Here is a 72,089-nt window from a genome sequence, read left to right as displayed (position 1 = left end):
GATATTGAGTCCCCACCACCACTGCCCCATGCCACAATCAGCCTCATGCTGACTGAGCATGTTCAGTAGCCAAGTCACGTTGAAAAAGAAAAAAAGAAAACTTGCAGGGGGTGGGGAAGGGAAATGCAATAGGCAGTTGGAGGTGGGAATGGCTGATTGGTAGAAACCAGTCGACTTGTGCAAAGCAGCCTTACTGAATTCTCCTGATATTCCCCATGCACCTGTGGCCCCCATCGTACGCTATCCCAGACATTGCCGTGACCCTCAGGAGCAGCTGTTACAGGAGGCACAGGGAGCTGTAGTTGGGACAGGATCCAGGAAAGGTCCACTGCATGAGCGCCATTCCACTTGCTTGTCTGTCGATCCAGCTGAACATCTGAAAGCCCAGAGAGCTGAAGCTGCGTCAGAAGACACATATAACGTGGTCATCACTACAGTCACAATGCTGAAAATGGCTCCCCCAGTCGTTTCGTCCACCAGCAGCTCAATAAGGCAAATGCAGTCTTGGTTGGGAAGCGCCAGTTAGAACTGGGTGACTGGCTGCATTTAGCTTTGCGGGTCACACAAGCAGTGAAGGCCTGTGGTGATAAATGGGTGTAGACTCGCCTCTCATAAAGCCTCTGGCATTGTAATATTGGTGGAACGGTTACAGAGCAAAAAACTGCTGCATAAGTGATCTGTCCATTTGCTCCAGTAGATGGCAGTCTCTCTATTAACTACAGATCTTCTTTGGAGTACTGATAATATTCCCAATTTATGCAGCTGACTCAGGAGCAGGAATAATAAGGATTTTCTGCCTCTGCCCCCACCGGGTGTAAACACACCCACGTCGTTGTGTCTCAGGGACTACTTTTCTCCTGCTTGTCCCATGTGCTTTCTCAAATTATTATATATTCTGGAACATAACGAACGCGTTGCTCTTTCGGTGTGGAAAAATAACTTGTCCTATAATTTCACTATGCTCTTTGAAGAGATGTTAAACTTATTACAGATGCACCGCATTTCAACTTAACAAGCTCTTTCTCTCCACAACCATCCTTTAGAATCAAAGGCGCATTCATTTTTAAAAAAGAAGAAAATATTTGTATCTCTCAGTTCTTTCCTCTCTCTTCCTCTCTTTAAAATAAAGTACAGATCATGCAAGGGTTTTTTTTTAATGTACATACACTGCAGCACTCAACATTTTAATTGCCACTTCCTCCATGAAAAATATTGGAAATCTTCCATCTTGCCATTAGCACTTCCAAAATAGCTGTTGACAATATCTTCTCCAGACGCAGAAACGTTACAATTAATGCTGGAATGTTCTTCAAAGACTATTGCCTAAAATATATCCTATAAATGCAATTCAATGAAATTCTGCTGCTTTAATATTCATTAAATGTGTTGTGGGAAGTCACTTAGCAACCAGAAAAGGCCAGCCCACAATCATGCTGCTTGAAGTGGGTGAAAAAAGGAAGTGGGGGTGTTTCCTGTCAAATTAGATCAGGCTCGGTTGAAAAGGAACAGGATGGCTTTAGTTGGCGGGGGGGGCGGAGAAGCAGGGTAGGATCTCAGGGTATGGTCTGAAGGCACCTTGCTAAGCAGGTCTGGTTAGTGTCTGGATGAGAGACCTCCTGGGAACCCACTTTGAGTTCCCTTAAGAGGGGGGGGGAGTGTGATATGAATGCAAGAAAATTAATAATAACTAGCATCAGATGAAGGCAGATTATTCACTTGGGAGTAAGTCCCATTCTACAGCGGGGCCTACTTACAAGTGGACTTATATATCAAATTGCATTCCATTGGTCTTTATGGGGGAGTCTGGAGAGGATCCGATTGGCAAACACATCCATTCCAGCAAAATAGCGTTTTCTCAGAAAAGCACCACGGTTTTGCTACATGTGGTCCCACTCTCCCAAGCTGCAAGAAGTTCCAGCAGTACAGACCTCTCCTAAACTTCCTTTGTAAGAATCAGTTGTTGTGGTGGGCAGTGGCGGAGCAAGCCGGTCGGGCGCCTGGGGCAGCATGCGTGCCCTGCGCCCAGGGGCGGGGCCAGCCACCCACAGGGACGGGGTGGGACGAGTCAGGGCAAGACGCTCCATGGGGCCTCCGAGGAGTCCGCCTGCCTCCTCCCACTCAGCTGCCCTACAGCTGAGGGGGAGGCAGCACGCGGACCATTTGGAGCAGCACGGAGAGACGTGTGGCTCGGGCGCACTGCAGGCCCCACAGTGAGTGCTGCCTGGCATTTTGTCACACACACACCCCAGTGGTGACACCCGGGGTGGCCCACCCCCACCACATACCCCTTCCTCTGCCTCTGGTGGTGGGACAGTGTCCTAGAGACACCCAGAGCCTATTTTCCAGAGACGTCCCTGATTTAGAGAAGCCGTCCTGGTTTCTGATTTGATCCTGGAATGCCCCACTTTTCCTTTGGATGCCCCTATTTTCATTGGAGAAATGTTGGAGAGTATGGAGCTATCTGACCCCCAAGCCATCTGAAGTCAATCCTGTATTGGGAAGTTTTTTTAAAAAAAAAAAGCTTAATGTTTTATTATGTTTTTATATATGTTGGAAGCCGCTCAGAGTGGCTGGGGCAACCCAGTAAGATATGTGGGGTATAAATAGTAAAATAATCATTATGGAATGAGACGTCCCTATAAATGGCACCAGGCCTGACCTAGACATTGCTCAGTTCTTGCCTAAAAAGCCCGGAACAGCGCAGCATCTGGGGCAAGAAAGAAAAAACAAAAGTGGCCAGGAATCATAGAATCAATCATAGAGTTGGAAGAGACCACAAGGGCCATCCAGTCCAACCCCCTGCCAAGCAGGAAACACCATCAAAGCATTCTTGACATATGCCTGTCAAGCCTCCGCTTAAAGACCTCCAAAGAAGGAGACTCCACCACACTCCTTGGCAGCAAATTCCACTGTCGAACAGCTCTTACTGTCAGGAAGTTCTTCCTAATGTTTAGGTGGAATCTTCCTAATGTTTAGGTGACTGCCAGAATCAGTTCTTCCTTGGCTGCAGTCATGAGCAAAAAAAGAAAGAAAATGAAAATGAAAAGCACAACCAAATGAAAGCAAGAGAAAAATTGATGAGCATAAGTAACTGAACAAATGTTATATTAATGAATAAAGGATGAAACCAATGTGAATTTAATGACTGACTAAATAAAAGAAGACTTTAAACCAAGCAAAGAACTGAATTGGAGTGGGGGGAGGTTTGTACACATCACAGCATTACTAGAAGAAGGTTCAGTCCGCCATTGCTGTAGCACTAAGAACAAAAACACCTTCTGGCATCTGATGCCCTTTTAAAATGTGTTGAAGGGTTTATTGGGTTGTTTTTATTTTTGTTTTTATTATGTATTTTGTGTTTTCATGTTGTGATTTTATGTTGTAACCACCCTGAGACCTGTGGGTATAGGGCTGTATTCATCATCATCATCATCATCATCATCATATGCTTCCAACCTGTCCTTGAATTTAACATGAGTCTATCTCTTTTGGTTTCATGGAAGTTAAGTTGCTCCAAGTCCGAGTCATTTGGCTTAAGCGACCTCGTCAGAAATCCTGGAAAAGAGATGGACTATCATGGATTGAAAGGCTACAGAACTCGCCCGCCCGCCCGCCTGCCCGCCCCCGCCCCCCAATAAGAAAAAGCTGCAGCAGTCTCTGGTTCTTCTTTTTGTCAGCCAGGGAGAAATTGGACGGCCTTCACAAAAGCAATAAAAAGAGCAACGGGCAGCATGATTCTGAATGATCGCCACACAACTTTAAGTAGCATTCAGACTCAAAACGGCAAAAGCCAAGAGCTTTAAATACAATGATAAATGGAAGTTTGGGGATTGAAGTGACTATTTCCACTCCAGCAGTGGAATTTCTACAGTGCGTGAAATCAAAAAGTTACCCATTTACAGTGTACATGAGCATGACCTCATTGACAACTAACTAATATTCTCAATGTATCCAGAGCCTTCTACTGCCAAAGAATAAATTGCTTTCAAGACATGTCTACATGCTTCCCTCACTCACACACACATACACACTTTAGCTCTCATATGTAAAATGAACCCTAGAGTTCAATCACTTGGCTTCCCAGACACAGAAACAGGGTACATACAGACCACTGCTATTTTCAGGTGGGTTTCAGTGGCATACCAACAAATTCAGGTTGTACAATTTGAGTTGGACGGCAGGTCTTGCCATCCAAGTGTCCCTATTTTCCAGGGACATCCCTGATTTAGAAAAGCTGCCCTGGTTTCTGATTTGATCCTGGGATGTCCCTCTTTTCCTTAGGACATCCCTATTTTCATTGGAGAAATGTTGGAGGGTATGGAGTTATCCGACCCTCAAGCCAAGGAGATACGATACAACCTTTAGACTAGAAGGCAACTGAAGGCAGCCCTGTATAGGGAGGCTTTTATGTTTAATGTTGTATTATGTTTTTATATATGTTGGAAGATACTCTTAGTAGTTGGCGCAACCCAGTCAGATGGGGTGGGGTACTGTTGTTGTTGCTGCTGCTGAATAGGACATCCCTATTTTCATCAGAGAAATGCTGCAAGGTGTAGTCTTGTGCAACAAAACTTGCTTCATTGATAAATAAGACTTTTTGAGAAAAGGAAAGCAATGTGGACTAGACACATGGGGAAGGTAGGTGTGACGTGTTTGTTTGTTTTTTTTAAAGAAATATTCTGTTGTATTTTGCTTCTCCAAGCAGGCCAATTGAAGGGTTAACCCAGTCTCCCTGGTGAATGGCAGCAACATTCCGCTGGAGGAGGGACTGCCGAGGGTTTAAATATGATGTGCAGCCGTTAAATGGCGGTTGAGGGTTTTTTGTGTGGGAGCTTGGGTGGTCGTGGAGAAGGTAGATTTAGAATAGATGAAGTAGTTGATAGTTATTCTGTTTTTTGATTACCAAGAACATTACCTGTGAAATTAAGTTTGTACCAATGATACCAGAAAGCAACCATTAAGATTCAAGCCAATAAATATCCATCTTTAAAGTGTCATACCAATAATCGTCTATTTCATTTTCCAGCTAAGGTATCCAGGAACCCAGTTGGTGGGGAGCTCTTTTAAACTGTCAAAACTGCCTTTTAGAGGAGAAAGGTTAGTTTGTGGCTGAGAGTGCACCAGGAAAAGGAGGAGACAGGTTCTGGATGGTAACAAAGTTACCTCAGGAAGGAGGCTAGCCTTACAGTAAGGGAGTTTCTAGCGAAGTGAAACCCTTATCTGAGTACACATAGGAACAGTCTTACTTATAGCCCCGAGTCTATATAGGTACCTGGCCACGTTTTGTGCTGGAAGAGTACTCTCATTTTATCTTTCAACCCCAAGTGTTATAGGGGGTTTACAGGGAGAATAAATGGGATAGTGGGAGGTGTACTTTACCTCAGGATATCCCCATTGGTTCTTTTATAATTTGAGAAGTTGGTTGTAAAATAAGACGGAAAGTAAAGGACTTTCGTCACAGTAGGCAAAACCCCAAAATGGAGGCCAATCTGTATACCAACCAGAACCAGCTATAGAACTCCGCCAGCCGTTTTTTTGCATGCAATCCTGGGTTGTATTTCAAAACAAAGACCACTGCAAGAGTCGGTTCCATTAAAACATATATTTGACCCTGACACAGGCATCCATGCCAAGAACCTCTACTTTATTCCTATCTAATGGATTTGGAAGATCTTAATCAAAACAAGACTCTGCTTCGGTAGTTTAGTTAGTTGTTCCTTTGTGATTCTTTTTAATGAGCCTGGAAATAAAATTTAAAAAAACTACATAATTTTATTTTTAAAAAGTTTATTCCTCTTTCACCCCACCCCAATTATATCTAGCTAACTAACCTTTTAGATATAACAGATGATAGGAAAGACATGGTAATCACACATGTACCAAATTTTGCAGGAAGCTGTGGAAAAAAAGAGCCCTTATTAAAAGCAGCTCTTTTTGATGGTTTTTTCTCCCTTTTCCTCTCCCAGGTCACCAGCTGAAGACACAAGCCAACTGGAGGGCCTCTGCTTGCGCTGTAGAAGTCTTTCATCTATTGTGTGTGTTGGACAAATAAATGTTCTCCTCTGTAAACAGCTTTGATATCCTACTCACTCAGAACAGCTACTTCTGTACAACTCATCTGGGTCTCTCAGAACATAGATGTATTGTCTGTTTAGCAGGTTTCTCTCTCTCTCTCTCTCTCTCTCTCTCTCTCTCTCTCTCTCTCTCTCTCTCTCTCTCTCTCTCTCTCTCTCTCTCTCTCTCTCTCTCCCTGGCTGACAAAATAAGCTGGGGTGATCAAACCAATGGGTGGGATTCTCTAGATTTGTTTCAGACTTGCAGATATCTATTGAGAGTGCCATGAGTGCTAGGCATTGTTTGTTGGGACTCGGGAACAGAATTGTCTGTAATGTGCAGTCTTCCCTTGTGTCATTTTGGGGGACAGGCAGTGCACTCAAGTTTCCCAGATTCTCATCATGCTGGAAAATGCAGCCATCAGACAATGGTGCAACAGCTAGAGAACACTTTCATAGGCTGTCTGTCAGTATGTTTTTATTATTTGTGTCCTGCAATGTGTTTTTAATGTTGTACACCACCCTGGGACCTTCTGATAAAAGGCAGTAGTTAAATGGAATAAATAATAATAATGATGACATTGGCATTGACATTGACATTGACATGGCCATTAAACTGGACTTGGGTTGGTCCTATGCAGAGATTTTGAGAGCCGATTTCATGATGTAAAATACGAGTTTTTCGCGCTGCCTTCAGGAAAGGGGAGTGACTTCATGTAGTCCAGCCCCTGACAATTGAACAGATCTTATGCAAAGCTCTGCCAGATGTCCATCCAGATGTTTATCCATCGTAGCTGCTCACTAGTTGAAAGTGGGAAATAACACATTATAATTCCTGGAAATTATTAGAAACCAATCATACCAGTTCTCAGAAACATTTATTAAGAAACACTGCTGCTACTACAGAGCCTGTAGACTCTGTTTAGCGGAATTGGTTTTTGAAAATGTTCTCGGAGAAAGGGGAGAATGTGCCTCTTCATTTATTCCAGTCATAGAAGCTCAACTGAATCCATGATCTAATAAATTTGCTTTGGCAACATCAATTTCTTTTCTCTTGGAAAAAAAGTAAGCTTTTGAAATGTGAAGGTCCATTGAATGCACTCCTCACAGTATATGGACAATAGAAAAATTGCTTGCTAGTGTTAGTTAGAACTATGCTGGAAATTATAACTCTCTATGGCAGGAGTGGGGAACTCTCCCCCCCCCCCCCCGGGCTGCATTGTCTCAAGGGTAATGTGTCAGGGGCCAAAATATGCAGAGTCAAAAGTGAGTGGCCACCCACCACATTCTCTCTTTCTCTTTCTCTTTCTCTTTCTCTTTCTCTCCCTCCCCACTATCCCTTCTCCTCCACCACCCCCCTCTCTCACACACACACATACCTCTGCAATTTGCATGGGGGAAGACTCTATCATTCATTCCATGCTTGAATCTGTGGGTTGATTCTCTCCTACTGTATATGTGTATACACATATCTCACCATTTAATAAATAAATAATAAAGCAATTCCCCTTCAACCAGGCCTTTGGTTGATTCTACAGTGGTACCTCTACTTACGAATTTAATGCGTTCCGAACGCACATTCGTAAGTCGAAAAATAAGTCGAATCCCATAGGAATGCATTGGGAGAAAAAAATCGTAAGTCGAAGCAACCCTATCTAAAAATTCGTAAGTAGAAAAAATCCTATCTAAACCTCATCCAAGATGGCGGACGGAGCTCCGTTCGTAAGTAGAAACATTCGTAAGTAGAGTTATTCGTAAGTAGAGGTACCACTGTATTTTAAATGTGTTGTGGGAGGGGGAGTTATTGTTTAAAAGGTAAAGGTAAAGGATCCCTGGATGGTTAAGTCCAGTCAAAGGTGACTATGGGGTGTGATGCTCATCTCGCTTTCAGGCCGAGGGAGCCGGCGTTTTTCCACAGACAGCTTTCCAGGTCATGTGGCCAGCATGACTAAACCGCTTCTTTAGCAGCAAAACACTGTGACGCGGAAGCCAGAGTGCACGGAAATCTTCCCACCACCTATTTATCTACTTGCACTGGCATGCTTTTGAACTGCTAGGTTGGCAGTACGGGTGGCGCTGAGCCTCTTAGGCTTGCCGATCAGAAGGTTGGCAGTTTGAATCCCCACAACGGGGTGAGCTCCCGTTGCTCTGTCCCAGCACCATCTTGTGTTGCATGTTAATAATGCATTCAAAGTGCTGTTTTTTGACTAATGTAGCTGAGTCCTCTCTCTCTCTCTCCCCCTCTCCCTCTCTCCCTCCCTCTCCCTCCCTCTCTCTCTCTCTCTCTCTCTCTCTCTCTCTCTCTCTCTCTTAAGAGTGCTGTCATTTTGGTGTTAGAATCCAATCTGCTGCACTCATTGTACTTTTCCAGGTTTCAGCCATGCAATTGAACAATCACTAGCAAGCTCATTTGAGCTCACCCACAACCTGAACTTTGCTCTGTTTTCTGGACCGCTATGGACGTAGTACATATTTTTTTGATGCCACACCCAAACAGGGACCAACTCTTATACCCATCCATCAACAAGCCACAGTTTCAGTTTCCAGATGGAGGGGTAAGAGTGACATACCCCAGGCCTTGCCCATGACCCTCATAAATTCTACCCTTGGTTAATTCAACTTGTGAAGGTGAGGTCAGAACCGCCCCCAAAGCAGGATGTTTCCTAGGGAGCTGGGCAGTTTTTCTTCCAGACATTTCTGTCAGCTTGCGTTATAAAAATCACAACAGAATCTGTATCTTTAAGAACTCAATTGGGAATAGCATGTACACTACTTTGGGTTCCATGACGGAAGATGAGCTATAAAAGTAAAGAGGGGGTGTGTGGAACTGAATTTTCCTTGGGCTCGTTCTTAATCCAACTACAGCCTACTAATTGACTGTAACTTAGAATTTGGCTTCGTATTTCTTCTTTTATGTATGGTTATGTATGCATAGAATAACTCTTTTTCTACCTCAATGTATTTTCAAGGATTTTGCAGTGAGTTGCATAAAGATGGCATCACTCCCATGGCTTCATTCTCTTGGATAAACAGAATTATATAAAAGCATAGCCCTTTAGGGCACTGGCTTGCTCAAGCTATTGCAATGAGAGTCAACTTTCTTTCTACCTCTTGGGTCCTCCCATGCCACCTGAAGTGGAATTCCACCCCACACTGTCACACCTGATCTACTTTGACCACCCTTGGCTAACGAGTGGACTCTTTATCACCTTGGCTTCACCAACTGGCCAGTTCCTTTGGACATCATTAGGTCAAATAATGAACCTCACGCTGTGGGTCTTTAACTCTGAACGTCTACTTCAGATTCAATTAAATTTCTGAGAGTAGGCAAAAGGCCATTGGAACGTTGTTTTTTCCTTTGCTTTAATGGGCTTTGGCCTGGGAGGCTAGTGCTTTAGTAGTTGATCCAGCATAATAGAGGCCTTTAAAATTCCCCCCTTGAGATCTCACTAGCTATATCCACCAACTGAAATCCTGAGTATGATGAAAGTGCTACATATTTCTAACTCTGTACAAAAATATTGCAGTGCAAACAGAGGTTGTTGGCGTTTTCCCCCCTTCTCATAACTTGAGTATTTTGAAGTAATGAAAAAACCATGGCTAGCCAAAACTCATAGCCAAAGCTTGAGACGCTGAGCAAAAAAGAGCCATTTTGTTTCATGGGAGCGGAGTCTGCAAGACCTGCATCTCGGTCCCTCTCTCACGGAAGGAAGGCAGAGCTAGCATTGCTTTGTGGTTTACAACAAGAGCAATGAACTCAGGAGGCCATCATTCAAATGATGTTTGCAACCATTATTTATCATATCCCTCCCTTCCACTGGGATACTTGAAGCAACTAATCAAATCATTGCTGCCGACAGCAGTTGCACTAAATCAGTGTTTCTCAACCTTTTTTGGGCCACGGCACACTTGTTCCGTGAAAAAAATCACGAGGCACACCACCATTAAAAAAGTTTTAAAAATTAACTCTGCGCCGCCCTATATTATAATTATGACTGTAAGAAACACTTGCCAAATATTGCTTTCCGGCGGGTCAGTGTTGTGTATTGGCGGCCGCCAGGCTCGTTTGCACAGAGCTTTGGGAAAGAGGAGGAGAAATATTGCTTTCCGGCGGGTTAGTGGTGATTATTGGCGGCCGCCAGGCACGTTACAATGCAAATCGCCCTTCTCGTCGCCGCAAGTCGCGGCACACCAGCCAGCGTCTCGCGGCACACTAGTGTGCCGCGGAACAGTGGTTGAGAAACGCTGCACTAAATACATTTTTGTGTGTGCAAATCAGTGTGGCCAATTGTTGTTGGGAAATAAATAAATAGAGGCCAATGAAACAAATGTGAGGATATGAATCCTATGCTAACAACAATCATAACTGTGTAATGCAAAATGGAGGACTGGCTCCTCCCTCTTCTGCTGGCAATCATAGCTGCCAAGTCTCCCGTATTCCCCGGGAAACCCCCATTTTTCCAGCCATTTCCCGCTGGCAGCCCAGATTTTAAAAAACCCGTAAATCCCCCGGATTCTTACCGGCCCGGGGAGGCTCCTTCTGCGCATGTCTGGAGTCTCTGGACATGCGCAGAAGTGATTTCTGGCACTGCAGCCATTTTGGAAATGGGCAGAGCATGCATAGAAGCAACTTCCGGTGTCACTTTGTCCAGTTCCAAAATGGCTGCAGCACGACTTCCGGTTCCGCGCAGCTTCCGATCCCGGATTTTTCAGTCTGGAAGTTGGCACCTATGCTGGCAATTCATATTCAACTGCTGACTGCCGTGAAGATTGCAAATAACATGAGGGACTGACTTATATGAGTCTGACCAATAGGACTCATCTTCACCTTTACTCACCCTGTATTTTGATAGTATTGCATACTGATTAATTCTCCCCAGTCCAAGAGCTTTTCTCATTGTTCCATGACTGTGCCTTGCTAAAATCCAATCTTACGCACTGAATTGGATCTTATCATATATTTAGAATATCCAGAGAGAGATTTTACTTAACCAAGTTTCAGTTCAGCAGGTAAGATTGGATTTTCACAAGGCACAGCCCTTAGTGAATGAGGCCTTAGTCCATCTATTCTTGATGCAAAGAAAGACAGACTGAAAAAAGGACATTGTATAGATGCAGGATAAGTGATCTCTCTGGACATGATCTTTTTACCATTGCAACAGGGGGGGGAAATGTGTAGCTCGTACACAACTGCTGTGCTTCATAGAGCTGGGCCAGCTGTAATAAACCACAGTGATAAAGCACAGTAATAAACCATATTGATGACTGCAGAAGGTCCCTAGAATGACACAACACAATAATGTACAGATTACAATAATGCCATTGCAGAACAGATCTGCAGAAGTATCATGATCTCCCAAACTAAAATCCAGAGTTAAGATGATCCCCAAAACCTTTTACTATGGACAACCAAAACATTTCCTATGGACAACCGAGGCCATTTCCCATGCTTAGAACTTCTCTGATTATATCATCTTTGGACCTGTAGTTCCAAGCACTTCATTATTCCTTTGCTTAAATTCCATAGTTATTGGTCTCGAACCTTCACAGAATGGTTGACTGAACTGACATATCATTTGTGTGTCTGTTTTAAAAGAATATTTGCTAGGAAACTGATCTCTCCATATTTGGACTCATCTACTTTTGATAACTGGCAAACAACTGGGTGTAACAACTCAGGGTGGCTCCAGATGACCTGCTTATTCAATTTGCCTCCTAATTTGCTTGCGTAAAATTTAGGCAACAATCTGGAGGCATGTTCAGATCCTTAGATGCAGGGGTGGCTAACAAAACAATGCAGCCAATGAAATGTGTCATACAAAAGGGACCCCAATCATCATCTGATCCTCTGATGGGGGAACCTATGGCCCTACAGATATGTGACTACAACTCCCTTTGTTCCTGCATGTTGACCCTGCTGGGGCAGATGGGAGTTAGAGTCCAAGAACATCTGGATGGCCAAAGGCTCCCCCACGCCTGCTCTAATGATTTGGAAGTGGCAATATTACATAAGCAGAAAACATCCATGAAGCATCCTGTGTCCTATACATCAAAACATCCCAAAAATGTTCACTGTGAGGATCAAAGACCCCCTGGCCTTTATTATGCAGAATTTCTTCCACTGGAAGCTTAGGTTGCACAGTTGTCATGAACTTGGGAGGGGGATTTCACATGTTTTGATGCTTTAAAAGAAGAAAAACCCTGCTTGGTCCTAGAGAAACTCATTATTTTTATAAGAACAAAACAGTATTTTGATTCATGGCTTGGAATGCCTTTCTTCAAAGCCCAACTCTAGCTATGAATCCAAAATCCATGATGCACTTCTAAGGACAGAGAAGCGAGTCAACGTTTGCCTCTTGGAAGATCATTTGCTTGCTTGGGTGCCCATTAAACCCTGCCAAATATTATTTCCTATTCTCATGTACCGTCTTACAGAATGTAAACAAAAGTGCCATCTGGCTCTTCTTTAATTCTATTAGGCTCCCTTTGATCTTATGTAAACTCTGATCAGGAAACGATCTAAGGCTCCTTTCTCCACTTTAAACATGTGCATAACTTCCATCAATGTCAATGTGCCTGTGGAGAGAGAAATAGAAGTTGTGTAATGTATACTGCACTTTGGCATCTTTGTGTTTTAGGGTAGGGAGAGAAAATGTAAATAGTAAAGACGCTTGTGCCCAGTATAGATTCAGTGCCAAAGAAACTCCCTTCAACTTTCTAAGTCTGTTAGGTACTCATAGCTGCCAAGTTTTCCCTTTTCTCGCGAGGAAGCCTATTCAGCATAAGAGAAAATCCCTTAAAATAAGGGATAACTTCGCAGCTATGTAGGTACTGCAGGTCTGAAATCATGGTCCTCGAATATTCATCCAACCAGCCAGGCCCTGTGCAACAAACCCGTTTTCAGCACACACACAAAAATCTAACTTTTGCAATAAAGAAAGTGACAGGGAAAATTCACTGAAGAGCTTAGGGTGACAATTGCTTCATGCAGCATCATATAACCTCCTCATGAATGCATGGTCATAAGCAACTGGCATCATAAAACCTTCTTGCGGAGGGAGTGGGTGGGAGGGTGGAAAATAGATGTAATATGCATGCACATTCAACTGCCTAACAGCATCCATGTCACCAAGGAGATCACAGGCACAGAGATAAGAAAAGAAGAGCTGTTCCATTGTCTGGAGAGGTCACTTTCTGGTTCACGTGGAGAAGCTGTTTTCAACAGATCGCAGCAATGGAAGCACACAGCAGTATTGAGGCAGCACTGGGTGTTGAATTTTGTGCCCCTAAGAATTTTGTGCCCGGGGCAACCCACCCCTGTGCCCTCCCATGCTGCATCACTGCACCCCCCCCCCTTGGGGCCTCAAATTTCAGCAGTGTCCTAAGCAGCACCAAAATTTGGCACATGCACACCCCATTTCTTGCCTTCCATTAAATATCATAGTTGCAGTGATCAGTTGGGTGGTTCTAAGCAGTATTAAAATAGCTCAAATAAATAAATAGGCAAGAGGCATTGTTACACTTCAAGGGCCTGTCAAAAGCTCTCAAGCACAGTTGGTGGGAGATGTGGCCTGGGAAAATCCCACAGGTCAGATAGAAAGGACTGGAGGGCTCCACTAGACCCCTGGCTCTCTGACCCCCAGGGTATAGGGTTGCTGCCTTATGTGCACATTGTATGTGTAACATGCAGCAAAGTAATTGAAAAGGCTTAATCTGCGTGAGTTTCTAGTGTGACTCCATTACAGTACTTACAAGTGGCAAAGCCATGAGTGACTTAATACAGTTTATCCCGCATGAGTGCTAATAAAGAATTTATTCTGCAGCACTCTGTGTGTTCTGCACATTCCTCATGTTTCAGAAATGGTGGAGGGGGGGGTACTTGTGTAAGGGTGCCCCCCCCCCGCCCAACAATCCTTCTAGCCACAAAGCCAGGTGCTCTGCATACGACGAGTCCAACTGTTTGGAATTCAAAGAGGGGAGAGAAAACTAACTAATAAATCCGAGACACCTTTTAAAATGACTTTAAATTGCAATTTAGTATATAAAAATGTCACAGCTTGATAGGTGATGGTTTGGGGCTTTCCAAGGATGTGGGCATCGGTTCTTCAAGCAGACATGTCATTAGGCACCGTGAGGTATATTTGCAGACGGGCTGTAGGTCCCACACACTTTTTTCTTTTTCTTTTGGCCTGTTAAACTTAAAAACTGCATTGTTGGCACACATTCCCTTTCACAGCTGTAAAACCATTTGCCCATCCAAACAGGCAGAGGCAGAGGTGTAAATGCTTTAGCTTCCATGAATCAATTGGGCCTACCCAAAGAAACAAAAAGGAAAAGATTCATCTGCAAACCGTTTAGATCAACATGTCTTAAAGATGATTCAAGGACAAGCATCCTGGTACATTGGCTATTGCCAAGTGCGCTCATGTGCCCCTCTGTGCAGGGCTTGTATGCACATAGAGTACCTAAACAAACATGCTTCATCATTCATTTCAATCCAGGAACAGTTCCATACTTCACTAACTCGTGTTTTCTAACCCTAACAGCTATGTTGTACCTCCACTGTTGTCAGAAGTTGGAGGATGCTGTTGTGCTTCAGAGTCCCACTTTGGCAACTGGTTGGCCACTGCATTCGCAGTGGATTTATACAGGACTGTCCTCACACCATTCTGTTGTATTAGTTGTTCTGCAAAAGGCTTCCGCAATGTACCGTAATTGCAGTATTGCCATCTGGAAAGGCATGATAGCACTACTATAGTGCAACGTAAGTGGGACCGCACCAAAAAATGGGGGGGGGAGAAATCACATTTCTGGAATAAAAAGTTACAGGATTTCACCAGAAAGCTATGGGCCATGCACCAACTGGAAATGAAGCCATATGGCCATCCTGAAACATTTGCAGGTGCAAACAGTATTGAAACTGAGATAGTAACTGTCCCGATACCGTCATGAGCACAAATCGTCAGGCATGCACCATCGAAAGGTCTGTCTGCATGCATCAAATGGTGGGATCTGCTGCACTGTTAAATCCCACGCTCTAGTCCGCTGGCTCACAAACTCCAGAGGCAAGATAGATGCATTTCTCTAGAGAAGTCTTTTGGTCTGGATGATTGCAAAGGAATTGGATTTTGGCAAGCCTTTTTATTAAAAAAAAAAATCTTTCTTCCAGATGATAAGAAAAATTAGACTCTGTGACCCTAGACCCAGATTAGGAGGCGGGGGCAGTGAGAGAGGGAAAGAATAAAAATTGCACTGCACGTTGGGGAAAAAAATCTGCTGTCTCTTCTGAGACTGCTAACCAGATGGCGTCCAAGTTTCTCCTTTCTATGCACATGTATAATCTTATTCTAATATGCAGGCAGGTAGATAGATGGGTACTTTTTATATTTTAATGTAAATCTGATGCAGGCTGCTTCCAGGTTCCTCCCATCATAAACCACAGACTCAGCAAATACTTCACTGGTGGGGAGGGGGTGTCACAGCCACTCCCGCTCCTATAACCTCCGGTGCTGCTTCCGATAAAGAATATTATTGTTAAGGGGCCCACAAGTACAAACCATGAATCATAAATATGTGTGTGTGTTGCACTAGTTCCATTGATAGGTTGCAACTACAATGATGAACCCATCCCATAATATATATTTTTGCTGACATACCCACTCAACATCCATGCACACACACCAGCTCAAACATTGCTGAAGATTGTAGGATGTATTCTAGGCACATGTTCGGTTCACAAAAGGCAGCAAAACCATACCGGTATTAGTATGAACTTAATCTGAAGTTGGCCCCACATTATTTTTCAGTGCTCAAAGTACTCTACAATCTGCTTACTTGAGCCTTTCATGGTACTGCAGCATTCCAGTTTGGCGGAGTCAAAGGAGCAAACTTGTTCTACCCCTGAGCTTGATTACTGCGCCGCAAATTGGTTCCAAAAGGCAACGAGCTGCTTTAGGTGACACAATAAACCATGGATTTCATAATTAACCATGGTTTGTCACAATGGGAATAAGCTTTGTGCTCACATACTGTCTCCCTTGCCTCACCTCCAACACAGCCATGAGGAATTGATCAAGAACTTTCACTTCCATTTTTCATAAACACCAGAGTCATGCCTGCAGTGGCCCATGTTGGGTTGGCCCTGCCTTTCAATTTGTCAATGAATTTGTCAGCATGATGAGCTGAACATTAACCAGTTTACCAGATGAGATCCTTGACACTCCTTTCCCCCCTCCACATCTTTTAAAGATAGACAATGCTGTCTGCACCCACTGCCTTTCTTAGATTATTCTATTTGCACATATCTGCTGTCAAATTTGGAAACAGAATTATTGTTATTATTATTATTATCATTATCATCATCACCACCATCACCATCACCACCACCACCACCACCATATATTTATTTATACCCCACCTTTTGCCCTGCAGGGAATCAAGGTCGTTAGATATCATGCCCAATAATAATACCAAGGCCAAGTAATCACTTTTCCTTCGTCATGAAAGTGGTGTATTCTGTGGGAGTGTTTTGATTCCATTGTGAAGGACTTTGGTTCTCTTAGAGCAGGGCTAAGTATCTGCGACTCTGCAGACCTGGACAAAAACTCTCAACATCCCTGGTCATAAGCCATGCAGTATGGGGCTGATGGGAGCGATAGGGCTCTCCCAGTGCAGTTTTTACGCATAAGCAGTTCCTGCATTAAATAATTATCATTCTGATTTAGTTAGAAGAGATGTTGTGGCCACTTTTGTGTTTTATAAAAGCCACCAATTATACTCTCAGCAAGCAAGTGTATCAGTTAAATACTAGCCCATCCAGTTATGAGCATAACAGAATGAGTGGAACAGCCTCTGCAGCAGCCCCTAGCTGTGGAATTCCATTGTTGTATCTCTAAAAATGGTGGCAAGACTGACAATTTGAATTTGAAAGTTTTCATGCCCTTATTATTATTTAATTGGTTAATTTATACCCTGCTCTTCCTCCCAAAGGAGCCTGTATTTGCTATGTTGTAAGCCAAAGATGAGAAGAGGCTCAGTTTACACAGCAATTTACATATCAATTACAATGTAATATTTTTTTAAAAAAATAAACGACCCAATAACATTAGCTCAAGCTTTCAGAAGGATTCCATAAGCAAATAGTTTTACGATAATTGAAAGAATGTGCCATTGGGATGGGAAGGGAGAAGCATGCTTCTCCAGAATCTCATTAAATAATTTGATCCGAGTTAAATCGCTGGAAAATTGAGCTTTGGCTGAGAAGTGGGCTGCAAATCCAAGAAATAAACACTGAAAGGCAGCAGTCCTTCCTTTCATCACTACTCAGCTTAGGTCTGTTAGTGCATTATTGATCTAGCCATATGAATATTGGCTAACACGTTGCCCAAAATCCGGGCACTCAATGGTTAGAATGAAAGCATGGCATTTTTGTTGCTCAGCCAGTGCACTAAACTGGTGGGATTTCCTTAACAGTGGCAGTTTTAGGATACCAACCTCAAGCCACATTTCTCTGAATACAGTGGTACCTTGGGTTAAGAACTTAATTCCTTCTGGAGGTCCGTCATTAACCTGAAACTGTTCTTAACCTGAGGTACCACTTTAACTAATGGGGCCTCCTGCTGCCGCTGCGCCACCGTCGCACAATTTCTGTTCTCATCCTGAAGCAAAGTTCTTATGAACTTTGCTGTGATACTGTCCTGACAAGTGGTCTGTATCCCCAAAGGTGACCAATTATTTTTATGCATTAACAATAATCAATAAAAAGACAAAATAAGCAAATGGTGAAAACAAATATGTATAACTAAATGAAATGTCTGGATAGAGTCACTGAAAGTTTAAACAATAGTTTTCAGCAGATGTGTAAAGCAGTATAATAAGAGTCACATTTTTAGTATTCACAAACATTGACCCTCACTGTATTCTGGATGTGGCTTGATTTTCTAGCTGGTTAGCTATGGATTTATTCCTATATATCTGTGTCTCGAACGTATATACCTCACTGCTATGATCAGGGAAAGCTCCCCTGGCGCCCTCCCCCTCCCAGCCCAGCGCAGAATGAGAATCGGAGATCCCCAGCTGCTATTCAGATAAAGGCGTCAGAAGAATGCTGAAAGGCTCCCACAAACAGTCTTTCTCCCCGTGCTCAGAGCCTGGCGGGCGAAGTGAAAGAGACAAGACCTTCACCAAATTCAGCGCAAAAAGAAGCCGCACGGAGGGAGCGAGCGGGAGAGGGTTGGGAGATGCGATTCCCTGTTGGAGAGGTGATCGGTGGGGTCACTGAGAAGGGCGATCCATTCCCCAGTTCCCTGCGGAGTGCTCTGAATCCCGGCTGCCGTCGAATAAACGTGCCGTTTGTTCCTTGTACCTCGAAAAAGGGTGTCTCCGCGGAGTCCTTTCTTTCGAGGGCAGGCCCCGAGGCGCTGCTTCCGCTTACCCTCAAGGCAGGCCCTGCCCAGCCCAGTTTCGAGCGCAGCAGCATCCCGCTGATAGGGGTCCACACGTCGGATCCGAAGTCAGTTCCTTTCTGGTTTGTCCCTGGCTGTGGGCGTCAGACGTGCTCTCGCTCGCTCGCTCTCACGCGCGCCTAGGGCGTCGGTAGGGCTACTCTGGATTTAACTGTTTGCAGGATCGCCGCAATATGCCGCCGCAGTTCCTCCGATCCCGGCGAAAGTCTCCCTCCCTCGTACCTGTTTCTCTGCTTGGGCAGAGCCGGCGAGCTCTGTAGGCGAGCGGCGCTTTGGGGTCCCGCTGGCTTCTACGCCTGCTTACCATTGACTTGGTCTGGATCGGGTGGCCTGTGTTTAAATCTATAGGGAAGGACTCCCCCGTAAGAGATAAATTAGAATAAGAATTACTTATTGTTCCACTGCGAGGAAGCGGGGGACTAATCTCCTTACTTCTCAGCCCACAATGCGATTCAGCCGGAATAAGCCCCATTGAATACGATGTGAGCTGCTGCCGAGTAAACGCGCGCACGATATCGGGCCACAAGAGCGATTGGTGGGATAGGCAGCGCGATCCTGCGCCTATTTCCTAAGTAATAAGTACCAGTGACTTCATGAGACTGGATCCCAACCAAGCCTCTTCATTTTAAGTGCTCTTAAAATGCGTGATGGTCCCATAGCTGCCAAGTTATCCCTTTTTAAAGGGATTTTCCCTTATGCTGAATAGGCTTCCTCGCGAGAAAAGGGAAAACTTGGCAGCTATGGATGGTCCGGCTGTGGCTAGCCCGCGGCTCCGTCTCTAAGAGGGCTCATCCCTAATTTAGGCTGCTTCGGGCGTAATTTGCTATTTGTTCAGACTGATTTCCCACCCGTCGAAAAGAAAAGAAATTTTAGCTGATCTCAACAGCTCTGGGCAAACAGGTTTCCTAATCTTTGCGCCCGCGTCTGCGTAAAAATTGCCTGCAGTTTTCAAACCGCAAGGCATGAATCCTCATCCAGGCGACCCTGACCGCCTTTGGAGAGCCTCGCTGTTTTAAATGGAAGAACGAAGCAGCTGCAAATACGTTGTCCGGCGATCCAACCCCATTAAACTCAGTGGGACTGAATTGTGGATAAACGTGGGCGGCAGGTGTAGTCAACGTGGCGCCCGCGAGATGCTTCCTGGACTCCCAATTCCCATCACCCCTGGTCCAGTATGGCCAAGGTGATGAAAGTTGTAGTCTAGCAATATCTGAAGGGCACCGCGTTGGCGACCTCGGATGCACAGGATCGCGCTGCCCGTCTCCCTCAAAAGCCCTGTCATTTGACGGGGCTGACTCTGCATGGAAGTGTGCTTAACCGAACAGCGCAAGCATTTCCTCAGAAAACAGTTCTGTTGAATTCAGGGAGGCACAAGTCGTATAGGATCGCAGACAAGTGCATAGGATCACAGCCGAAATGTACTGAACAACATGGGTTGGATCCTACTCTATGGTGATCTTCGAGAAGAAAGAAAGTCTTCCCTGGAGGGCCCGTTGCATTTGAGCCTCCTCAGCCAATAGATGGTGCGTTGTGACCATACCCCAAAGCCCAGATCACAAAATTCCCTCCAAAAAAAGTTTCCTTTTCAATCCGATCACGCCTGCGCCTGTTCTCCCTCCGGTGCCCCCGACTTCGCCACGTTCCCCACCTCGCTCTCGCCTTTGCGTGTCCTTCCCAGCAATTCCAGGTCTCTTATCTTCCAAGGAAGGTATATTGCAAAAATTAACATTACAGATGTCCTACACACTGCGAAGCCCATAAAAACGCGTTTACAACGGTGACTTTAAAAAAAAAAACCTCGAAATTTATAACTTTCATATGGACCTTTCTGATGCAATATGCAACCTCCATATGTTTCCTACTTTCATAATTCAATTCTTCTTTTTTTCCTTTTTTTTTCTCGGCCGTTCTTTTTTCTCCCTTTGTGGGTTTTTCTCTCTCTCACACTCCCTGGACAGATGGAGCAGGTAGTGATTCTCCAAGTCGACCTCGTGTAACCTGAGAACCCGCCTTGCGCGCCGAGAGAGGCGCGCTCGCAGCAGCAACCGGCCCTGAAGAAACAAACCTCTCCCGGCCTCCGCCTCCCCAGCGCCCCGCGCGCTTCTCCTCCGCGGAGGCGGCCTGGCTCTCCGGAACTCGCGCAAGGCAGCGCCGCGCACATCCAGCCAGGGGTATGGCCATTGACTGAGTGCCTCCACAGAGAACTAGGGGTGTTTTTGCCCAAATCGTGCTTTTCTGTTATTTTCATTCAAGGACAAACACACTTTGGACGGTCCCTGCCTGTTACGTTTAGAGTTTGCCACTGAAGAAAGGAACGAGAGCAGAAGTGTTACTGCACGCTCCCGAGTCGGTTTGTACATAGCCAGAGTTGCAGTGAAGTGAAGTTTAGACTCCGGATTGGTCTTTCTAAAGGACACCACCTCTTTCTTGTTGCATATGTGTGCCACTTTTGCTCAAGGTGACGTACATGGTTCTCCTCTCCCCATATTATCCTCACAACAGGGGTTCTAAATTGAATAAAATATTTCGGGGGGGCAGGTGAGCCCCGCCCTGCATAATCGATCACATGACGCGGTGCACGCAGACTATTTGAATGGCAATAGCCATCAACTTTGGCTGCGGTGCAGCCCCCTCAAATATTTTATTGGAGGAGGGCAAAGACCCCCTTGGCCTCTAGGAGTTGGGGGTCCTATGCCTCCCGACAACACTGCGAAGTAAACTAAGAGGCAGGGACTGTTCCAAAGTTACCCAGTGAGCCTCATAGCTGAGAGGGGATTCGAACCCTCAAGTCCTAGTCCAACATTCTAACCAAACTACCGTAGTAGCATAAGGCGCATCACTTCGGCATGCGGTCGACCAGCCCACAGCTCCTTCTGGGTGAAGCGCTGGTCTTCCTCTCCCAGAGTCCTGCCTTGATAGGCACCCCAGTCCTAGATACGTCGGCTGAAATCATTGCATTTTGAGGAACCGGCTTCCGTAATAATAATAATAATACCCGGGTCCTAAAAAATAGCACGGATCGGAGTGGAAATACCACCACCGCCTGAATAAGAATTACAGTACTGTACAGGTTCACCTTTACCATGGGGGAGAATAAGAGTTATTATGGCCATACAGTAGTGAGTGGTTAGATAATAATAGTTTTCTTATCTAACTTTCTTATCTAAATTTTCTTATCTATTTCAGTTTGTAAATGAAGTTATATCTGAGCTAGGGACTTTTCACCCACGAAAATCCTACCCATGCCTCAGTGTGTATGTGTGTAAAAGAAAGGAAGGAAGGAAGGAAGGAAGGAAGGAAGGAAGGAAGGACGCTCAACTGTACTCAGTGGAGTTCACCGGTTTGTGGATGGGTTTAGGATCCATGCCAGCCACGAAGCGCTGGGATGTGACATGAAAAGCAGCAAAAAGTCCCGTTAGAGGTGGAGGAGGAGGAGGAGGGGGGGGCCTTTATTAGGACCAACAACAATTGTCCCGAAAACGTGGCAAGCTTTCGAGTTTTCCAAAGCTCCTCAGATGCTCCACCAAGCAACAGACGAGCTTGGGTGTGGTAGCTGGGAGGTCAGTTCCAAGGTGTGCACTGCAGCCCACTAACTCGGCTTCCTCCACTTTAGGCGTCCTTGGTTCCAGGAGCGCCAACTTGAATAAAATATGGGAGACGGGGGGAGCAGGTAAGCCCCGACCAACATAATTGATCCCAAGACCCATGCACACCGTTTGAATGGCAATGCCCAACAACGAAGGGGACGAAGGGACCTCGGCCCCTAGAAGTTGGCTCCTATGCTTGATTCTAATGTCCAGAACTTGAAGTAGTATTTAGGGTGGATGCCGGTGGCTCTCCTTCGAAGCAAGCCATTCTGGATCAATAGAGGTTTCGTTTAAGGAGGCGGATTTGATGTCAGGAGTGTTGAGCAGGAAGATATCGTGAATCCAAAACCTAGCAGAGAGGGCCCGGTTTACACAGGAAGGCAAGATGGGTTTCACACAGGCGATAAAGGGAACTCTGTAGGGGAGAGGATTGTTGCTGAGCATGCCCTAATCCAGATCTTAAAAGAGGAGGACTCTTTGCTGAGCCAGCGCCATTCACACAACCGGTGGTTCTCAGTCCTGGCTACTAAGGAGCTTGAAAGCGCTTTACATTTGTTTGGGATTTGTCTGGTTCCTATCCAGGGCAAATTTACCTTCTCAAGAGCGTCAGTCCACACCCCCGGACCCTCAAGATAGGACTTTGGGGCAGAGGGCCAGGGTCAGGGTCAGGGTCAGGGCCCCTCTCAGAAGAAGGAGCAGCACTTGCGTTTTGAAGGCAGAGAAACGAATATCACGCGATGCATCGCCAACTAAAGAGCGGAGGGCGTAAGACCACGAAGTCCAAATTTGCAAATGTCATCGATTTCACCCTCTGTTAGAAATAAGAGATCGTATTTTGCCTTGATAGCGCTGGTGAGTTTCCAACGCCAGAAGCTCTATTAATTCCATTCCTCCAGAGTTTTTATCAGCCAGGAAATGCAGGCGAGAATAAAGAGTCTATTTCCATCCTACAACCTTATTCTGGTCGCTTTGATCCTTTCCCACGGAAGGACTCCCGCGGCGCAGACGGGTCTACTTTTTGAGCTCAGAGTGTCAGGGAAGAGGCAGCCGGCCGACCTTCCAGGGGTGTAGCCTCGGAAGTCAGTCCCGGAAATTGTGAGACGTGTCCTCCCCCCCCCCAAGTGAGAAAATATGCGCGGCAGAAGATAACCCAAGCGGCCAAGCCCCATTGAAGCCAGCAGGGCTTAAACCAGGCACCCCAAAACTTCGGCCCTCCAGATGTTTTGGTCTACAATTCCCATCTTCCCCGACCACTGGTCCTGTTAGCTAGCGATGATAGGAGTTGTAGGCCAAAACATTTGGAGGGCCGCAGTTTGGGGATGCCTGGCTTAAACATTCCCAGTCAATAAGCAGGCAGTGGGTTGGCTCAACCAATTGCAGCAACAAGGCAGGATATTTCATATTATTATTATTATTATTATTATTAATAATAATAATCTTGTTGTTGTTACACCGCTCAACGCCTAAGTAGACTTCTAGCAAGATTTACAAAATCAATCAAATCTCATCCAAACGAAAGCGAGCTTCCTGTCACCCGGCCCCCACGTCCGTTCTCAACAATGCCCAGGCGGAAAGATCTTGCATATTTGCCTTTTGCACGATGGGCCTCCGGTCGGTAGAGCAGGATGAATCCCACTAGCTTGGTGAAGGGGGTTGTTTCTAAGCAAGGGTAGGAGGAATTAGGAGCCCGGGCTGATTTTGAAAGGCAAAGTTCAATCCTGAAATAATAACTGAGTGGTCTCTGAGCATGTGCAAAGAACCGTTCCCTCAGCAGGCACTCCGCAATGTGTCCGCCCCTCCTCGCCCACTCCCCTGCAGCTGAAATGGGAGAAGGGCGGCAGGGCTTGCAGTTCATCCTTGGGGACATTCCTTCCTTCCTTCCTTCCTTCCTTCCTTCCTTCCTTCCTTCCTTCCTTCCTTCCTTCCACAGTCAATCGCCGTTTCACCTCGTTCATTTCAAGGGGCAATGGAATCTGAAGTCCGTGTGGCTCCAAAGCCCTTGCAGGGTTTGTGCCTGGTTTAGCAGCCACACTGTGGGGGGGGGGGGCAAACACATGTGCCCCTTCCCTCCGGGGTCTTTGCCCCAAGCCGCAGCCATATCCGTGTTTGGGAGGAAGAAGAGGGCGCGCTTCTCTCGCCGCTCCCTTCTTCCTGCCTCACGTCTGTTGGGACCTACACTGCACCCCGACTCCACAAAGGGTCTCTGTTGTTGTTTTAAAAAACGAAACAACAGGAAGATCCAGTAGCCCAGTTTGGGAACCAAATCCACCCGAAAAGCCTTCCCACTCATTTGCTGCTGCAGTGTTTGCCATGACTTCGACGGGACGGGGCTGTGGTTTTGAGGACGGCGGCCTTAAAACTCACCGGCGTCCCTCGGAGCTCAGCGGGACGCAAACACCTAGGTGAGAGAACCTGCTAATACAATTTCCATCATCAGTGCCTATCGGCCATGCCGGCGGGGGCTGACGGGAGTTGGAGTGTCACAGCAGGGCTGGGGAGATCCCGGCGCAAATCCATCCCCGCTCAGCCACGAAGCTCGTCTTGGCTTGGCTTGGGGTCAACCACTGCCAGTTTCTCAGTCTAATCTACACCGCACGCTTGTTGCGAGGATAAAATGCGGGGGGAGAGGGAGGGAGAGAGAAAGAGAATTGCGTGTCTTGCTTTAAGCTCTGCGGATGGATTGAAAAATGTGATCAGATAAACATAATAATGAATTTAATTGGTTTAATTGGCTTTGAGGGGTGCGAGTCAGCGTGATCCCCTTGCCCTGGGAAGGGATCCTTTGGCCAGACGTGAGCGCCTCTTTTGCCTCCTGCTGAGCCCTGCTCTGCTTTAAAGCACCGGGATGCTAAGAAGTAAAACTCGCCGCCCGCCCGCCCCCCCCTTGCTGGTTGGTTGGTTGGGTGGAAGGAAGGAAGGATCTTTGCGCGCGTTTCAAAGACCTCCGGGGGTCTGCCAAGAGCGTCGCTCTCTGGCCCACCCGGGTAGAGAACGGCTGAACCAAAACAACCGCCTGTATCAGAAGGCAGGACTCCTGCCAAGAGTTACTCATTAGCATCGGCTGGTCAGGGGGTCGGAAGTCCCTGCGGAAATCTGCGGGACTCACCTCCACTGGAGCGCAACCTGAAGGAAGCGAGGCGACTCCTCTCCGAGTCCCGTTGCTAAGCACACAACAAGGGACACGCCGATCCCAGCAGCAGCAGCAGCGTGCACGCGTAAGACGCGTTTTGGGGTCAGGCCCAGCGTCCTCAGGATGGGGGATTAGGGGTTGCCTAGGACAAAGGGCCGGGCTAAACCTCGCCGGCCTTTCCTTGGGCCTTGCGCAGGAAGACTGACCCCGCGTACTTTGTGCAGCAGCACTCCTAGGATCGCTTGTTTGGGGGTGAGGGTAAGAACGCCTAGGATCGCATTCATTCCACATCTTGCAGGGCATTGGGCCTCACTTCCAGTTGAGGGTGGGCCCTTGGAAACACACACACACACACCCTAGTACACCCTTAGCAAAGGGATGCTTACAAGCACTAGATTGTCTTCTGCTTATTGGACGGAGCAGGCGGTCTAAAGTGATCCAGGATGATGATCCTGAACATGGACGTATCCAAGGGAGGGGGAAGGGAGGGGCAGCTCCCCCCCCCATCAATAAATAAATACACAGCAAACTGATGTTCTGAATAAATGTACAGTATTGGAGGAACAACAAAATGTTGATTCCTCTTAAACCCGCGTATCTTATGGAGGAAACAAATCAGGGGTGATACTCTTATTCCATTTACACCGGCGTTGTATAAACTTTTCCGGTACCCTTTTGTTATTCCCAAACAATAGGGAACTTTTAAACAATCTTTCTGCGTGCTTATGTATATAGTAGGACTAGGAGATACGCTGCTCGCACCACGAGTCCTGTCAAAGCCTTCGTGCAGGCGCTGCTTGTACTGCCTGAGATGAACGCAGCCGAAAGTTGGTTTGCTGTTGCGGTTCCGATGAATTCATCCTCGTACAGTTCTCAGATGAGACTGGAGGGGAGAAGAAGACAGAGTTCGAGTTCACCTTTTCCTCCCTGCTCTCTCCCAGTCATGAAAGTAAATTATATTTTATTCCAACAGATTTGTTTATTTTTTTTTTAAAAAAAACAACTCAAGTTCCAATGAACTCAAACCGGTTTCAAAATATGCTCTCAGATCGGGTGTCATTGACTCGACTGCAGTCGGGTGAAAGCGATTTGCAGATTGCGGCCTAACCCGCGGGTGGGAAATGTGCAACAGGATTTACTCGCGTGTAAAGCGGGTCCCGCTCAACGAGTGGAAATTAAGTCCGAGGAGGGGGCGTCCTGCAGATGCACTTCCGCCCCATGCCGGAGATGAAAAGCACTCGAGCGAGCACGTGTTAAATTTCACGCAGACCGCGAATCTGGAGAGAGAGAGAGAGAGAGAGAGAGAGAGAGAGAGAGAGAGAGAGAGAGAGAGAGAGTGTCCTCGGAGGAAAAATAGTCCACCAATAGAAACCGCCCCCTCCCCCTTTTAATTTTGATTTCCAATATGTTTCTTCCAACCTCACGATCTTTGAAGTACCTTTTTAAAAAAATGTTAACGTTCTACCATTGCTTTGTTGGCTGATAGTGAACGTGCAGCAGGGAAAAGGAGGGAGAGAGGGAGGGGGTGGAGAATGAGAGAGAGAGAGAGAGAGAGAGAGAGAGAGAGAGAGAGAGAGAGAGAGAGAGAGAGAGAGAGAGAGAGAAGCGCTAAAGAAGCAAATTGGAAGGAGGCTTAAGATTCCTCCTTTTTTCTAGAGTCTGATTTGGCCCGGGAAGGCGAAAAGGAGAAAGTGTCCTGTTTTCAGAACGAGCCACGCCACGTCTTCTGTCCTCGGTTTTGCAGCAGTCTTGCGCGCTGCAATGCTAGGCATGGTCTACTCGGTCCTAAGCACCACGGACTTCCATTGGACACACTTCCTGGACACTTGCATACAGGATTGCAACCCAGATTTATTTCCCCATGACAATAATTCCAGAGCAAGCTATAATTCATTCTCTCCCACTTTTTTTTTTAGCTCAACACAAAATAGACAGTGCCCCTAGAAAGATTTTGATTGATCTTCAATAATCAGCAGACGCTTTACCTGGGGAATCGCAGCAGGCAAACAAGGGGTTTGCTTTGGAACTCAGATCCCCCCCCCCCCGCCAGCCATTCAAAAAATAAAATAAAAAAAATCTACGGATTGAAATCTATAGATTTCAACAACATTTACTTCCCAGCCAGTATATTTAGGATGTCAGAAAAAGGCACGTGAACGGGAAATAACATAGCATCCTCTTTTTTTTTTTGCGGAGAGGGAGATTTATTTCTTTTTACTAACAGGTTGGCTTCGGCTACAGTCTTGTGCCCCCTTACTTGGGACGTGACCCGAGCTGAATAAAGTGGGATTTATTGTTGACTGGTAAAAACCGTAGGATCGCGAGCTACACGATGCCCTCATACCGATTCTAAGCTAAAGGCGTTTAATAGGAGAAGGGATTTCTAGTAACGGATCAATAGTATTAGTGATGGAATCCTGTTGATAAAAGTGACTACCCTTCTTATCGAACTCATTGCAGTTCCCATCTCAGCATTTCATCTCAGTTGTTAAGACACCCACATTAGGGGAACAGATGCAGCGTTCACAACATCTCATATCGGCGTCGCGCTGCAGTTTAAACCGACGCGCAGGTTCGATCTGCATCAGCAGCTTAAGAGACCAGCGGACGGGTCCTTAAAGATATATCTCGTCCCCATCCTCTATAGCAGCCTTTGCAAGACTCTCTTAAAACGATTTTTTGAAAGATTATTTTTTGGCAGATCGTCTGCCTGAAACTATGAAGAGGAGAGTCCGGAGGAATGAATGACAACCTTGCTGGTACTTGCACGAATTGCTTGGTTCCTGCGCACTCTCCCAGCTTTTTTCTCGAAGGGATGCGGAGGCGGAATTCACCTTCCGTTGCACTTGTAGAAAGCCCGGCGAATCCAAGCATCTATTATCTATTATTTTAAAGTCAAGCAGGACACTGACAGACAGCTGCGGAGCACCGTTTGGAAAATCTGGGCTCCGGGAGGGAGCAAGTGACTGAAAGATCCCAGCGTTTTATTTTGGCGAAACGGGGCTCTCCTTAGTGGCGGCGAGAGATGCGCCAAGGTGCCTTTCGTACCACCGCGCAGCCGGATCCTGTACGTGTGGATTTGGAAGCAAGCCTCCCTGTGTCGGAGGAGGCTGACTCCCAAATAAGTGTGCGTGGGACTGCCTGCCCCCTCCCCCCCCCCCGCGCCACTTTTTCTCTCTAGGACCACAGTGGTGAGATGCTATGCTATGCTAAAGCCTCTTCCCCTTCCTTTTTGCTCAGCGAAGTTTCCTTTGAGATTGTCTACGACTACGTTCTGTCACACTAACACGCCGCATTACACGCCAGGACACACTGACCTGCCTCGCTGAATACAAGGTGCAGGCGGTCTTGCTATTTTTTGGTGGGTGGGGTCGGACGGTACTCCGAATCCTCAGATCTCGGAACAAGGCGCCTCTTCAGCCCTGGAGGGCAAAGTCGATGAAGAAGCCAATTTAGCCTTAGTTGTTGAATGGAAATTCGCTTTAATCGTGCCCTGCCAAATGCTTTGCCCCCTAGTAACTACTGTATATACACACACACACACACACACACACGGGAATACATTTGTTTCAAAGTTATTTATCTCCCACTTCCCTTTCTTCTCCTCTTCCCTTTCCTGTTAAGGGGTCTTGGTAAGTCAAACAACTATATATATATATATATATAGAGAGAGAGAGAGAGAGAGAGAGAGAGAGAGAGAGAGAAACAAATTGCGTTCAATTGACATTGTTTTCTGCCGATTGAATGTGTTTGTTACCCTTTGGGTCGATAGCTGAATGGTTAAACGGGTGGAGAATTCCTTAGAGGCCCTTGAACACCAGCAGGAGAGACCAAGCAGGCAAGCAAGCAAGCAAGCAAGCAAGGAAGGAAGGAAGGAAGGAAGGAAGGAAGGAAGGAATGAAGGATTAGAAGATGTAATCTGTACCCTATTTCTATTCTGTCTCTCTCTTCCTGCATAAAAAGAAGCGTTTCCTTGGCACGCGCCTGTCTGCTTAAGAGACACTTTGACTTGCTCCCGAGGAAGCGTGCACAGAATTGCAGCCTCTACAGCTAAACTCTGTTGCTGACCCCCGCTCCCCCCTCCGGAACGGCCCTTTATTTCTCCAAGAAAATACTAGTAACCATCAACTCTCCAATTTACCCATCTGAACACAAGACAAGACGGAGGAGGGAAAGTATTTTCCCCATCCCCAGGAGACCCGCTGCTGCTTTAGGATCCAGTGGAAGGGGCAGACCGCCATTGGCAACTGCTTGCCTGGGTGACCCCAGTCGAAAAGAGCCGCCCCACGGAGACCCACCAGCGACCTCTTTTCTCTAAGACTCTCGCAGGAGCTTTAAAGCTTAGCGCTCCTTGGGCGTCAGGGCCAAACGGGCTTAAATCTATGGGGCAGGACTTGGAGCGTAGCTTTGTTGCTTTGCTAGCAGTAGTAACAGCCCGATCCATAGCATAACTTGGAGGAAGCTCCACGTTAAAAATCAGTGGCACTGACTTTCAACCAGGCTTGCTCATGAAAGTAGTGATTATATATGCGTGTGTATGTGTATAGCATAGCTGCCAAGTTATCCCCTTTTTTTAAAAGGGATTTTCCATTATGCTGAATAGGCTTCCTCGCGAGAAAAGGGAAAACTTGGCAGCTATGGTGTATAGATGGGGGGAGGGGGGGGAGAAAGCGAATTATCACCGAAGCTTTTGAACTTCCAGGGTCCCCTTCTTGTAAATGCTGACCTCTCCAACTGCCCCGGCCACCAATGAAGCGACAGATGGATTTACATTTTTTGTGACATGTTAAATTGCATCCTCCAAACGTTCCAATTTGCTCTGTTGCTTGGGCTCCTGAGATGCATCGTTTTAAAAGGAGTAACAGCAACAATAATAACAATATTATAAACGAACAGGAGGGGAAACGCGCGCGCTCAACTTCAGACTCTCAAAAATGTGCTCCGGGAAAGGATTGCTCACCCAAAGAGAGTAAAACAAATAACTATCGGTACATCGACACACTGTGTAAGAAAACTGCTCCTCCGTTGTGGCTTAAAAGTGGGACAAAAACTGAAGCACGAATCCCTTCTAGATTAAACTACGCAGTTTATAAATTGAGTTTTAAAAAAACCCCAAACCGACCTGGATTATTTCCACGGTGGGTTCCAACTGAGTGCGTTTAGGCTGTGAAATTACCTGCTCCAGAGTAATCCCATTAACAACCCTGGGGCTCCTTCGGAAGGATCACAGTATGCGAATGGCAAGTCACTGTGTCTGAATATCTCTAGTTCCAGGCGACCAGTTTTATAACCTGCTTAGTTAAAGAACAAAGATGTCCGCCCAACTGCAAAGGTAGCCTTATCTGCAAAAGGGAGAGGTGATATTTGCTCCTGTCTCGGTCTACTTTGGGGGGGGGGAGAAAGGGAGGGAGAGAAATCGAATAAAGGAATCACAATACTAAATAACAACGTACGGGCAAGCTGGGGGGGGGGGAGTGAGCAATAAATAAATATTTAATAAATACAGTTTGGATCTGAAAATGATTACTGGTGAAATAAATCAGGTAACGATACCCCAAGCTCTGTCAGGGACAGCTCTCTCTCGCTCGCTCTCTGGTGTGCGATTATGTGATGATTGTACCTGGAAAAAAGGCTCAGCTGAAATCAGCAGTATTTTTCTTCTAAGAAAATGCATATAGGGGTGTAGAAGTACCCGCCATCAAAGGCACACACGTTCACAATGAGAGCAGAGGAGAGGAGAGAGAGATGGTTTTGAAGCCGGCTCGCAGTGTTGGGATGAAGCCCGCTTGTTGCTTATAATTTAAGAATTTTATTGAAAAAATTAAATTGGTACTACCAACACCCTGAGCAGGAAAAGAACACACACACACATACACAGAAATTACACATTCTAGGCTGTTCTTCCGACTGGCTTTCTCCAGAGGCAATAAACAAGTAACTTTTTAAATGACAATATAACAAAAAAAAACTTATTTTATCTTCGCTTCTGAGAATGTTCGCAAAGATAGCGTACATAATTTTGAATAAACATAAGGAGGTCCACAGCTCAATTTGGAAAGTGTACACAGTGTGGTTAATTTGTATAATCCGCCCCGGGTCGTATGCTAATGGTTTGGGAAATTATCAGTTAAATCGCAAAAGGGCGTGGGGGGTTAAAACAGAAGAGGTGGCGCATGGATTAATATTTATTTACCAGGCACCATCAGAGAAACAAATTCATATGAGATTAAAATTATATTGTAACCTTGCAGTCGGTATATTATCCGATGAATGATATCTATTATTCGATTAAAGCTTTCAGCCCTAGGTCATTAGTGAGGGGAAATACAAGGGGAAGGGTAACAGTGGGTGGCACTATACCCGCGTTGACTTTATGGGAATCGCAGACTCCTGGGAATATAACTGATGGAAATAAAAGGATCCTGCTTTCACCAGGGGGAAATCCTTATGTTCAATTCACATTTGAAAGAATATAGGAACAACGGTCTCTGCTCTTGCGCAGAATTTCCCAGGACAGTAGATGGTGCGCTACGACTTCAGGGTTCGGGTGCAGTTTTAAACATGTCTAAAGATCCCTCTATGGAGGATTAAATATGTAGCTCTTATTCTACACAATATTTTTTTTTACTATTGATATTTTTTTAAAAACTAAACGTTCACTGCTCAGTTTATGCTGGAAAGGAACAAAACAATTGTCCTTAGGAAATATATCCATAAGAATGCATTAATTATTCTCTCTGCTTCTAAATAAAAAAATGCTATACTTTAAATAAATATTTACTGTATATCTCAGTTTATTTATTGTTTATTTTTGGGGTTGGGGAGCAAAGTGAAAAACGACTGCAAAGGGCTTGCGCTATACCAGCCCGAGCTGTCTGTAATTTTGTAAAACATCCCTTCTGCAACGTTTACACTGCGTGAGCACACATTTCCCTTGCAAACACAGTCGCTGTTATTTCCATTTTACGGATGGAAAACTAAGGCTGAAAAACCGGGACTCTCCCAGAGCCACCCAACGGGTCTCCCCAAGGAGGTGGAACTAGAACCCAGTCAGTCCCCCCCCTTCCCCCCTGATACCACCCAGATCTGGATTACTAGACTAGGTCCACTTGATTAGTTGATTTTTGGTTAAATGATAGATAAATCCAGCACCTTGCCTGGAGAAAGCAAAGGGCTGTAAAATAAGGCTACCAGATTTTTTTTTTCAATGAACTCGGGGACACTTTTCAACTTCAATGGATTTTCTATGGGGACTGATTAGTAAATCCGGGGACTGTCCCCGGGAAACGGGGACGCCTGGTAACCTTACTGTAAGAATATGAAAGAGACAGGGTTGCTTTGGGGTGCTAGGAACGGAAGAGAGGGTGGCAGGCACCCCTTAAGTTTCTCCCCCGCTCCCCATTCACTTGCATAACCTTCTAAGGAAGAAGCAACCGGTTTCGGGGGGGAGGGTGGGGGACCCGTAAATTCTGATTGGCCGAGGGCACCTCCTGATTGACAGCCGTTCCGGTCCTGCGGGCTCCGCCCCGCCGCCGTCCCTTTATTGACACTAATGAGCAAGTTCTTCCCACCGGTCTCCTGCCTGGAAGTGCTGACAGATCAAGGCAACAAATTTCAATTACAAGCCCTAATTTGTGTCCGCAGAGCGTTTGTTACCCATGTCAGAGCTGTTTGGCCCCTCAGACGAAGCAGAGCTTGCAGGAAGAAGAGGAGGAGGGGGAGGAGGAGGAGAAGAAGAAGAAGAAGAGAAGCGCTGCTTTTCCAAAAAGGAATAGATCGGGTTTGGAAAGAAAAGAGGAGGGAAAGGGAGAAGAGGAGGAGGAGGAGGGTGGACACAAATCCCAAACCTCTTTGGGCTGCCTGAAGTCGGATGTAAAAGAGAAGGAGGCGACGCGAAGGCGGACGGCGCGGCCTGGAAGGAGGCGATCAGGCGCCCGGGGAAGAGTCCGGCCCGGGCATGGCGGAGAAAAGGCGAGCGTCCCCGTGCGCCATGCTGAGCCTCAAGGCGCACGCCTTCTCGGTGGAAGCCCTCATCGGCACCGAGAAGCAGCAACAGGAGCAGCAACAGCCGCCGAAGCGGAGGAAAGTGGCCGGGGAAGAGGCTCCACCGGCGGCCGCCGAAGGGGCGAGCAGCTGCAGGAAGGGCGCCGAGGAAGGCGCGGACGCTTTGGCGCCCAGCGCCGAGACGGGGCCAGCCGCGGCCGAGAGGAGCTGCGGCGTCCGGGCTCTGCCTCCCGGTGAGTGAGCGAGTCAGCCCCCTTAGCGCCCCGGCCTGTGTTGTTGCGGGGTGGGGGAGTGGGGAATGCCCCTCTCGGGCTCCCCTTCTTTCCGTTAAAGCCCGTCTCCCCAGGCTCCCCGCTTCTGAAGGCTTCGCCCCCCCCCCCGGGGGGAGGCAATCGTGCTCTCATTGCACGCAAACCGAGTGGCCTTTCCGGGGACAGCTGTCATGGCCCAGAGCTTGCCCTCGGTACCCAGTAAAAATCAGGCGATCTTTAACTGTGCCCAAGTCCTCCCCCCCCACCACCACCCAGCTTTCCCAGGTCTGAGTGGGTGGGCATGCAAGATCAACCCGCTATTGTTCAAGAATACTTCCGATGGCGTGAGAATACCCCCCCCCCCCACGATCGTTTTCATTATTCAGCATTAATTTTATGCACATTGCAATATCCGTGCGACTCCTCTCCATTCTGATCTGTAGCCCAGTCCTATGGGTTTCCTCATCTGTTTGAGTTCATTGGGACTTGATCCCAAGGAAGCGCCCAAAGCGTGCGAACACAAGAGTCTTGTGACGCTAAACCAAACGGGTTACAATACTTGGTTTCAAACAGCGGGCACAATCCAAAAGAAATCAGGCCTGCGCGTAAATCTTACTGGTACCGAAAGGAATTACATACATGAGGGTTTATCTTTAAATTACTGGTTGTGATAGTACTATTAGATGTTCTTAACTTTATCAGTTAATTGCAGATGGTTTTAACCCTTATTTAGCCTGACATATATAGCTCATCCTATTTTATTTTAGAGCTGAGTTAATATCCATTAATAAATCATCCAGTTTATACCAAATCCAGTCTTAACTATTTCTAGCTGATGTGTTTTTTATTCTTAATAGGAATGCTCAAGCACACCCACTTATGTCTTAATTGTTCTGTTTAGGTGCCAAACTAATGAACAGATACTTAATAACATTCTCGGTCTTTTTTCCACACTATAGTTTTAATATCTGCTTCAGCTTTAACTAATTAGAAACACAGAGGTTTTAAGTGCACCCAGAGTCAGAAGATGTTGGATGTCTTTTATTAAATATCAAATTAACATATACAAATAATAATTATATGGAACAACACGTTCCATATTATTTGTTTATAGTCATTCATTTTTATTATTTTGGTGCCCTCCCACAAAAAATGAAACTAAAATGACTAGTACATTATTTTAGGGATTTATTTAGCGAGAAAATGGATTAGCATCCTTTATAAAAGAGAAAAGAAACTAGTTCCTTTTATATTTAATCCATTTTATATTTAATCCATTTAATCCATTTTCAAATGTGTTTTGGATTGGAATGCTTGGCTTTCTATTTTAGACTGCAATCCTATGCCCACTTATCTGGGCGAAAATTCTATTGAACTCAGTGGGTCTTGCTGAGTAGCGTCTAGGGTCGCACGGGCAATCTAGGTGTAACCCACAGAAATCTTAAGAACGTCTCTACAGTACAGTTTAAACGCCGGTTTTATTGCTTCGATCATGTATACTTTTATAGCATTTGGGCCTGCGCAGTTTTGCACCCCATAATCCCCGAAAACTGTTGCAGAACCTGCCCAAATGTCCCCCCAGCGAAAATGAATGTGTTTTCCGAAGAAAATAGCTGTAGTTTATGAAAACTCATGCCATCATAAAGATGCCGCAATACTCTAATTCTTGCAGAGAAACCGAGGCTCTTAAAGCTTCTTGTGCGGAGTTGCGCTATTATTGAAGAAAAGATGCACCTCGAACTAGATTAGAAGCTCGGCATAGCATGCAAGCGAGCGAGACTTCCACTGACACCGACGGGCCTTCCTCTAAGCGAAGGCCCTCGATCTCCCGGCAGACGGGCTCGAGGCGGCCGGCTTCCTCCAAGCCGCCCTTGTTGACCCGAAGGGGGCTTCCTAGTGCTGGGAGGAACGGCCACGTCTTTCGCAAGGACGCGCGCGCCTACTCCCGAAAGACCCCCTGGACCCCGGCCCCCTTCCGGGGCTCGTCTCCCTGGTGTGGCGGTGAGGGAAACAGGCACTTCTTTCCTTCCCGCCTTTGGCCGGGCCCGGCGGCCTTTCTGCAAGCGAATCCCCTTCCCATCCTCTTCCTTTTGCATTCCTTTTGCGTTTTTGCTCGCTTCGGCGCAGCCTCGCGCGCTCCTCTGTGCGGGGGAAGGCGCAGGACGCACGTGCCGCTGGGAGAAGGAAGGGGGCCCCGCGCCCTTTCCTGGCTTGCATAGCTGTCAAGTTCTCCCCCTTTTTAAGGGAAATTCTCTTATGCTGAATAGGCTTCCTCGCGAGAAAAGGGAAAACTTGACAGCTATGGGCTTGGCCCGTGATCCCTAGAAGCGGCGGCCTTTCCCGAGGAGCCAAAGACGCGCAAGGCAGCAAAAACGGCACATGCCTCTATAGGTTTGGCGCCTCCGGGACTCGCGTTTCTTTGCCCGGCGCTCTCTCTAATTCGTCGCCCCCTTTCCTCCTGCAGGTGGCTGCGAGGACAGCTTCCTGAGCTCTACGTCGCCGCCGCTGTCCCCCGGAGGCCCCGCCAAGGCCAAAGGCTCCTCCAGGCCTGCTTCTCCCTTGCTGGCCCCGCCAGTGCCTCGCGTCGACCTGCAGGGCGCAGAGCTCTGGAAGCGCTTTCACGAGATCGGCACCGAGATGATCATCACCAAGGCGGGAAGGTAAGAAGCTCAAACCCGAAACAACACGAGCAAAGCAAGGCCTCCCGGGCCCAGCCAGGCAGGCAGCCATAGGAAAGACCGGTCGAAACACTTCGGAAAGAGCGGCAGGCCCGCAGCGCCCTTAGGCGCCTCTCCCGCTTTCGCGAACGGCGCTGCGCCACTTGGAGACGGGCCGAGGTTTAGCGTTTCCTCTCCTGGCAGAGATTTGCCTCCCCGCGAAATTTCATTGCGAATGCCATGCCATTCATCCATTTTGCGCACTCTTGCCAGTTCTCTCCCTCACATTCAGCCGGAGGGAATTGCCCCAAAACAGTCCCATTCATCTCTCAATAGCCTTAGTTTATCTGCTTAACAACCCTAAAAGGTGTTTTATTTCCAAGCAGCATTCTGTTACTCTAAACTACTCGTGAGCAGGTCTTTGTAAACTGTTGAGTTCTGTGTCGTTTGTTTAAGGTTTGGTTATTAGACAGGTCATTTTGCCCCTGACCTAGACATACTGATTTTAAAGTAAGTGGCAATAAGGTTTTGCAAACTAACAGCCTGATTTGGAGTACTTGAAATAAATTCACTTGATTTACAATTGAATTGTTTCCAAGTGATCGGATCATTTTAGAAGTGAGCCGTCTGCGTCTTAAGAAGTCTGTATTGACTCTGTAGAAATATATATATGACGTGTATAATTACAATGCCTGGCATTTTTAGCATGACTAAAATTCTACTAGATGTTTTCTGAGTAGATTATTGCAGAAGATCAAGTCAAATCTATATATACAGGAGAACCCATTGATCTCTCTTGGTTTTGCAATGTGGATGGCTTAAGATGTTATATGTTGCAGCATGTTGTTTCACAAGACAGCCTGCTCCACCACCTTAATTAAATACAAAGTCTTTATGCTGCAGAAGCTGGATGTTTAAATTGCCTCTTAATTTCTATAATGCTTAAAGTTGTGAATACGATCCCAAATCTGTCAATATGTCAAAATGAATTAAGCAAATTGATTTATAAAGCTGGATAGGCCACAGTCATTTCAGATGATATAGAAATATGTGGACTTCTAGGTTTCCTGTTCATTATGTTAAAGGGCATGAATGCTAGGTTCTTAAAAGAACTTTTCCCCTTTCCTTTCCAAAGAATACACATGGTAAAAACCTGCACAGTATAAAAGTATCTGAACTTATTAGAAATTACAGAAACATATTTTATTGTATCCATATGTTACCTTCTACATTTTCAGAGGGGCTTTATTAATGATTGAAGTGCAGTCTTAAACAGCACAAGGCAACATTTGTCTTAAAAGTTGTCCTGTCAAAATTTTTCTTTTTTATCTTACAGGTGCACTGAAATAACAGCAAGAACTAGTTAGCAGCAGCTAGTTTTGCCCTCTTTTTTAGTTAGCCATGATGTCAATAACTCCTTCCCCCCCTTCCCCCTTTCCCCATGAAATCTAACTTTGATTTCATGCATTTCGAACAACATCAGTAATACAAGAAAATAGCACTGCACGTTCATTTGTATAGAAAGAAAAATATAGCTTGCCTTTGTGGAAAAAAATCCTTCAAAACAGATGAATAGAGACAGGTATTGGGTATATGTTAGTTAGAAAATAAAATGTATTTAAAACTTCTACAACATATAAACACTTCAGTTTGATTCTAGCAAAGCTTCACATGTGCATCTTTGTATTAGTGTAGATTTGATTTCAATTCCTGTCCCTAAGAAAATGAAATTTATCTAAAATGAAGATTTTACATATCTTCTGAATTCATAAAACGCATTCCTTAAACGGTCCCTCTGCAAGCCCAATTGAAACGAATGGGAGCTGTGCTCTTCGTTTGTACTTTGTCTATACTAGTATAATAAATCCTATGGCATTGTCATGATTCTATATTTAGACTGTCATTCCATAGAATTCCATTATAGAATTGCTAATGGTTTGATATTGTTAAATAATAAAAAGGCTGCAGTCCCAAGCATATTTATGCGATCTGAAGAGAAAGCAGAGTATATTTATTAGAGAGTAAGTTCCTTTGAAGTTAGTGGGAATTTCTTATGAGAAAACAGGTTAGGATTGCACCTCAAGTAACTAATTCACCTCCTAGTGAAATCCTATTCATGTCTACACAGAAGTAAGCCCCGTTGAGTTTAATGGTATTTACTCCTAAGTTAAGTTTGTATAGGACTGCAAACTTAGACTTAAATTGTAGCCCAATCCTGATTGCATTTCTGCAGAAGTAAACCCCATTCATTTGAATGGGACTTGTTTCTAATGTCATCTTAAGCATATAAGGAATGTCCTGCTGGATCAGACCATAGACCCATTTAGTCCAGCATTCTGTTTTCCCGCTGGGCAACTAGATGCCATTGGGAAACCACTGAGCAGGCAATGATCACGACGACACTCTCCCTGGTTAACACTCTTAAAAATATTTTTATGTGATCTAGGTAATCAGTACAAGCCTGCACCGGGAAAAAAATACAAGCACCACCTGTGTGGCTGCTGCTCATGATTTCAATACACAGTTGTGTACATGGGGAAGATGCTCATTGCATACAAAGCCAGTGCCGGAAGCAATAATCTATTGGCCTGTGGCTTAAAAATCCTATTTGTTTAGAATCCAAACAGCAATCTCTGAAAAATCTGTACTTTTGTGAATTACAGTTTCAAATTAAGCACATCTTTTCTTAGAATTACCTTTTTTTAAAAAAAACTGCTGAAAGAAAATCTCCATTAAAAAATGCGTAACAATTGCATCTTGAATGATTTGGCAGTTTGCTCTTTGAAGAAATTTCAGGAAAAAACCACAAGTGTTGTTCAGCCAAAAATGTAGAATCCATGGAGGCGTGTGCCATAAGTCTTATTTTGTGAATGAGTATAATTACCAGTATTTAAAAAGAGAAGCTTCCCACAAATAACTTTAAATGAAAAAGAGTTGGAGGTAAGGTAGATTTCACAAACATGTTGCTGTTTCTGTATTCCATGTCTGTTTTTTATTAAATGCTCTTCTTTTCTGTGTTCAGACGGATGTTTCCTGCAATGAGAGTGAAAATTTCAGGCCTAGACCCTCATCAGCAATACTATATTGCCATGGACATTGTCCCTGTGGATAACAAAAGATACAGGTAATTGCTTTATATAAGACTTTGGGATATCAAGAACTGCAAAAGAATATTGCTAGTTTGGAAATTAACAGAAGGTTGTGCTTAACTCCCAAATTCCTATCTTCATCTCACTGCATGAAAAATAAGTGCCTTGTGCCAAGCACGTGAGAACAATCAAGGCTTGTTTTATTGAACTGCTTTGTACATTGGCTCATATTTTGAACACATTCTACATTATCCAAATCATATTCTCCCCCCCCCCCCCCGTCACAAGCTGCTGTCCTTGAGCCCCCTTACTTGGGAATACTTATTGAAGCTGGGAAGACTGGGGTGGATTTTCCATAACCTGTATAAACCACTATGCCAACTCAGTTAAAGAACAGCACTATGAGAGACTATTGCGTATTTTCAGTGGCTAGATATATTCAATCAGCAGTTCTCTGCATAAGGTTATTAAACATTAAACATTAATACCGGTAAGTAAATGGGGAAAAACCCCAGATTCTGTCCTAAACATATAACTTACTTCAACTATCAGATTATTTCAAGAGAGTGTACGAGGCACAGGTTTGAGTATAATTGCAGAATAGCACTTTTGGTGGCTTTCTTTGTTTAGTTATTTAACAGCATTTCTGTCTGTGCAGCCATTTGCAGTAATTGGCTAGTAGCTATCAGTAATCACTCCTTAAATGCTTTAACATAAGGTCTTGATCATGTAGACCTCGACCAAGGCAATGCACATCTAAGTAATCATTTCCCTCTAGAACTCCTGGCATGAATTTGTAGGAATGGGAACACAGTGACTTCTTTTAGCAATTTAAGAGATGACAGATCTGCATCCCAAGTATATTTGCTGTTGCATTAAAGAAGGGTTGCCCAAATGGTTCTCCGTGTTCTTGCCTATTAGCACTTTTAATGACGCCATCATTAGAACAGTTTTAAAAAATTCTTTCGTTAAGAAGCCCAAGTTATCGAACTTCAGGAAGATAACTTCCTTATGCTTAACTTTCTCCCAGTCCTTTCAGTCTTGTTGTATAAATAGGTTCAGTCATGCCTTGTATATGGTCTGAAGTTTTTGCTCCTTTTTTAAACCAGTCATCTTACATATTATGTGTCATTATTAGTTCTGTTTTACGTTTAACAAGTTTATCAGCAAATCATCAATTCAAAAGTGAGGGCAAACTTGCAGTTCGGTTATAGATTGTATGATATTAAGGAACAGAGAATGCTTTTTGGTCCAGGCTCTGATATGGACATGGAATTTTGTATAAGCAAAGCCTGTGTCCATTTTTTTTTCTGGCAAAGAATGTTGTGTACACTCATACCTCATGGCTTTATGGAGCATTTACCACAAGTGTTGTGAAAACTGGATTGATTTCTTTGGTTGTTGACGACTTTCTTACCTGCCCTTCAATATAAGTGAGCTATGGCAATTTAAAAATGTAACATTAAAAACAGTTTAAAGCAAATTACTGTTATAAGAATAGGGTAGGTACTGAAAATATCTCAGGTGTCATAGGCCAAGATGAAGAAGTGCGTCTTGAGGCCAAAATGAAGGTGCTATGTGCGCTTCTGCATTGACACAGAGCTCTGTATATTCATTGGAGAGCTTTACCATTTTTTGCTTGTAGCCATTTCATGAAAGTACCCATGAGACATGCTTCCAACATAATTTACTCATGGTTGTAATACCAGGCTGTGATTCCAGCATTAATTTGGGAAAAAATCTATGCAACTCTGATATTTTCTTAATAATAATAATAATAATATATTATTATTATTATTATTATTATTATTATTATTATTATTATTATTATTAATACCCTGCCCGTCTGGCTGGAATATTGCTGCTTTTAGATGGCCTGGTTCATTTCTACGTTTTGACAGAATATCTGGATTTAAATGGTTAATTTAAATGTGTCAGAATAATTAGGATCATTACGGTTTTACTTTATTTTATCTAGCTTGCGCCTTGCACTAGCAGGAGCATGGCATAATTACGCTTGCTTTGTGGGATAGTTGAATTTGTTTGCCCTTGCCACATTGTTATTAAATTTCCATCTATTATTTGTCCCTGTATATAAAAGGAAAACATTGGATACACTGTTTAGTCAGTCTTAAAATTGTATAACTGGCTGGATTGCAGTCCGTAATCTTTCCTTTGGCTCAACATAAATTAGATTGTTTTTTAAAGATCAGTGTCTTGGGTCTGAATTGGGAGTCAGATAGCATTTGATGAGTTAGTCTAAGCGTACAAACCTAAATAAGGCTTTTTTCAGAGGAGGTCCCATTGAACTTGATAAGTATTCATGAACGCTCATACATTCGGCATATTTTTTTTGCAATGGCATATCTCTAAAGTTAGCAACAACATATTTCAAGATTGAAATTAGTAATGAAATTAAACCACCAGTAGATTGGTTTGACTGAACTTTATGTCCGCAATTCACACACGCAAATGATTTTCTTGTACATTTCAGTCTTTCTGTATGTCAGACGGCATACTCATTACCCCCCTCCAACCCCGTTCCCCTTCAACTGAGGTAGAAAGCTTTTTATATAATGGATTTAATTAAAATTAAATGACTAATATCATTTTAAATGGCTTAAATGGGACCAGCGTTTTGTAGAGTGTGTCCATAGGATCAGATTCTGAGTTCTTGTGAACAGAACATGGGACACTTCCTCTGTCTGTGGTGTGTTGTGGGGGTGAGACGGATAGGTGTTTCCCCCTTGATTTCTCCCTTTTTTATGCTATCCCCTTCACCTCCTGAACATCTGCTCTGTGGGGTAGGGGGCCATCTGGAATAGGTAGTGGTGGTGCTGGATCTGCAAAGGGAAGGGAAATTGATGAATCAGCCAGCAGGAGCGTTTGCTAGGCTTACAACCTTTCAGCAAACGGTAGGAGCCTTTCCATTTGAAGAAGGGACACTTTGAATTCAAGCTGGCTGATCCCACTTCTGCTTCTCTTGATGTCAAGGCCATTATTCAACTGTAGTCGTAAGCAGTTTAAACTAAATTTCTGATATTTAATCATTCATTATTTAAGCCCAGTTAATGTTTAATGCTGTTGTAAATATATGAAATGAAATGTTAAGATAATACTTAGGACCATAGTACAGTATAGTTTGCAAATAGAAAAACGACAGTGATTTTTTTTTAAAAAAGTTTCTGTAATAAAATAAATTAGGATAGAACTGCATCACTGCAATAGATCTCCCTATTCCAGTAATTGTGAGGTTGGCATGGAATTCCAGTGCCCTGAAGTATTTTAATATTCGCTGCAGCCCAGCATATAATTCAAGCCTATTTGCAAGAGTTCTGTGTTTGCAGTTGCATATAGATGGGCCTTTGGCTTGTGTATAGGTGTAAGAAGGCATCAATTTCCATTCCGACCTGTGTTTGTTGGGGGCAGTGCTGTTTCCAGTCTGCTGCAGTTCGGCTTCTGACAAAAGCTACACTATTCATCTTGCTTTCTTCCGTCGCAGAATTTTACATAGATAATGATGCAATTAATTTCATAATTGCATTATGTTTACATTACTCAGTGCAAATGAGATGAGGGGAGTTATCAATTACGTATCATTTTCAGACAGAAAACAAGAGCAACAGTGAATACTGATAATTATTGCTGGATTGATACTTGTTCCAGTCATGGGATGAATAAGTGAGCACTGCCAAGTTCTCCCTTTTCTGTTGGAATTCTCTGACAACCTTAGATTTTAAAAATACTTTTATGACAAAATGTCAATTTTGCCTTGATTGTGTCAGCTGTGATTACTTGTGCCACATTACAATTAAACAATTATATTTTCAGTGTGAGAGCAAATAGCACTTATGATGTTTACTCCCTTTTAGAACTAATGTCCTAAAATTAAAACGCACATGAAAAAGTTTCACCTAACAGAGATTTTTATAATGGCTGAAAATACTTCATAAATATATTCATTGGCTCAGTTTGCAATAAATTATTTTAAATGGATTGACCTATAAGTGAAAATATTATTCTGGTTATAAGATAAAGCTCAGAATTATTGTAATTTTGTGGCCTTTAAAAGAGATCTTCCAATCCATTGAAACAATCCATTTGTGATGTTAAATATTAGGCTACAACTTTTCCTGAATCCTTCTGATAGTTAGCTAATTTGTTCAACCCCCATTTGAAATTTTTCAACAGCTAGTTTAATTTTGGGGAAAGGACTAAATAAAACAAAAATAGTCGGTACCAAACTGTTTTTCCTTTATAAATAAATACTGCTGCCTAGAAGTGAGTCGCTCTTTCTCCTTCCCCTATCTGTTTTTTCTCCCCGCTAGTTTCTCCACAATGATTAAGCAATGACACCACATAATTTGCATTCTGAATCTCATACATATTGGCTTTCTTTCTATAGGTATGTTTATCACAGCTCCAAATGGATGGTAGCTGGGAATGCTGATTCGCCTGTTCCTCCCCGTGTGTACATCCACCCAGATTCACCTGCCTCAGGAGAGACTTGGATGAGGCAGGTGATTAGCTTTGACAAGCTGAAACTTACAAACAATGAACTGGATGACCAGGGGCATGTGAGTATATTATTTTCTACAATGTGCACTTAATCATCATTTGTATTTGTATTTTATTTTTTTGACCTACACCTTCACATTAGCAAAAACCGATTGATTTTGTGAAGCTTAGGGTTAGATACAGACACGTTTCCCTTCCCCGCCACAACAATTAATCAGTAACTGTGTGCCATTTCCCCTCGCAGAATGATTTGGACTGTTGGAGAAGCAGAACTGAGCCTCATAAGTAAGGGCTCGTCTATACTTCTGCTTTTCCAGCTGCTTTCCCCTGGGGAAAACCGCTCTTTAGCGCTCAATCAGAACAAACGAAATCGGGTTTTCAGCAGATTTCTGTTTGTTCTGATTTAAAGCTAAAGAGCGGGTTTTCCCCGGGAAAGGAACAGGGCAAGGGGGAAACGGCTTGGATTCTTTCTTGCCTAGAAAACTGCTTGGAACTGTGCTTCCTACAAGCAGAAGTATGGACAGGCCCTAAATTAACTTAACTGAAAGTGCAGATCTACCTGAACACATTGGCATTGTATACATAGTCTTCAGATCCCCCTCTGTAAGGTGAAACAATATGTCTGTACTTAATGTGAACATCTACAATATCTAGCAGTCTTAACTGGGTAAAATAAAATTCAATTAATGATTTTTTAGAAATAAAATCATTTGTGCAAAAGCCTCGTGAGGTGTTAATAACAGCATTTAAAAGGAGCAACACGAGAGCTACATTCCCTCTGATAGTGATTTATTACCTACCTTATGGAGCAAGACCTTTTCATAGCTGAAGCTCATTACTTCTGCAACACTGGCAGGGAATTGTGCAGTTAAGTGTTCTGTTTGCAAGCTCCAGATTGTTTAGCTATGACAACACCTCACATGACAAAATATAGTATGGTAATATTTCATTTTCTCTTCAATGTTTATGAGACAGAAGATAGACAGGCGAACTAATACCTTTCAGTTAATCCTTAAAATAGCCACATTTCCTGCCTTGGTAAAAAAAAATTATATAAAATGGTTTTGAGATGGGACTCTTTGAACATTTTGAAAATTCATTAATAATTGAGTAAATTAACCACTTTTAAAGAGAACACTGTGGTGGATTTCTAAAAACTGAGGGATGTGATGGCCATCCTAATATTCTTACAGACATGACCACCCTCTTGTGAGAACGCTTCCCACTCAGGCACATGAGGGAAGGATTTGCATGCTATGATTTCTTCAAGGCCACCTCTGGCTGTTTTGTAGCCCTGATCCATACTGAATATTCTAAGCCAGACACCCCCCAAACTCGGCCCTCCAGCTGTTTTGGGACTACAATTCCCATCATCCCTGACCACTGGTCCTGTTAGCTAGCGATGATAGGAGTTGTAGTCCCAAAACAGCTGGAGGGCCGAGTTTGGGGATGCCTGCTCTAAGCACTTTTAGGGTCCGTAATTTTGTTGAATGAAGTTATGAATGAATCTGCTACTTATTCTTCCACGAGCAAGTTGTTAGGCAAATTTTGGGAATTACTTGTAGAAAATCAGCTTCTTTTGAGTTCTAAGGAAGGATGAAATTACAAGGTACAGTGGTTCCCCGACTTACGAATTACTCAACATCCGATGTTTTCAACTTACGAACGGGACAAATGGCCGCACGCTTACAAATTTTTCTACATACGAACAGAAACCATTGGCGGTTTTAAATGCGGTTTCCTCGACTTATGAATTTTTCCGAATATTTTTTTTCCTATGGGAAACCGCTTTTCGACTTACGATCTTTTCAACCTACGAATGTGCATTCGGAACAGATTAAGCTCGTAAGTCGAGGGACCACTGTAAATGGTCAGTTGTTTTAGAATCTCTGGGAATACAGCTGACTTTAGTTCAGTCAAGGCTGTATGGAATTTTGACGCACATAACTATGTTTTGCACTTTGCCTGAGTCTTTCCCCCCAGCCATCCATGAGTAACAGTTCAGAGATAGGAGTTGGAAATTGGAATGCCTGGCCAATTGTTTTGTAAACGTCAATACAGTGGTCCCTCGACTTATGAACTTAATCCGTTCCGAATGCACATTTGTAGGTCGAAAAGATCGTAAGTCGAAAAGTGGTTTCCCACAGGAAAAAAATTCGAAAAGATTCATAAGTCGAGGAAACCGTATTTAAAATTCATAAGTCAAGGAAATCGCATTTAAAACAGCCAACGGTTTCCGTTCGGATGTAGAAAAATTTGTAAGCATGCAGCCATTTGTCCCGTTCGTAAGTCGAAAACATCGGATGTCGATTAATTTGTATGTCGAGGGACTACTGTATGATGTTTTAGAAGATAAACAAAGCACCCCATAATACATTTCTGTAAGCCAGCTGAAAGCTAAGTTTAACTTTTTGTCTCTGTAACTTTGAGCACTAGTTTGTCCCTAGGTTGCTGGGGTTTGATTCTGCAATCATCAGGTGAATTAGATGGAAGAGTAATATTTATTTATTTAAAAATTATATAGATCCTGTTCTTCCTCACTAAGGAGACTGGAACAGTGTAAAGTAAAAACAGTAAAATATAAATTTAATATAAAATATAAATTTAATATAAAATATAAAAAAAACCCAGCAGACTATTTCAGTTTCAGTTCAGTGGGCGAAAATATCTGAGAGAGCTTATTAAAAGGAGAGGCTTTCATTTCTCCCCTGAATATAAGCAGTAAGAATCTGAATGAATTTCCTTGGGGTGTGCTGAGAGAGTTTCAGAAGTGAGGTCTGCTTTTTTTCTGCATTGTTCACCTTATGAATACCTATAGGGACAGGATCTGTCTGGAATGCCTTAGTTCTAGGTCAGAATTACTGTATATGGAGAAAGACATGCAAATAAACTGGTTTCCAGCCCCTTAGAGCTTTTTTAGAACTCAAACTTCAAATCATATCCAGAAATTAATAGGAAGCCAAGGCAGTTGGTACAAAGTGGAGCTTGGAGTGGGGTGAAACATGAACCCTATATTTCACCCCCATATCAAGCCTGGCTGTTGCATTCTGAACGAGTTCACATTTCTTAACTGCATTCAAAGGCAGAGCGCCATGTAGAAACCAAGATGTGACTAATACACAGACCACCATAGCAAGTTTGAGGGGTCCCAGGAAAGAGATGCAGCTGGCATGCCAATCTTAATTCTGCAAAGGTGCTTCTGACTGAAGTCTGACAACCCAGGTCCAAAGTTGGGTCCAAACATAGTCTCAAGCTGCAAGGCTTTGTTATCAGAGGGAGTGTAGCCTCTTTTATGGCACCCGTTGGACACTGAAACTGATTCCTTTTGTACTGAAGAACTTCTGTTTTGCCTAGATTTAGCTTTAGGTTGTTATCCTGCCCATAACTGACATCTGAGCTAGCACTGATCTAGAACATATACAACCCCCTTGGTATCATTAGAAAGAGAGATGTAAAGCTGAGCAATAGATACAGGTGAATTAACTCTATTTCAGGAGCACTGTTGCATACCTACAGCTACCGTACTATGAATAGGAGTAATAGGATTGGATATTATATAATGAGGCCACTGTTAAAGAAAGAAAATAGGGTATAGGGTGCAGTATATCAAGTGCTGCTCTGGCCCCATAATTTCAAATAAACTCTAAGAGCCAAACATGGGAGACTCCCAAAACTGAGTTTTATTCAGCAAAGGTTCTGGAGTCTGCGGTTGATCATGCATGAATTGATTGCTTATAATCATTATTTTCATTGGACGCAGCAGGTAGACAAACCTCTGTGATAATGGTAGTCTACAAACAAAGTCTCTGGATGGAAAGAGCAAGTTTCCATATTGTGTGATAATGAGGTTTAACTTCTTTCCCCTCTGAATTGAAAACTCTATTCGTGGTTGGAATTACTTGAGCACTCCACTTTAATGAGTACTTCAGCTTGGAGGAAAGTCAAGTAGCTTTTTCCTAGAGTATTTCAAAACACACATTGAACTGATTCAGTCCCGAAATGTGCCTTGAAAATTAGAATATAGGTTTTGGAGACAAAAGATTTTATAAGAAATTCATCTTTCTAAAATTGGAAAGTTTGCAAAGAATGTCATTTATTGTTACCAGAAAATGCAGAAATATAAACCAGAGAACTGGCTGTTCCAACATGTATACTTTCATTCTTTTGCTTTACAGCAGAATGAAAAAGTGTTTTGAGATGGCTGAAAGATTGCCCATGTAGAATAAATCACAGGGGAAAATGTTTCTTATATAAATGCAGAGAGGAAAGATGGAGGTAGAGTTAAAGAAGCTGGTATTCAGAACTGTTATACCCTTGCAAAATAAATTGCTTTTATTATAATCTAGGCCTGAAACATTCTTAGCACAGTGCTTATTCCCAGTTGAACCAATGATGAGTAAGGATGCATAAATATTGCTTGCTCACATTTGGATGAGACAAAGAATACCACCATACTTAACCTTACTCATTGCTACCGTTGCTCCTTTCCCTAATTTAGTACAGAACCAGAGACACAGAATACAGATAATTTAGTCTTTTTGATACAAAAGGTGTCTCCAGTTTTCCTTATTATTTTTTCTTCTTGCTTTTTTTTAAAAAGGCAGATCTGTGGCACAAACAGCCCCTCAAATAAGTAATCAATTAGTTAAGCATTACTCCTGTACAGTCCTCTCTGTACTGTTCTTTAAACCAGACATAGTGTAGGAACATAGATGCCTGAGTGGTGGAATTTAGAATACTGTGTTAAACCACAGAGCCTAGGGCTTGCCGATCAGAAGGTTGGCAGTTCGAATCCCCACAACGGGGTGAGCTCCCGTTGCATGGTCCCAGCTCCTGCCAACTTAGCAGTTCAAAAGCATGTCAAAGTGCAAATAGATAATGGGAAGGTAAACGGCGTTTCCGTGTGCTGCTCTGGTTCGCCAGAAGTGGCTTTGTCATGCTGGCCACATGACCTGGAAGCTGTACACCAGCTCCCTCGGCCAATAATGCGAGATGAGCGCCGCAACCCCAGAGTCGGTCATGACTGGACCTAATGGTCAGGGGTCCCTTTACCTTTTTACCTGTTGTGTGTTTTCTTGTTATTTAAAACCAAGGGCAGAATGGGAAGTTTGTATGCCTATATTTTATTTACAGATTTGGAATTTAGATGGAGTGTTGGTTGCAATATTTGTTAGTTTTCTTTTTCTTTTTAAGACAGGTTTATGGATAAGATAATAAATAAAAACAAGGAATTATGTTAACTTTATTGATACTATCTCTGTATGTATATTTTGTATACTTTATCATTTCGTTTAATAAAAGAAAGTTTGAGAACTACAAAAGAAAACATTTTAATATATTGTAACTGCACTTGTTCTAAGAATTTCAACGGTATTCTAAAATTTGTCATGCTTATGAAAATACAGCTGGAAGCATGAAAGCATCACTAAATAGAAGACAAAAAAATCCTGCTAACATAATAGCATTTTTAAAATCTTGCAATATCTTAAGTCTGTGATCCAGCACAAAACTAGTCAGGCTAAGTTTACTAATCTGTTGCCTCAGCTTGTAAGTGGCTAAAAATATAAACTGACAACATTTGATGATAGCAACACCTGTTGGTTGTCATTGACTCCAGCTGGTTGGATATATAGGTGAAGGTTCCAGGTGCAACCGGGGTTCTAAATGTGGATTAACTGTTAATGATCCATCAGGTTTTTCATGTGCGGAGGCTACAACATGGGGGTGACATTATGGCCAGGATCAAAAGATTAGCTCCTGCATGGGAAAGCTGGTGACTGTAACTGGAGTTAACTGTTTTCTATTTCAAGACATAAACAGAGATCACCTTCTATATATCTTGCACAAGACATACCCACAATTTAGCTGAAGCAGAGCAATGAGAGCAGTATTTTTCTGCATGTAATCCTCTCGATCTTGACCACAAATTATAGAGCTGTAAAGTGCAATTGTGACCATTTACTGTTGCAAAGCTAAATGTTTGTGGGTGATGGATATTTGGGGTACGTTTTGCAGAATATCTATAGTAATCTGTAACTGGATTGGCTGGGTTTTAACTGATTCAGGCTACAGCCCTGTTCTCATTCACCTGGGAGTAAAATTTGGTGAACTCAATGTAGCCTACTTTTGAGTGGGAACATATAGATTTGCACTAGTAGACCCAGATTTCAAAGCTTTCTTTACAGTAAGGGTGTATCTCTATTGTACAAGACAGGAGCATTGTAATGGGAAGTGGGAGAGGGAACACAAAGATTCACAATATATTTCTCTCTAGTCTTTGCTGCTGATCCAAAATTATCATGTGTGTGTGTGTACTCAAATCCGAAGTTTACTAAAGATTGCCTGTCTGTAAAACTGTAGGTGTGGGGACTGCGGTGGTACTGGTTCTTGATGCTATGAAAGTGATGGTGAAATCTAGCTTCATAGGTGCTTCACAAACAGTTTAAAAATGTTGTATGCTTTAATAGAAGCCCTTTGTAATTTTGGATTTGGAGTCCATCAGGCCACCCACATCTGATTTTCTGATCTTGCATTATATGATTTATATCATGTATCAGTGTAAGAAAAAAATAGTGTGTTTTACAACACAAGGCTATGCATGCCTGCTCAGTGAGGATTATTTCCACGTAAACGTGTATAGAGTTGCAAACTCAGTCAGGGAATTCATCTCCCATTGATGAATTTCATTGTGAAGATAAAAGCTATCCGCTCTCCACTTCCCTGAGCAATGAGAAATTCCAGAGATGCAACGTTTTCCTAGGTTTGGCGTTCTTTCAAAAGAATTTGCTGTACTTTTTTTAGTATTTGAGTTCATTTGCAAATGTATATAGGTCACTGGTGGTGGTGGTGGATGGTGTGGTGCCACCAGCCATGGGACCTTTGGTCAGTCACGATGTTGCTGCTTCCCAGGAGAGGGAGGGACAACACATTGGGGAGGTTGGCATGGTGCTAACACACTGGCCAAGTTAACTTGGCACTCCTGCCAGTCCATTTGCACCGTGACAACCTCCCTGCTGCCTTGCCCTTCCATCTCCTGGCAAGCAGCAGTGATACGACCAACGAGAGGTCGGGTGAGTGGCAGTGATGCACCACACTGTCCTTTATTGTAGGTGAGGTAGAAAGTAACAGTGGCCACTGCCCCACAGAAGCTATTCAGAGAGAGACAGCTCCCGAAGCAATGTACAGTGGTACCTTGGTTTACGAACTTAATCCGTTCTGGAAGTCTGTTCTTAAACCGAAACCATTCTTAAATTGAGGCACACTTTCCCTAATGAGGCCTCCCGCTGCCAGTGCCCTTCTACTGTTCGGCTTCCGTTTTTAGGCTGAGGTAAAGTTTGCAAACCGGGACACTACTTCTGGTTTTGCGGAGTTTGTAAACCGAATTGTTCGTAAACAGGGCTGTTCTTAAACCGAGGTACCATTGTATTCATCTGTCTCTCACTCAGAAAACTGCAGCCTGCTTCTCTCCATCTCGTGTTTCCTTCTCTCTCCCCGCTACGTACACTTACTTAGATGATATCACCCTTTGGGGAAAGGAATGGGATATATATATATATATATATATATATATATATATATATATATATATCCCCTGCCCCCTTCTTAGACTAGTTTTTTTTCTTATTCAAAAAAGAGGTCATCCATGAAGGTCATTGGGTGACGGTGGGCTGGTTACTGCCTCTCAGCCCAACCTACCTCACAAGGTCATTGTGGGAGTGAAATGAGGAGGGGGAGAGCCATCTAGGCCACCTTGAGCTTCTGGGGGGGGGCAAAAGTGGGATATAAATGATAATAATTATAAGAATAATAATATGCATGGTGTGAATGTGACTATACAGAAAAAGGCATGCTAGGTTGAAGCCAATGTGTTCGGGATTGCAGCATAATTTCTTACTTTTCAGGGTCCTTTATCAAAGCATAATGTAAAGATCAAAACCTTTCTCAAAATGTAATATTTAACCCAGCAGAAAGCTTTCTTGTATCTTGCGCTGTATTAGGTGCAGAATTTGGGAGATCTTACCTAAGCATGTTTTTGGTTTTCTTCTGATGTAATGGTTTGACTTCAGTCTAGTGAAAGTTCAAGTATCCAGAAAGTTGCTTATCCAAAACAGTGTCATGTTCCCCAGTGAGGAATTAATTCATATAAAAGGATCTCAGATAGACAATACCTAATCCCCCCCCCCCCAAATGTAAAGGGCTTTCTTTTATTTGGGTAATTAGGTTTCATGGTATTTGGCGTTCAGTGTGGTGCCAAAAAAGGAGGGCAGCGGGAAGGATGACATGCACTGCTGAATTTAGTATTCTGTGGCTAATAATGAAACAGGAAATTAAAAAATTCCCTCCTTTTTAATTAGATTTTCTATCGCCTGGTGCCCATGGAACTGTTTATATATAATCTCCCCATGGGCTTCCAAAAGTAATAGTTAATGTTTTTGATTCTGAACTATTCACAGTCAATTCATATGCAACATAGAATGAATGCAAAGCTTTCTCCAAGTGAGTTTGAAAATCATGGTTCATGCAGCATTATGAAAATATTTAGGCATTTGCTTCATTGCACGTAACTAGCTTTGAATCAGAAGGAAAGAGCGGAAGTTGCTAATTCAGGAACGAGAGAGGAGACCTCACAGATTCACTGGAAATGTTTTATTTAGTCCAAAGCATTTCCAGTTTTAATTATTTCTTTCAGGACTCTGGTTAACCAAAGCTGTCTTCTATACAGTGTTAGTGCAAACATTTCTGATTCCCTTTGAGATCTTCTCTTGCTCTTTCTACTTCCAGTTTTAAACAAGGTAACGAAGTAGTTTTGGGGTCATTTAGCTAGCTTTTGTTCTGTTCAGCCTCAGTGATTATCACCACATGCCTACATGTAGACGAACCCACATATACATATGAACAATGGCCATTCTTTATTCTCTGGGTGGAATCCAGTGTTCCTTCAACTCATACTTACACTATAGGACGCCACCTTCCTCTCATTTCCTCCACCAGTGTCCTTGTCCTGCAAAATCTGCTCAAGAGGGTCCCCCAACCCTTCAGAGCAGAATTCGAGGGTGTTCAGAGGGTTTCTGGGAAGGAGGAGAGGATAAAAAGGCCTGTTGCACAAGTGGAAGTTCTTTCTGTTTGCTCTCTAGAATGAGGTATGTCTTAAGTGCGATCCTATAGTGCAGCTGAACTTGGTGGGGAGCTTTAGGATTTGGCAAAAGCCCCACTCCACCAGCAAAGCACCAGTTACACCACTGTCCATGACACCTTACACTGCCCTAGCCTATCGGGTGAACTTGGGTGGTGCGGATTGGTCCTGTGGGTTCCTAGGGAGAAACTACTTGGGTCCTGAGGTGATTGTGGTCAACAGCATTGTGTTTTCCTTTTCCTTTTCTTTTGGTTTATTGTGTTTAGCAAGCAGCCATTACACACATAAAACAACAACAACAACAACAACAACAACAACACTGCTACTAATCATGGTTGACATTTCTACTCCCCAACCCCTAGTGGATAAATCATTTCCTGTTGCCCCCTCAAGTTTTGTTAAGGCTTTACAGATTTGTGTAACAAGAAATTTTGATGTTCTAAAGTATATCTCTCTCAATGTTGGACAGCAAAAAAAAAAGAGAGGCCTTTGCAAGAGACAACCTTCCCTTCTGTGATCTTAGCAATGGGTGGATGTAATCCATTCTGAAATCGTCATAGAAAGGGCATTCAAGGAGTACCTGAGTTATGTCTTCTACTGATATAGAGCTGCAGCCGCAAACTCTATCCTTATTAGGCACTCCTTTATGTTGGCCTGTCCAGTCTGCTAATTGGAGGACGTTTAGTCTTGCCTGTGTAAAGGATATCCTCATTTTAGCATTTGGTAAATCTACCAGATATCTTGGCAGGGATAATGGGATAAAAGGAGCATATACATAGCTGCCAAGTTATCCCTTTTTTACAGGGATTTTCCCTTATGCTGAATAGGCTTCCTCGCGAGAAAAGCGAAAACTTGGCAGCTATGAGCATATAATTTATTAGATTGACAGACGTTGGTCTCAGCCACTTGCGATTGCATCTCGGTGTCTCTCAGCCTTTGCAGTATTCATTCTTCAGCTCTCTCAAAACCCTGCATCACAAGAAATGGGGCAGAGAGTCCTAAGCTCATGGCAAGCGTCGTGTTTGGGGACTTGAACCTTTTTCCTGTAGGGAAAGCTGTGCACTTGCTGCTTATGCTGTGGTGGTTTGTGGACCATGCCCCCAGATCAGTCATGGTGGGTTGGCTTCTGTGCAGTTGGCGGGTGTTAGCTCTGCCCCTTTCTGGGAATTGGCAGCCATTGGTGGAGTTGCCAAGGACACTGGGGTGTGACTGGCATTTTTGAGGCCTTTAAAAATCTTTCTATCATGTTTCCCATTCCCCTCCTGGGCTGAGCTCATATTGTTGTAGGCAGCTGTTGGGCCTACATAGTGATGGTGTATCCCCGTCGCCCCTTGCTAGTTGGTATAATTGCAGTATAGGATTGCTCTGTCCATGGTCAGTGTTTGGCTGTCCTTCTGTAAATATATCCATGCTACATAGTTCAATAATAACAGTGGTAAGGATTTAAATTAAAAAATTGTGTACATGCAATACATGAAAAACAAAACGTAACTAATATTCTTTGTAACTATTTATATGTTGGGCGTATTCAGCGGTTGAGTTTCATGATTCAAGAAACAGAAAGTCCCAGAGTACTTTTAAAAGTCTTCGGACAGATCTGGAGGAAATCCATCTGCAATCTGGCCACACAAGTTCTCCTTTAGCCTCTGCCTACTGCCTTCATATGGTTACAAAATTATCTCTCATGGGCACTTTGTTGAACTGAAGCCAGGCTAATTTATTGAGCTTGCTTATTTATTTCTTTGAAGCATTTTCCCCTTGCTCTTTTGCCGAAAAAGGCTCCAAGAGAAGCTGATGAATATCAGGTGTAAGACCAGTTTTGAGATGTGTCGCATTGCCTTTAGTTAGTCCTTAGATAGAACAAAACAGGAAGTGTTTAAAATACTGGCATAGAAGAAACAGGGAGTCTTTTCTTGCACAACCTATTCCTTTTCTCTTTCTTTTTGGTGTAGATTATCCTCCATTCTATGCACAAATATCAGCCACGTGTCCATGTCATTCGGAAGGACTGTGGGGATGACCTCTCCCCAGTCAAACCCATTCCTTCGGGAGAAGGAGTGAAGGCATTCTCCTTTCCTGAAACTGTTTTCACAACTGTCACGGCATACCAGAACCAACAGGTAACTTTTGCTCTCCTTCCTTTTTAATGTGCCTCCTGATTTACTGGATTTTCATTTAATTACTAGCAAATGGCTGGGGAAGAAGGAACCTCTGTCTTGACACTGAGAGAGAAAACCATCTAATGTCTGTTAAGCTAGTAGGTCCCAAACCATTTCCCCCTCACAGACCACTTCAGAATTACTGATGTTCTTGGCAGATCACTTGATTCCCCGCCCCCCCCGCCTGTTCTAGCAATTATAACGTGCCGTACTAGGCATGACATTATTTTAGTTGGTTTTTTTTGCTGCTTCTTTTATTTCTTATATTGCATTCCATACAGTTAGCATTTCATAGAATGCAAATTGTAATTTAAAGATATATTATAAAAATACAAGAGTCAATACAAATACGATTAAAGATCAATATGAGTATTTAATGCAGACATGCCGTGGACCTATGGACCTATGGTCATCCTATGGACCACAATGTGGGAACCCCTGCTAAAACTATTTAATGGCACCTTAGTGCTTTGAAATATAGTTGCAATTTAGAAATGCAGCAGACATTCAGTATTAACAGAGTGGCTTTTAAGGTGTACTTGTTTATATCTCTGGACCTTCGTCATCAGCATATTCTGTTGCCTTTACAGATTACCCGGCTCAAGATTGATAGGAATCCATTTGCCAAAGGATTTAGAGATTCTGGACGCAACAGGTGAGCTTTGGAATACCTGCAATTTACAGAACTCTTGCCATTGATGATGGGGCTAGACTGTTCTAAGTGTTTTAGAGAAGTTTCTCCGAATACTTTGCACTTCCTTTTGAATAATGCCTTGCTTATGACTGGAGAGAGTGCTGTGTGCACTAGTGTGTGTTTTTTTGGCATGTGCTTTTGTTGCATTGCTTTAATGAGATTTTATGATATTTGGACCATAAAATCTACAATGCAAATTTGAATCACTTTTGTATCACAGGTTTGCTAACCCAAAGCAAACGCTGGCTTTAAAATAAATTGTTTTGTAAGAGAAACAATGGCTTTGTTCTTTAAAAGCTTTTGCTTCCTGTTGAACATTTGCAAAGTTCGAATTTATATTCTTGAGAATAGCTTAGATTCTCCACATAGGTCATAGAAAACGATCCTATAAAAATCTTTAGTTGGGGGATATGAACGTTTCTCTTTCTTAAGCACTTCAGGAGAAAAATACGATTGCTTTTGTTAAATAAAATTGGCCATGTGGTTATATAAATTAGAATGGCGGTAAAATGTGAAAATGATCAAAAGCATCTTGTATAAATTATCACCTAGGCTACGCTCCTCCAGGAGGTGGGCTTTTATCTCTACTTTAACTACAAATGAAAAGCCTCCATTAGCACGGGGCGGGGGCAGACTATTTTTAAAATCCACATTTAGCTAATACTTCTGTAACTCTTTCCTGCAAAATTTCTTCAGTGTTTCTGGCAACAAAACCTTAGAGAAGCAGCATCATTGGACTGCTTTCAACCGCTGTGCTGAAATGCAATTCACATCTTGATTTAACTGTCCAAAGAAAGCAAATTCCATAAGCTAATTGTGCATTGTATGAAGAAGTGCTGTGTTTTGTCTTGGCTGTCCAATGTCTTAAAGGACCCCTGACCATTAGGTTCAGTCGTGACCGACTCTGGGGTTGCGGTGCTCATCTCGCGTTATTGGCCGAGGGAGCCGGCGTACAGCTTGCAGGTCATGTGGCCAGCATGACTAAGCCACTTCTGGCGAATCAGAGCAGCGCACGGAAACACCGTTTACCTTCCCACTGTAGTGGTACCTATTTATCTACTTGCACTTTGACGTGCTTTCGAACTGCTAGGTTGGCAGGAGCTGGGATCGAGCAAAGGGAGCTCACCCCATCGCGGGGATTCGAACCGCCAACCTTCTGATCGGCAAGCCCTAGACTCAGTGGTTTAACCCACAGTGCCACCCGTGTCTCCGTGTCTACTGCCAACCAATTTAATTGAGTGAGCCCCAAGCTGCAGGTGTATTAAGGAAAATATGAACAATATGTCTGTTATCACATCACTCATAATTTTCTAAACCTCCATCATGCCTGTCCTGCCATCATCTTTATATCAGACTTAAAATCCTTTAACTTCTTCTCTTAGGAAATGTGCTCCAAGTAACCATTTATCATTTTGGTTGCCACTTTCTGGACTTCCCCCAGCTCTTTATAGTTAACTCACATGTGCCATCTGTGCAGGCTTTTAAGTGGGCTTAAAAAATTATTTAATTACTACTCCCTTTAATAATGGTAAGTATTTTAATTGGGCTGTGGTTATTCTGATTTTGCTCTTTTTATGATTTTATAGTTTTATGGATTGCACTGTTAAAAGTGCACTCCTGTTTATTGCTGGGTGTAGTTGTTTTGTATTATGGTTTTATGCTTCTGGTTTTAAATACATTGGTTATTATATTATTAATCTGTTTTCAAAGAGAGCCGACTTGGAATGAAAGTTTGTCTCAAAGCAAGGGTATAAATTTATTTATTAAATAAATAATTGCAAATGTTTGGGTTTGGGGAAGCATATGTTGGCCAAGAGAAAACATTTGTATCAAATTTATAAAGAACTAGCTGGCCTGGTCATGCGTTGCTGTGGCTCATCCCTGTGACTCCCCCAACTCTGTCCCGACCTATGACCTATTCTGTCACCTCCCCGCCACCCCCGGCTTATCCCTGTGACTGGCCACTCCCTGTCCTGACCCATGACCTATCGCGCCCCTCCTCCCCCCACCCCCTGGCTCATCCCTGTGATTGGCCCCACCCTGTCCCCCTCACAAACCCCTGCGGCCTGGCCGGTTCCCCTGCATTGGTGTTGTTTTCTGTTAAAGGCCCATATTCAGTTGGTTGGAATGTTCTGTTCTGATGTCACTGATAGTATGCAGCCAATGGCAGCAGGTGAGGTGTATGTTCCTTTGACGTCCACTGGAGGGCGCTATGTTTTATTTTGAGAAAATTCCATTTTTACCTGCAAAGGTTTGGCACATGTGGAATCTAAGGTTATGTTGGCACTTGTGTATTGGTACTGGACGCTGTGTCCAAATTTGAAAGCAATCGGTCAAGCTTTTTCCGAGAAAAGTGGAAAGTCCCAAACATGGGCCCTTTACATTTTTATATATATAGATGTGTCTGCGAACTCTCACCATGCCTGTCCATAGTTCTCAAAAGAGACCCAGATCCTATTCTTTTCTATGACTATGTTGATCTATTGAGTTGGGAAAACTGTTGTTGTTGTTGGTCTCTATGCAAAAGACAGCAAATGGACATTCTGGCAATTTCAACAAGTGCTTGCCTAAAGACGCAACATTAGGGAAGAATTTCATGTATTTTTAGCTTTTAAAATATTTGATTTAGCAGCAGCAAGAAGGAAGAAAGCCAAAATCATGTGTCTTTGGCATATTCTTTGCGGGTCACAAGCAAGTTTATTGCAAATGGCTGTGAGGTCCAAACAACCACAGCCTGGCAGCTGTTTGGTTGAAAATGTTGTCTTGGAACCAGATTGTTTTAATGTAATCCTTCCACTATATATGTGTGTGTGAGAGAGAGAGAGACAGAGAGCAATCATAAAGTACTGTGAAATATAATAAGAAATTCTAGATTATTCAACTCATGATTTTGTTATGTTGTATAGGATGGGATTAGAAGCTTTAGTAGAGTCTTATGCATTCTGGAGACCTTCACTGAGGACACTTACATTTGAAGATATACCTGGGATCGCAAAACAAGGTATGAATCTCCCTTGGGAACTTGAAGAATGCTAACGATTATTCACTGAGGGTCCAGCCTTTCTTCCATTTTGGTCATTGGAAAAATTTACATTGATTTGAACAGATTTCACCTTTAATTGCATGATGGCACAATAATACAATACTCAGCAATTCCAGCAAATACATACATGAAAAAAAAATCTGTGATTATCATTAACAATGCAATTCTGTGCATCCTCAGAAGTAAACTCCATAGAATGTAATGGGGTTTACTCCTAGGGAAGTGCGCAAAGGACTTCAGGCTAAATCTAATAACAGTGCTCATTTCACTGTTAATGGGCATAAATATAGCTTGTACTCTTATAATTTAATTTCAAAATTACTAATCCATGTTGCAGGGCTTACTAACTGATGGCTCGTGCATCACACTTGACATGTGGGCCAAACTAGAGTCAACCAGTCACATTCTGTACGTGGCAGCTGGTGAAAATGTTTCTTGAAATGCAAATAGTACCTTCTAGGAGAGGACTTTTCTCTGGACTGTGGCAGGAAGAGAACTTCTCCCTTTCCAGGCCACCTCATACATCTCTGCGGTTTGCATGCTTTTCCTTAGTGGCTATTTAAGCCACCAAAAAAACCCAGTCCATGCCAATTGCATTCTTGCACGTAACCTCATCTCAAGCCATGGCTAGCTTAGCTGCAAGTCAAATAAATGTAGGGCTACAGTTATGGTGATAATCAGAAACAGCATGACTTGCAGTGTGTCCCATCTACTACAGGGGTAAGGTACCAGAAGTGGCCAACCCTCCATGGGCCACTTTGACAGGCGGGTGACCTCATCCACATGTCAGTCACCTGACATGATATTACGAGATTTAACATTCAAGCTGCAGCTGCAAAGGAAGAATTGGGAGCGCACTTCAGCTGCACTCCTGATTCTTCTTTTGCAAGTAACAAATTTTCCTGGGCCTGATAGCATATGATGCCAGGAATGGGAAAGTTTGTGTGAGTCATCCAAAACAGCCCGGAAAGCTAGCCACTGAAGCCTTGTGGACTTATTTACACCTGGTGCAAGAAGCCTCTCTGTGCCCCTGCCCCATGGGTCTACTATGTCAGGGTTTCTTCCATCTCTGTCTTGCAATTGCCTCTTCAATTGATACTTGCAGCTACAGCTGTGGTGGCACAAGAAAGCCACGTATATGTGACTTAATCCATTGTAAAATGCTAAGCACCTCACACTTGGGGGGATCTATACTTTTACTTACTTTTATACTAGTACTGTACAATAAATAATTCAGGTCTCTGCCCAAAAGCAGTTTTTAATCTGAAACTAAACAGAAAGAAAGAATAAGGGACAATAGATAATTGGGACCAGTTATATACAGATGTGGTTCACCCAATTTGTGATGCTAGGCTAGTGCTGAACTTTGACTGGGCAGATGCAGGTTCAGACCTCTCCTTATGGGGTGAGCCTGGCCAGTTGCTGCTTTCTCTCTTTTACCCTAACCCAGGCACCCCCAAACTCAGCTCTCCAGATGTTTTGGGACTACAACTCCCATCATCCCTAGCTAACAGAACCAGTGGTCAGGGATGATGGGAATTGTAGTCAAAAAAACATTTGGAGGGCCGAGTTTGGGGATGCCTGCCCTAACCCCTGTCAACTGTCCTCAGGGTTTTTGTAAGAATTAAAAGGCGGCAGCGGGCAGGGGGGAGACATATTTACCAGTCTGAGCTTTCTTAGATGGAAGGATGGAATAAAAACACAAATAAATGAACCATGGATTTCCAATCTCCATTTGTATATTTTGAGAGCCTCTTCAGTTTAACAAAACAGTGAAAAAGCTAAACGGGCCCTAAGTAAATGGCATCTCCAGTGTTCATTAGAGGTACCCCTGGATTAATGTTCAGAACATGATGAGATGAGCAGGAAAAAATTGCTGTCCATACCAAATGCTGAAAATTGATCTGGGAGCAAGTCAGAGCACTGCTTCACTGCACTGGTAACTGTACCATGCCTGGAGTTTTCCATGTGCTTGGGGTTAGTTTTTTGTTATGGGTGTCAGCCTTCAGTTATATTGAGCCACAAGAAGAGGAAGATATAAGGCTACCTTTATTTTGCCAGAAGTTGACTCAAGATGAAAACAAAACAGTTCCTGATAGATATTCTAATTTTAATTGTTGCATTTATGATTAGGTGTAAGAGTCAGTATTATTTCACTCTGGTTTTATTATTTCACTTCTCATTTTAGTATGTCCTGCTTAGCTTGCTGGCTAGTGAAACAAATTATGAAACTTTGCCAATTCTAAGCGTGAATTGCTACGTAATTCAGATATTACACATTGACTTAAAAAAATGGATCTGAGCTGAAAGTTCAACTTTAGTAAACGTGTCTTCAGGAAACTGCAAAAACTGATGTATTGCAAATCTTATAAAGGCCTTTCTATGAATTTTGCAGTGCAGTTCTCCAGTCAAGTAATGCATAGAAAAATGTAGATACATGGGTAAAGTGTCGATAAAAATGTACCTATTTGTGAAATAACATACCAGAATGCAATATTTTAAGGGAAGTTACCTAGCAAAAATGTGACTATTGGGCAGAATTAGTACTACAATGCTGAAAAATTTTCAGGTGGATTTTATTTCATATAAAAATGCCACAATCTGTTTAAAAGGTTAAAAAGGTGAAACAGAGAGAAACCGAAACTGGTGTATTCACCCAACCCTACAAATGTTGTATTAACCTAGCATACATTCATTTTTTTCTCATCAGAATTAATGTGAGTTAAAAATGATAAGTTTGGCTGGATCAAGCACCCAACATTTTTGTTGATAGTTGTCTTTCCCAGAGCATGCCGATAATTTGTGGTATACACACCCACACCCACATATATACATATACATATACATATACATATACATATACATATACATATACATATACATATACATATACATACATACATACATACATACATACATACATACATACACTCTTTAGCTCTGTAACAACCCCCCCAAGCACCATTTAAAGACAATGCTCTTTAACAGGGGTCAGCAAACTTTTTCAGCGGGGGGCCGGTCCACTGTCCCTCAGACCTTGTGGGGGGGCGGACTGTATTTTGAAAAAAAAAATGAACGAATTCCTATGCCCCACAAATAATCCAGAGATGCAATTTAAATAAAAGCACACATTCTACTCATGTAAAAACACTAGGCAGGCCCCACAAATAACCCAGAGATGCATTTTAAATAAAAGGACACATTCTACTCGTGTATAAACACGCTGATTCCTGGACCGCCTACCACCCGGATTTAGAAGGCATTTGGGCCGCATCCGGCCCCCGGGCCTTAGTTTGGGGACCCCTGCTTTTTAACATAACCAGAACTCCACCTTCTGTTTTCCATGCTAAGCCATTTCAGAGTTATATTCAACAACAGCAAAATAATAGACAATAAGGCAAGAAGTTATTTTTTTCTTCTAAAATCATTTGCTTCAGAATTTCCATAAAAATTCTGCAATAGAATATAAGCATAGCCAAAAACTCCAGGGTGATTCAATTTTGCGTAAACTATGTGGGGGAAATGAGTGTGCCAGAAGTATATTTTTTTAATAGGAAGTTAGTTTTGGATCTGAAATTATAGAGATGCTGATGTAGACGTCCCTTAGGACGTGGCTTGGTGTTTTTCATTCCATATTAATTGCCAGGGATTATGGTGATGCAAAATAAATACCCCTCCTAAATACCTCAAGGAGCAGAGTTAGAAGAGAGATACCATTTTATTAAGTTTCCTACTAGCTATGTATGGCTTTGTGAAAAAGAATCTCCTCTGTCTTCCTTCCTCTTGCTTAGGGCCACACAAGCCGTAGAAGTTATTGTTGGTGTTCGCAGGTGTTTAGCATTAGAAAGAGAGCCCAAGAAAACTTTTCCATATGATACGCTTCCCCATCTTCTTGGCTTGATCCCCTTTAGAGAGTATACCGGTGTCCTGTGGTCTATATATATATATATATATATATATATATATATATATATATATACATATAAATAATAATTGCCCAGGCATTGGGACTTCGGAAGGGACCTTTGACTCCTCCTTATGAGATGCACTGATCCGGATTCCAAAATTAATGAGAAAAACATGTTCATGTAATTAGTTCTAAGTGCTTCATGTGACTTTGCATAGCTGATACAAAGTGTAGCCTAAGGCAGACGTGGACAGATGCAAGCGGAGTTAAGACTTAAATTAAAACAAAAAAGTACCCACCACTGCTATAGGAAGTATCCCTCTCAATGAACTTCTCAATAATTTCTGCCACCTCCCACAACCACTGCATTCCCCTCTTCCAAAAAGAACTGTCCTTAGCAACAATAAATGTGTTGCCTGTGAATGGGCACTCAGTGTTGAACTTCGAAATTCACTAGCTGAGGCCAGGTAAAATTGAGCTGATGGGGCTGGAAGAAGACTCGGAAAGTTTGCTCAAGGGCGGGTTACCCATGTAAACACACCTTGGTATGAATTACACGTGTGAGCTAAAAATAGATATCAGAGTTGCTACAGATTGGAGTCAGCACGGAGCTCCAAAACTGGCCAACAGTACTGCACAAGGGGAGGAGACTGACAACAGCTTGCTAAAGACTTGTATACCAACGTAGAGGCAATGTGGCCAGTGGGCTGCGGTAAGTTTCTGTTTAGTGGAAGCTTGCTCCCCACCCCCCAGTCCAATCACCATAGCTGTCAAGTTCTCCCTTTTTAAAAGGAAAATTCCCTCATGCTGAATAGGCTTCCTCGCGAGAAAAGGGAAAACTTGACAGCTATGCCAATCACGTGTTTGTGTTTGTGTTTGTGTGTGTGTGTGTGTTTGTGTGTTTGTGTAGGATTATGCTGAGAAACACCATAAAAGCCAACCAACCCTATGAATGCATTGTAGTTGCAGCAGTATGAAATGATGTGACTAGCAAGAGTTGGGCAGCTCCGACCCTACTAGACAAATACTGTACTCCAGCCTCAGGATTGATTGATTTATGACATTAGTATTTCTAAATGGTATACCTAAATAGTAATAATTTTCAAAATCTGCTGGATTTGCTATTTGAATTCATGGATTCTTCTATATGTATATTTTTTTTTTAAATGCCCCTAGGGGGGCAAGCTTCCACTAAACAGAAACTTACCGCAGTCCACTGGCCACATTGCCTTTAGTGGACTTAAAGGGGTGTATAAAATTATGTATCGTATGAACAGAGAAGTTTTCTCCCCTTCTCATAGTACCTGAGCCACCCAGAGATGCTGAATCCAGTTAGGTTCGGGGCACACAGAACTCTCCATTTTTAAATTTGCTCCTACAAGATGTAGCGACGGCCATCATCTTGGATGATGTTCAGAGGGAGTTAGAGATCTTCATGGATAAGGCTAACCATATCTGTGAGAAAGGTCAGAGGCACTATGCCTCCGAATACTGGTTTCTGGTTGTCTTCCTTGTGGCCTTGCCAGAGACCTCTGGTTGGCCACTGTGAGAATAAGATGCTGAAATAGATTGGTGTGATCCAGCAGGACCCTTCTTCCGTTGTTTATTATCAGTCATCTTGCTTGGAGCTTCAGTATTGCTCTTTGAGAATTGCATTGTAGAAATATGTGGGTCTGCAGGGGGGAAATGGGTTGTCTTCAACGAAAGTAACTAATACAGTGGTACCTCGGTTTAAGGATGCAATTGGTTCCGGGGAGCCGTTCGCTCCCCGAGCAGTACTTAAATGGAGCGTCTCTTCCACAGTTGGTGAAGTGCCAATAGAGCACTTATGCGCGTGCCACGCAGATCGCTTCTGCGCATCCGCACACTGCAGAACCCGGAAGTAAACACTTCCGAGTCCAGGGAGTACTCAAACCGAGAGTACTCAAACCGCAGCGGACTTAAACCGAGGTATGACTGTACTTATGTGCAGCTAAAGTATAGTTGTACTGTAGATGTACCATTTGAAGGGGGGAAATATGGATTCAAATCCATCCTTAACTAGGAAGTTTGATGGGTTACTTTGACAGATCTATATCAGTCTAACTTTACCTTACAGGGGTTTTGTAAAAAAAAAGAAAGAAAAAAAGAGTGTAATCCTATTTAAGCCACCTTGAGGGTTGAATATGTATGTAATAATTAATTCTCTTTTCCTAGGATGCTATTTTATACTTGGGTATTTTTCTTCTTCTAGGAAATGCTGGCTCTTCTACTTTGCTCCAGGGAACCGGAAATGGAGTACCAACCACCCACCCCCACCTGCTCCCAGGGTCCCCTTGTTCTTCTCCTGCCTTCCACCTTGCTCCCAACACTAGCCAGCTCTGCAGCCTCGCTCCAGCTGACTACACAGCTTGTGCCCGTTCCGGTCTAGCCCTTAACAGATACAGCACTTCCTTGGCCGAAACCTACAACAGGCTTACAAACCAATCCGGCGAGACCTTTGCAACCCCAAGGACTCCCTCCTATGTCGGTGTGTCGGGCAGTTCGACCGTGAACATGCCTGTGGCAGGCAGCGACGGCGATGCGTTCGGCTGCCCTCAGACAGGCTTGTCGATGCAGATTTCAGGGATGTCTCCGCAGCTGCAGTATATCATGCCCTCGCCATCGGGCAACGCCTTCGCTGCAAATCAAACCCACCAGAGTTCCTACAACACTTTCAGGCTGCACAGCCCCTGTGCTCTGTACGGATACAACTTCTCCACGTCCCCCAAACTGGCTGCCAGTCCTGAGAAAATCGTTTCTTCCCAAGGAAGTTTCTTGGGGTCGTCGCCAAGTGGAACCATGACCGATCGGCAGATGTTGCCCCCTGTAGAAGGAGTGCACTTACTTAGCAGCGGGGGGCAGCAGAATTTCTTTGACTCTAGGACCCTAGGAAGCTTAACGCTGTCATCATCTCAAGTATCTGCACATATGGTTTGATAAAGCCTTTTAAAAACAAAAGTACATTGGTTTCTACAATGTATTTCCTTTTCGGGATTATGCTAAGGTGATTAATGTGCCTAGTAAGGTGTTTATGCTTTAAAAAAAGTCATCAAGGGAAGTTTGACTTGCCTATCGGCAGATATTTGAATATGTGCTCGTGTTCAGAGTTAAGCCGAGTTTGCTTGCAGAGCAGCCCATTTAGTAGCAGTAGACTTCATTTTATAACACGTTTGGCCATATGCAACAAATTAAGAAGGGCTTCCTGCAGCACTCTTTCTCTCCACATCTTTCCCTCTTTAAAGAACAAAACAACACTCAGGTCTGATTAAGATGAAACAAAAAACACTTTTAAAATATATATAACTACCATTTTGTAACAGCTGTCCTTAAAGCGTTCTTACCACAACGAGCTGGTGCCACAATGCACGCATTACTTCTCTGTTGTAAGAGAGATAATAAACATATGTGGGCTTGCATTAGGCTTAGTTCAGAAGTCTGTCAAATTTTCTAAATAAAGGGACAGGATGATCTCCCTTCTCGATCTTTTCATTGGCACACCATTGCTTTGTGAACACCTAGGAGCACTATGAAGAGACAACAATCTAAATTAAGCATTGGAACGGGCAACGAGGCCTATTTTTCTGTACAGAATGAATTTAAAGGAGGCTTGCTCCATGTGAAGAGAGTATAAAGATGATAGAGATTTTTATATTTTAAAATATTAAATATATGTTTGCAAATATAAAAGACAAGGCAGGACTTCTACATATTTCCATAAACTTTCTATTTAAGAATGGTGTTAGGAACGGTAGCAGAATGGTGGAGAGGGGCGGTGGCACTTGCCTGAGCTGGCAGGTGGGTCACTGCTGCTTAAGAGGAAGGAGAAGCGGAGGGGCAATGTGCTAGGCAGGTTGGCACTCTGCAATTTGTATCAGCAGGAACATATTGGCTCCACCAGTGCATTTGTGCCGTGACCTGCCTGCTGCCATGCCCCTCCCTCCTGGTAAGCAGCAATGATCTACCTGCTGCGGCATCAGGTAAGCATCACTACTATTTCCCACCATCCACTCCAGGGTAGGGTGCCGTGGAAAAACCACCCTTTCTGTTTCTGTAGTTCTACAAATAATTTGCTCACACGCCTTTGTCACAGTCTAGGTAAGGCTGCAATCCTATATGGTACACCCTTTTCTACAAGGAAGTCTCACTGCACAGTGGTGCTTACCTCTGAATAGACATGCATGATATCACACCATAAACCTTACTGCTAGTTTGTTTTGAGTGTGTCCCCAAGAGCAGAAGAACATACTGCATAGGTTTGGGTCATCTGAAGCCTCTTCCTTCCAGGGACAGTGCCCTGCAGTCTGTTGACAGACTTCTGCCACATCTTGTGGTGACACTGGCAACTGGTGTAATGCAAGGAGCTTCAGTCAGCATGGGAAAATGGCCATGCTTCAGTAGATGTGCAGAAGCGGCAGTGTACATTTCATATAACCTCTTCGAAACCCTACAAGTATGACATTTCTAGTTGTGGGGTAAGAAACCAAAACCGTACACATTTTCTGCTTGCACCACCGTGGGCAACAGTTTTTCCCCATCCCAACAAACACTTGATTATGATTTTCCCCCTGATTGTTTTCTGAATATTTGTTTAAAAGGAAGAAAAACATCAACGAGAGACCATTAAAATAACTATACCACTGTGCTATGTAGAATACTAGAACTACAACCGCAGAATAAACTGTTTGTTACCCTTTTAGCAATCTTACATCTGCAGAGCAGTGAAACGAGAGTAAAAGTATTCGGGTCTAGAAATATTGTGTCTGGCTATTCTAGTTGCAGGTAGAATTTGTACAGACTTAAGCAGCGGCTCTTGTCAGATAAGTTCCGAGAAGTTCTTGTATCCATTATCCTGGTATTTGAGTGCCACAAGGTTGGGATCCAAAAAGCCTTGTGAATGAAGAGGAAGTGTTTCCCCAGGTGCATACGGTTGGTGTCAAGGGTTTCTTTTCGGCAGCATCTCTTCACACCACTTTGGACCCTTCTCTGGGGAGCCCACCAGCTTCCAAGATTGGCTTTCTGAAGGCTGTGAGTGGCTAAAGTGGGAAAGGGCAGGAAATATACCCAGTGTTCTATGCACGGCTCTTTGGATCCTGGCCGATATTGTGTGGTTCCTTAAACCCATAGCATCAACCTTCTTGTGAAGGTTTATGTTTCACGTATTAGAAGCCTACTCTCCTAACCTGCATAACTGTAAATCTTGTATATTGTGTGAACACTCAGCAAGCACAATGTCATAAAAAGCACATTAGGTTTATAGTTCTGGACCCTCTTGCTGTAGCAGCAAACCCTTGTTTCAGTAGGATTTCCCTGAAGATGCAGGATTGTAGTTCTAAAAGTGTTGGCATGACAAAAATGGTTGTGCCAATAAGTGGAAGCAAATATGGCACCTCAAATGATGTTAAACATGTATCTGAATTGCAAAATGTGAATTTAGGATTCTGGATGAGGTTCTTCTTGAGTTTGGATGTCTCATATCAGTGTCTTACATGTTTCTAATCTAAGGTTGTCGGATATCCTGAACAATTGTTTTATTTGTTGCATGAATGCTGTTACAAAGGCAGTCAAGTTTCAAATAACAAAAATATATTAAATAAGATCTCTGCATTGCAGGGGCTTGGCTTAGATGATCAGCTCTACAATTCTGTGATTCCAACACAGTTATAAGGAATCCTGCTAGAATTGAAAACATTAATATTTAAGTTACACAAAATCTTAAATGGACATAATGCTATATTTAATTTTTTAACGCAAATGAATTATATACTGCCCTCTTAAAGGAAACTATGCTAGGAAGTGATGGGGCAAAACGGACCATGAAGGTCAAGGTCATACTGTCTTGTAGCAAAAAAATGCAGCACAACTGAACCCCCTGGGTATGTATGCACAATTATAACAGTATCTGCTTTGTAATTTCTATTGGATTTCCATTATCCTGCATCATTCCCCCCCTCATATATTAATAAAGCCATGGTATTATAATTGAAACACCTTTTCTCTTAAATGCAGTTGCTGCTGTACATAGTAAATGGTGTATGATTGCAAAGTCCAGCTTTTCGTGGAATATAATGAATGCCAAATATGCAGTATATCTGTAATTATATATAGCTGTATTTTGTTTTTTAAAGCCACAGAAATGATATTAAAGTGTGTACCTAAAAACACTTTTTAATAAATTTTGAAAATAAAAATCCTTTAAAACCACCACCAACCCTAAACCTACAGCCATCCTCTTCAGAAAAGTGTCGTGCATTTTGACTGCGTGTTACATTTCTTCTTGAGGAACTCTCAGTGTGATATATCTTCCTGTCACTTTCTCCCTGCAGGGTGTTAAAATTTTAATATGGTAAACGTAATACAGGAGTGGAACCGCCCGCCTCCTTAGCTGTCTTTAACATAGCGTGAAGCAAGAAAACCTTAAGCACCTGGTACAAGCTTACCTTCGGCAGTGGCAGTCAGAACTCATAACAGGACTTCTGTACAAGGAAATTGTGGGCTGACTCTACAGCCTCATAGGCATGGGCAGTAGAAAATTCTGGTGTAAAGACAAACCATGGGAGAGATTTGTTTCCATAATCTCTCTGGTCTCGATATGCTACTAAAATTAGGGTATAGACGCAACCAGCTGCAAGCTGCAGAGGGATGGGGGTTTGCAGTCAGACAAGACAGGAAAAACCCCATGTTGCTATAGAATATGTAATGGCTGCATTATTAAAGGTCTCATCACGATCCATTTCTCTCAAAACGCTTGTCTCAGGTGTAAAAGTTGAGGAAATAAGTACCACTTGGTTGTCATTAGGCACACAGTCGGCAGGCTTGCGGAGAGAGAAATATAAGTGTTCTTTTACGTGCTTAAATTTAAACCTGTTGCTATCTGTCCCCTCTTGTCATTTGAAGGTGAAGGTTGTGATAAATGTTGAGCACATGAAGAGTCTAATGCAGGCAGCCAACCAGCGACGTTTTTATTTTGGAACACAGGAATGAAGGGCTTGCCGAGCTGAACTAGTCCCTGACAGACCCTTGCTATTTTGCCACATGCCTGAACTCATTCCAAAAGATGTGACGATAGGATGAGAGCTGCTTATCGGCCAGATCTAGAAAATTAACACTCTCATGTATGTTCCACTGGCTTCTCCAATGCTGTGCACCCCCAAGTATATGATCTGTTCTTGCTGCCTGATAAAAGGAGGGAAAGATATGACTCTGCTCTCCAGATGTTTTAGACCAGGCATCCCCAAACATCTGCAGCCCTCCAGATGTTTTGGCCTACAGCTCCCATGATCCCTAGCTAACAGGACCAGTGGTCGGGGAAGATGGGAATTGTAGTCCAAAACATCTGGAGAGCCAAAGTCTGGGGGTGCCTGTTTTAGACCACAGCTTACACCAGGCGAAGGTCAATGGTGATGGGAGTTGTAGTCCTCAACATCTGGAGGGCACAGTGTTGGCTACAGTGGCACCTCGGGTTACAAACATTTCAGGTTACAGTCTCCGCTAACCCAGAAATAGTACCGCAGGTTAAGAACTTTGCTTCAGGATGAGAACAGAAATCGTGCTTTGGCGGCACGGCGGCAGAAGGAGGCCCCATTATAGTGGTACCTCAGGTTAAGAACAGTTTCAGGTTAAGAATGGACCTCCGGAATGAATTAAATTCTTAACGAGAGGTACCACTGTACTCCTGACTTGAATGTTGCAGAATATATTGATTCACTGGCAAGTGTAAGCAATGGATGATTGCACTGCACTCGAGGTGGGGAGGTAGAAAATGACAATCACATTAGCAATATCTGCTATAATATGTGGGGTCCTTGGAAACACAGCTATTGCTTCACCAGGCTAAACCAGGTAAGGGTAACCAATGGGTCTCAAACTCTTAGGGACTTAGGGTAGACTCCCTTGGATTGAGCAGATGAGACCTATAGTGGGTCCAGCAGTCCAGAAGGTGGTTTCTTCAGATGCTGTAGAGGGAAGTGGGGGGCAGATGGGGCTCGTCAACCTGGAGAAGGAAAGCTCTGATCCTAAACTTCTGTTGCCATGGGGAGTATCTTCAGGAGAAGAAAAGGCTAAGGTGTAAACCCTACACTAAATAAAGCTCTCTGAAATATGGCAAGATTCAAAAACCCGCCCCCTTCCCCCCACCAGGCAGGGTGAATATGCCTGCAAATTTCAAACAAGTCTGCCAAAAATAAAGGTACAGTATACAGGTAGATGGTTCCTCTATATCTAATCTCAAACTTTTTCTTTAAAGATTGCCAGCACAAAAAAGCCTGGACCTAATTGCTTGTAATTTTGTAGGCATTATCCTACCTACTTGATGACCTGCAAATTTCATCTACTTCTGCAAAAAACACCACCAAATACTAAAAGTGAGGATGAAACTTCATCCCCCCTCCCCAAATTGGCCTTGGCCCCCAAGCCAATTTTTCCAGCCTCCAAAGTACTCAATATCAAGGTGAGCCATTTCCCAAAGTGCTGGATGAAGATCTTGTGGTCTCTAGAGTAATATATAGCACACAACTTCTGGGCCTTTGATGACACATCTTTCCATTTAGTTTTTCCTGTGTGCGCTACTACTGAGTTATAATATTAGACTGTAGATTTCAAATTGTATTTTCTTTTATAGTAAGCTTCTTTGGACATTTCGGAGGGGGGGGGGATGTATCTAAATAATTTCACAAATTAATTGCTAGTAGAGCTATCCCACATTGGGTAAATAGGGCTGATGCTGATAGGAATTTCTATACATGATCATGTGTCTTATAGAAGTCAGCTAGCGAATCTCCTCAGAGATCACTTTGCTCTGACAAAATTCCCTCAAGTCTTTTATTGCTTATCACTGTTTCTGACATAATCATTATATATGTGTGTAGGTGCACTACCTTGGGGGGCCAAAGGGCCTTTTGGTCAAAAGGCAGGCGTAAAATAATCTACCTACCTTTATTCTCCATGGGAACTGTTCTGAGTCTGCCCTGTATCACCAAGTCCTTAATACACTATGTGTTATATGCTGCAGCGCTCCATTCTCTGCTTCACAAGTGTATGGGATGGATCGTGTATTACTGACTGTCACAGAAAATTGAAGTTGATTTCGCCTATGCAATAGGAAAACTAGGAAAAGAGACATCAGGGTGGGGAGAGTCCCCTCTAAGAGTTCAACAAATTGGCCTATTACTTTATTTCCTTCAAACATTAACATTTTTGCCCAGGTTTGGTAAAGCAGCTTAAGAGGAAGAGGTGTACAAATAAAGAGATTCGTGGACATACCATGTTTTGCACTATTATTGTGGTAGTTTTTGTAGACTATGGTAATCAGGAAATCTACACAGTCACAACAGAGGGGGCAAAGCACACTAAATGGTTCTCTTCAGTAGGTTTCACCATCCTG

The 72,089-nt window shown here is 43.4% G+C and overlaps 1 protein-coding gene across 1 annotated transcript; it reads left to right on the top strand.

The window, feature by feature from the left end:
- Nucleotides 1-32,802: 32,802 nt before the first annotated feature.
- TBX18 (T-box transcription factor 18) lies at nucleotides 32,803-68,991 on the top strand. Its single transcript, XM_035109454.2, has 8 exons — nucleotides 32,803-33,471; nucleotides 35,954-36,149; nucleotides 39,169-39,270; nucleotides 43,641-43,812; nucleotides 54,839-55,006; nucleotides 55,636-55,700; nucleotides 58,646-58,740; nucleotides 64,923-68,991. The coding sequence occupies exons 1-8, from the start codon at nucleotides 33,192-33,194 to the stop codon at nucleotides 65,645-65,647; spliced, it is 1,803 nt and encodes a 600-aa protein (XP_034965345.2). The 5' UTR covers nucleotides 32,803-33,191; the 3' UTR covers nucleotides 65,648-68,991.
- Nucleotides 68,992-72,089: the final 3,098 nt, after the last annotated feature.

Source organism: Zootoca vivipara, chromosome 3 (assembly GCF_963506605.1).
Source record: "Zootoca vivipara chromosome 3, rZooViv1.1, whole genome shotgun sequence".
In the NCBI taxonomy this organism is placed as follows: domain Eukaryota; kingdom Metazoa; phylum Chordata; class Lepidosauria; order Squamata; family Lacertidae; genus Zootoca; species Zootoca vivipara.
The sequence above is the reverse complement of the archived record's forward strand: the minus strand, read 5'-3'. Positions and strand labels throughout refer to the sequence as shown.

What these genes read in the sequence shown, in the direction of transcription:
- TBX18 (XM_035109454.2), top strand. Translation starts at nt 33,192, where the DNA reads ATGGCGGAGAAAAGGCGAGCGTCCCCGTGCGCCATGCTGAGCCTCAAG. An exon ending in GTGGATAACAAAAGATACAG is followed by an intron (nt 39,271 to 43,640) that starts GTAATTGCTTTA and finishes TTCTTTCTATAG; the next exon opens with GTATGTTTATCACAGCTCCA. An exon ending in AGAGATTCTGGACGCAACAG is followed by an intron (nt 55,701 to 58,645) that starts GTGAGCTTTGGA and finishes TATGTTGTATAG; the next exon opens with GATGGGATTAGAAGCTTTAG.